At 53.5% G+C, this 72,089-nt stretch overlaps 1 protein-coding gene across 4 annotated transcripts; it reads left to right on the forward strand.

Moving 5' to 3' along the window:
- Window positions 1–16,750: 16,750 nt before the first annotated feature.
- On the forward strand, window positions 16,751–55,825 carry LOC139273358 (zinc finger protein 271-like). 4 transcript variants are annotated; one of them, XM_070890187.1, is made up of 3 exons: window positions 16,751–16,794; window positions 17,593–17,758; window positions 51,985–55,825. In XM_070890187.1, exon 3 carries the CDS (start codon window positions 52,348–52,350, stop codon window positions 53,860–53,862), a length of 1,515 nt encoding a protein of 504 aa, XP_070746288.1. In that variant the 5' UTR covers window positions 16,751–16,794; window positions 17,593–17,758; window positions 51,985–52,347; the 3' UTR covers window positions 53,863–55,825. The 4 variants fall into 4 exon arrangements, 3 of the variants coding, with proteins under 3 accessions (XP_070746288.1, XP_070746285.1, XP_070746287.1); XR_011595081.1 differs by lacking the exon at window positions 51,985–55,825 and adding an exon at window positions 30,374–30,685 and having other exon boundaries at window positions 16,773–16,831; XM_070890184.1 differs by having other exon boundaries at window positions 16,773–16,831.
- The last annotated feature ends 16,264 nt before the right edge of the window (window positions 55,826–72,089 follow it).

A 72,089-nucleotide genomic window follows, 5' to 3' on the forward strand; every position in this document is an offset into this window, starting at 1 on the left:
TGCGCTGCAGGCGCGAGGAGTCTTTCCCCGGGGAGGGTGAGGCAGTCGAGGCTGCCCAGCCGCTGCCTCCTGGGGAGGGCGTGGAAGATCTGCCTGTCGTGGGGGGCGTGGGGCCAGAGGAAGAATGCGTAGCCGCCGGGTCGAGCGTCCCGGGGACCGAGGCGGGCGGGGCCGAAAAGGCCGAACCTGAGCCCGCCCAGCCAATACCCAACTTCCCCCGGGATTAGCTCGACTCGGTAGAAACTGAAAAAATGGAAAAGTTTAATGAATCCATACACGCTGGGCTGGGGGGAGGCGGCGGGGAGGGGGAAGAACAACAACCCTCGCCCCCTACTTTGGAGCTGGGGGACTTGGTGGACCTGGAGAATTTTCTGAACCGGGTCTCTCCGTGTTCCCCGGCTCCTGGGGCGGAGGAGGAACCCCTTCCGCTGTCGCTTCCCGACCCAGCACCAATTTTAAAAGAGCCCAGTGGGGACTCCTCTGCCGACGATCCTGGGGGTGGGATCGGGGCAGAGCCAGGGCCAGATGGAGCGGCCGGGCCGTTTGCCGTACCTCGTGCGGTCGACGGGCCGGCTGCTAGCGGCGACCTCCCGGAGGGGGACGGGGACTCGGTGGAGGACGCGGGTGAAGATCTCGAGTCCATCGCCAGTGAGGTGGTGGATCTGCTCGCGGCCGCCACTGAGACCCTCCTCATTCCCGCAGAGGAACTCCGGGACTTTTTGGTCCAGTGCCGGGGTCGCCGCGACCAAGCCCGTCTGGCCCTGGAAAGATGGTCCGAGCCGGGGCTGCTCGTCATATCCGTCTGCGCCGCCGCTAAAACCATGGCCGCGGGCGGGCCCTTATTAAAGGCTCAAGGCCTTGAGCTGCGCCGGCTCAAAAAGTTCCTCGCTGGGCTGCTGAAGGAGCGGAGTTCAACAAAAGACTCCGCTCCCTCCCCCACAATAGGTTAAGGTAGAGGTTGCACTATGCTTTTGCCATGAAGATAACCATAGCCAGCCTCAACATCAACGGCGGCAGAGGGGCACGCCGTAGATTTGACAATTTTTCGCTCCTGCGGGAGGGGAAATATGCGGTGTGCTTCTTGCAAGAAACCCACACCGATCCGGGAGACGAAGCCACGTGGCTTCTGGAATGGCAAGGAGAGGTCCGCATGAGCCACCTCACCGCCATTTCTAGTGGGGTGGCCATCTTGCTGGGCCCGCATTTTCAGCCGGAGAATTTGGGGGTCGAGGAGCCTGTGCCAGGCCGCTTGCTGCACGTAATGTTTCGCCTGGGGGACGTGCCGCTCCATCTCGTGAACGTGTACGCCCCTCAGCCCGGCCCGCAGCAAACGCGCTTCTTTGAAGAGGTGTCCGCTCTTCTTGGCTCCGTCGACGTCAGCGACTGCATTGTCCTCGGGGGGGATTTTAACTGCACCCTCGAGGCGAGGGACCGCTCCGGTGCCCCGCAGTGCATGACGGCGATGGAGAAGTTGAGGGACCTGGTCGGGTCCTTCGACTTGGTGGACGTCTGGCGAAATCTCCACCCCGACTCCAGCGCCTTTACTTGGGTGAGGCCTGGAGTTGGATGGTCTAGAGTCGACCGCCTTTACGTGTCTCGGGCGTTCGTTTCCTGCGTGCCGGCGGCCTCCATGCGGCCGGTGCCGTGTTCGGACCACCACCTGGTGTGGGCGGAGCTCGCTTCGCTCCGCGCGAGGACGGGGTCCGCGTACTGGCACTTTAACAACCAGCTGCTGGAGGACGTACGGTTCCAGGACTCGTTCCGTCGATTCTGGTCCGACTGGAGAAGGAAGCAGGGGGGCTTCCCCTCCTTGAGGCTATGGTGGGACGTGGGCAAGGCTCACGTCCGCGTCTTCTGTCAAGAGTACGCGAGGGGGTCGACCAAGAGGCGGGCGGCCAGAGTCGGGCGCCTAGAAAAAGAGGTGCTCGACCTGGAAGCCCGTCTCGGTCAAGTCGTCCAGGACCCGGCCCTGCGGACGGTGTACGAAGCGAAGAGGGCCGCGCTGAAGGACCTGCAGCTCGCCGGGTCCTGAGGCGCGTTCGTGAGGTCGCGGATCCGGTTCCTGCGGGATATGGACCGCGGCTCCCCCTTCTTCTACTCGCTGGAAAAAAGGCAGAGTGTCCGTAAGCAGCTCTTGACGCTACTGGACGATGACGGCTCTCTCGTCTCGGATCCGGAGGGCGTCAACAACAGGGCCCATGAATATTACGGGGCTCTGTTCTCTCCGGATCCGTCCAGCGAGGAAGCGCGTAGAGTTTTGTGGGAGGACCTGCCGAAGGTCAGCCCGGAGGGCGCCGAAAATCTGGAAGCTCTGCTAAGCCTGGCGGAGCTGACCGGTGCCCTCGCCCGGCTCTCGAGGGGAAAATCCCCGGGGCTGGACGGGCTGACCGTGGAGTTCCACAGGGCATTCTGGGACGTCCAGGGGGGCGACTACGCGCGGGTCCTGGGGGAAAGTCTGGCGACCGGGGAGATGCCCCTCTCTTGGCGCAGGGCAGTCATCGTCCTGCTGCCTAAGAAGGGTGATCTCCGCCTCCTTAAGAACTGGCGCCCGGTCTCCCTCCTCAGCACGGACTACAAAATCTTCGCCAGGGCGATGTCTGCTCGCCTTGGTGCCGTGCTGGACCACATGATCCACCCCGACCATTCCTACACGGTCCCGGGCCGGACAATCCACGATAACATCCATCTGGTCCGGGACCTCATCCATTGTTCCCAGGAGGCTGGTCTGTCGGTCGCCTTCCTATCCCTCGACCAAGAGAAGGCGTTCGACAGGGTGGATCACGACTATCTGCTCGGAACTCTGCGCGCTTTCGGGTTCGGGACGCATTTCGTCGCCCGGATCCGACTTTTGTACGCCGCCGTGGAGTGTCTGATTGAGGTTAACGGGTCCTTGACGGCGCCCCTTCGCTTTAGGAGAAGGGTGCGCCAGGGATGCCCCATGTCCGGCCAGTTATACGCCTTTTGCGTGGAGCCTTTCCTGCGCCTCTTGCGGACGAGGTTGACGGGACTGGCTCTGCAAGGGCCGGGCGTGGAGGTCGTCCTCTCGGCTTACGCCGATGACGTGCTCCTCGCGGTAGAGGATCCCGCTGACCTGCGGAGGATGCGTGAGTGCCAGGAGATTTACTCGGCCACGTCCTCCGCCAGGATCAACTGGGAGAAATGTTCCGGACTCCTGGTGGGTCAGTGGCGGGTGGACTCCCTGCCAGAGGAGCTCAGGCCTTTTGCCTGGAGCACGACCCATCTCCTCTATCTGGGAGTCTACCTTAGCCCCGACGAGGGAGCCTGGCCGGCGAACTGGCAGGAGCTGGAGGCCAAGGTCGCCGCTCGCCTAGGGCGCTGGACAGGACTGCTCCGAGTGCTGTCCTACAGGGGTCGAGCGCTCGTCATAAACCAGCTGGTGGCCGCAATGTTGTGGTACCGGCTGGTCACTTTGACCCCTCCCCCTGCGTTTGTCGCCAAGATACAGAAGAAGCTGGTGGACTTCTTCTGGAACAACAGGAAGCACTGGCTCTCTGCCGCGGTCTTGAGTCTCCCGCTTGAGGAGGGCGGTCAGTCATTGGTGTGCGTCAGCGCCCAGCTCGCGACTTTCCATCTTCAGACCCTGCAGAGATACCTTTACGTCGAGCCCCCTCCTAGGTGGTGTGCTCTGGCGAGGTATTTCTTCCGCCAGCAGCGCGACCTCAATTATGACACGCAGCTCCTGTTTGTGAACTTGGGGGGTGCCAGGACCGCCCTCCGGGAGCTGCCTGTCTTTTACAGGGAACTCATCAGGGTCTGGAACAAAGTCTCCACCAAGCGCAGCTCTCCGCCGGCTGGAGTGGCGGCCGTCCTGCAGGAGCCGCTGCTCGGGAATCCGTACCTCCACGGCCGAGGTTTCATGTGGCGGTCGGAAGAGAGGGCTGTGGCTGGTGAGGTGACCAGGGTCAGGGACCTGCTCGATGGCGGAGGAGCGGGCTGGATGGCGCCAGACACGCTGGCGCGGCGCCTAAACTCTGCCAACGTCCGCCACGCGGCCGATGCCATCGAGTCGCTAAAAACAGCTCTGGGCCCTGACTCCGTTAGGTGCATCGAGGAGGCTCAAGCACGTGGGGAGATCCCGTCGGAACTGACCCCCGTCCGGACGGAATTCCTCATCGGCGCCAAACCCCGGAACCTCCCTCGGGGGCCGGCGCCTCACAACTTGAGCCGCCTCGGGGAAATCCCCTCCGTGCCTTTCAGTTCCGCGCGGAGGAGTTTCCTGTACGGGCTGCTCCTGCACACCCTCAACTTTGCCAGCCTCGCCGGCCGTCCGGACACGCCATGGCGTACCATCTTGCCGTCCGGAGGAGGCGGGGGTCCCCGATGGAGGGCACTCTACGCAGGGGTCCTCCCACTATTCATCGGGGACTTGGCCTGGAGGGTGGTGCACGGAGCAGTGCCGTGCAACAAATTTTTAAGCCGGTTCACGGACTCATTGGCCGCCTGCAATTTCTGCGGTCTGGAGGAGTCCGAGTTCCATGTTTTTATTGAGTGCACGAGGTTGCAGCCCCTGTTCCATTATTTGAAGGAGCTGCTCCTGAAATTCTGGCTGCACTTCAGTCCCACCCTCCTGATCTTTGGGCACCCTGTGCGGAGGGGAGCGGGTAGGTCCGAAGGCCTCCTCGTAGGACTGCTCCTGGGCACGGCCAAGGGTGCCATCAGCCGGTCCAGGCAGCGGGCGGTCGAGGGGGTCGTTCAACCTGACTGCCTGCCTCTCTTCCGCTCTTACATCCGGTCCAGGGTGTCCTTGGAGATGGAGCACGCGGTGTCCACTGGTACGCTCGCGGCCTTCCGCGAGAGGTGGGCACCGGAGGGACTGGAGTGCATCATCACGCCCGGCAACCAAATTTTAATTTGATTTTACGTTTTAAAGTTTAATTTGTTTTAATTGCCGGTGCTTTTCGTGTCCCCTTCCCTTTTATAGGGGGCACCGGAGAAATTGTGATTTTAGTGCCCCAAAAAAAAAAAAAAAAAAACACAAAAAAAAACCAATAAAAGGAAAAAAAGGGCCTTGTAAATGTCTGGTGTGTCACCCAGGTCGGGTGGCACAGTTTAATGTTTATGTTTTGCAGGTAGACTCTAAAAGAGTTTTCATGCACAAGGAACCAATCGTGGAGCAGTGGAGGCGTGTCCTGCTCAGTTGGAGCTGTGAGCAGTGAGAGAAGGAGCTATCAACTTGAGCTCCTGCCTGGAGAGCCCTGAGACCAGCCCAGGAAGAGAAGGAAGGAAGGGGCTTCACCACCAACTTTCACCCAGAGGGAGAGGAGGAGAACAGAAAACTTTGAACAACTTTACCATTTCTGCAAAGAGTTGGAGAGAGGGGGAAAGACCAACAAACATCCAGTGTGGAAGGAGGGAGACTCTACATCTTCTACAGGTGGGTGTATTGGTGCAGTCCCCAAATAGACTTTGTTGAATCGGTGGGGGGAGGAAAGAAGACCACTGAGGGCCGGAACATCGCGGGGGGTGTGTGTGTGTGGAAGTGTGTGTGGGGGCCTTGCTACAACTAGGCCCCACACACAACTGAACCTCCCCCCCCAATTGCCTAGCCTGGGATAGCTGGAGCTACCAGGCTGAAGATTTTTTTTCTTAATCACCCTATTAAAGATCGTTAGGAGTGTGTGCCTGGTGGCTCTAGCTACCCCAGGTGAAGACATCTTCTCCCCTCACCTGAAGACCACCCCAAAGACTTTGTGTTTTGCCATCTGGGATTGCACCCACCCACAGCTGCGAGGGGAGACCTGCCCTCGCAGTTCCCCACCCCTTCCCACCCCCCTCTCTCTTTCTCTGTTACTCTGTTTCTCCCCTCTCTCTCTGAGAGTCCTTTCTTCCTAATTTTTTTTTTAAAAAAAACAATTGAGACAACTGAGCAGAGGGAGCAAGGCCTCTCCCCAATTGCCAACTAGAGGAGAGGTGTGCCTCGTTAAGGGCTCCTCTGCTCGGTCAAATCAAACGAGGCCAATCAAGACCATTAAGGCCTGTGACTTTGGGGTGGGTGTAGCCCTTAAAGGGACCCCGTGATGGCGACCACATCCACGCCGGTGGCGGGGCCAGCGAGGACATATGCGCAGGCGGTGTCCACATTCACGGCACCTCCTGCGCCACCCGCTGCCCTGCCACCTTTTACACTTATTACTAAAAAACACGGGGTCAAGAGCTACACTCACCCCACAATGACCATCGAGGAGTGCGTGCGGGCGATGGCTGGGGTAGTCGGCCCCTCGGCCATTGTCGCAGCCTCCAAGATGTCTGGGAAGGCCGTGTTCTTCCTGGGGTCGGAGCGGGCGGTGTCCCTGGCCCTTGAAAAGGGGCTCACGGTGGGCGGGACGTTCCTGCCGGTGGACCCTCTCGAGGCCACCTCGCAGAGGGTCATCGTGTCAAACGTCCCGCCCTTTATTTCCGCTGAGCTCCTCCTCCCTCACCTACACCAACTGGGGGAGGTAAGGTCGGGGATCAACCCCATACCGCTCGGCCTCAGGGAGAACAGCCTGCGCCACGTGTTCTCCTTCCGCCGCCAGCTCTTTGTCCGGCTGGCGCGGGAGGACATGACGGAAGGGCACTTTAATGTGGTGCACGAGGGGACTGCCTACCGCGTCTTCTGGACGTCGGACGGCGTGCGGTGCCATGCCTGTAGGGAGGTGGGGCACGTTCGTAAGAACTGCCCCGCCTCCAAGGCCGCCAAACCACCGAAGGCGGCCAAGGCTGGCGTCGCCGCCACCCCTCCCCCTAGTTACGTCCGCGTGCCGGGGGCCATGGGTGCGCGGGCATCGTCGGGGGCCGTTGTTTTCACGGCCTCCGGCGGGGGGGAGGGAGAGCGTCCGATCGAAAAGAAAGCGCGGAAGAAGACGAGACATCTAGAGGCGGGTCCCCTCAGTGCGCCGGAAAGTTTGACCACCGCGCTCAGCCCAACCCAGTCACCGGCGAGCGCGGGGTGCCCTGAGCCCGTGCCCGAGCCCGTGACCAATACCGCAGAGGGGCTCGGGCGAGGGCAAGATAAGGAAAAGGGGGGGGCGGAGCGGGAGGCCTCGGCAGACATGGAGGTCCCCCTGCCTCCGCGCACCCCCAGGAACAAAAGGAGGCACCGTCCCAATGAGGCGGAGGGGAAACAACGTCCCTCCGTGGAGGAGGCGGTGCCCGCCGCGTGTCCCGCGTCCCCCACCAGCGCCCCCAAATTGTGCTGTAGGCGCGAGGAATCTGTCCCCGGGGAGGGTGAGGCAGTCGAGGCTGCCCAGCCGCTGCCTCCTGGGGAGGGCGTGGCAGATCTGCCTGTCGTGGGGGGCGTGGGGCCAGCGGAAGAATGCGTAGCCGCCGGGTCGAGCATCCCGGGGACTGAGGCGGGCGGGGCTGAAAAGGCTGAACCTGAGCCCGCCCAGCCAATACCCAACTTCCCCCGGGATTTGCTCATCTCTGAAAATGCCAATTTTATGGAATCCGTTCATGCTGGGCTGGGGGGTGGCGGCGGGGAGGGAGAAGAACAACAACCCTCGCCCCCTACTGTGGAGCTGGGGGAATTGGATGACCTGGAACATTACTTTGACCAGGTCTCGCCCTGTTCCCCGGTTCCTGGGGCGGAGGGGGAACCCCTTCCGCTGTCGCTTCCCGACCCAGCACCAATTTTAAAAGAGCCCAGTGGGGACTCCTCTGCCGACGATCCTGGGGGTGGGATCGGGGCAGAGCCAGGGCCAAATGTAGCGGCCGGGCCGTTTGCCGTACCTCGTGCGGTCGACGGGCCGGCTGCTAGCGGCGACCTCCCGGAGGGGGACGGGGACTCGGTGGAGGACGCGGGTGAAGATCTCGAGTCCATCGCCAGTGAGGCGGTGGATCTGCTCGCGGCCGCCACTGAGACCCTCCTCATTCCCGCAGAGGAACTCCGGGACTTTTTGGTCCAGTGCCGGGGTCGCCGCGACCAAGCCCGTCTGGCCCTGGAAAGATGGTCCGAGCCGGGGCTGCTCGTCGCATCCGTCCGCGCCGCCGCTAAAACCATGGCCGCGGGCGGGCCCTTATCAAAGGCTCAAGGCCTTGAGCTGCGCCGGCTCACAAAGTTCCTCGCTGGGCTGCTGATGGAGTGGAGGTCAACAAACGACTCCACTCCCTCCCCCACAATAGGCTAAGGAAGAGGTTGCACTATGCTTTTGCCATGAAGATAACCATAGCCAGCCTCAACATCAACGGCGGCAGAGGGGCACGCCGTAGATTTGACAATTTTTCGCTCCTGCGGGAGGGGAAATATGCGGTGTGCTTCCTGCAAGAAACCCACACCGTTCCGGGAGACGAAGCCACGTGGCTCCTGGAATGGCAAGGAGAGGTCCGCATGAGCCACCTCACCGCCATTTCGAGTGGGGTGGCCATCTTGCTGGGCCCGCATTTTCAGCCGGAGATCTTGGGGGTCGAGGAGCCCGTGCCAGGCCGCTTGCTGCACGTAACGGTTCGCCTGGGGGACGTGCCGCTCCATCTCGTGAACATGTACGCCCCTCAGCCCGGCCCGCAGCAAACGCGCTTCTTTGAAGAGGTGTCCGCTCTTCTTGGCTCCGTCGACGTCGGCGACTGCATTGTCCTCGGGGGGGATTTTAACTGCACCCTCGAGGCGAGGGACCGCTCCGGTGCCCCGCAGTGCATGACGGCGATGGAGAAGTTGAGGGACCTGGTCGGGTCCTTCGACTTGGTGGAAGTCTGGCGAAATCTCCACCCCGACTCCAGCGCCTTTACTTGGGTGAGGCCTGGAGTTGGATGGTCTAGAGTCGACCGCCTTTACGTGTCTCGGGCGTACGTTTCCTGTGTCCCGGCGGCCTCCATGCGGCCGGTGCCGTGTTCGGACCACCACCTGGTGAGGGCGGAGCTCGCTTCGCTCCGCGCGAGGACGGGGTCCGCGTACTGGCACTTTAACAACCGGCTGCTGGAGGACGTGCGGTTCCAGGACTCGTTCCGTCGATTCTGGTCCGACTGGAGAAGGAAGCAGGGGGGCTTCCCCTCCTTGAGGCTATGGTGGGACGTGGGCAAGGCTCACGTCTGCGTCTTCTGTCATGAGTACGCGAGGGGGTCGACCAAGAGGCGGGCGGCCAGAGTCGGGCGCCTAGAAAAAGAGGTGCTCGACCTGGAAGCCCGTCTCGGTCAAGTCGTCCAGGACCCGGCCCTGCGGACGGTGTACGAAGCGAAGAGGGCCGCGCTGAAGGACCTGCAGCTCGTCGGGTCCCGAGGCGCGTTCGTGAGGTCGCGGATCCGGTTCCTGTGGGATCTGGACCGCGGCTCCCCCTTCTTCTACTCTCTGGAAAAAAGGCAGAGTGTCCGTAAGCAGCTCTTGACGCTGCTGGCCGACGACGGCTCTCTCGTCTCGGATCCGGAGGGCGTCAACAACAGGGCCCGTGAATATTACGGGGCTCTGTTCTCTCCGGATCCGTCCAGCGAGGAAGCGCGTAGAGTTTTGTGGGAGGACCTGCCGAAGGTCAGCCCGGAGGGCGCCGAAAATCTGGAAGCTCCGCTAAGCCTGGCGGAGCTGACCGGTGCCCTCGCCCGGCTCTCGAGGGGAAAATCCCCGGGGCTGGACGGGCTGACCGTGGAGTTCCACAGGGTGTTCTGGGACATCCTGGGGGGCGACTACGCGCGGGTCCTGGGGGAAAGTCTGGCGACCGGGGAGATGCCCCTCTCTTGGCGCAGGGCAGTCATCGTCCTGCTGCCTAAGAAGGGCGATCTCCGCCTCCTTAAGAACTGGCGCCCGGTCTCCCTCCTCAGCACGGACTACAAAATCTTCGCCAGGGCGATGTCTGCTCGCCTTGGTGCCGTGCTGGACCACATGATCCACCCCGACCAGTCCTACACGGTCCCGGGCCGGACAATCCACGATAACATCCATCTGGTCCGGGACCTCATCCATTGTTCCCAGGAGGCTGGTCTGTCGGTCGCCTTCCTATCCCTCGACCAAGAGAAGGCGTTCGACAGGGTGGATCACGACTATCTGCTCGGAACTCTGCGCGCTTTCGGGTTCGGGACGCATTTCGTCGCCCGGATCCGACTTTTGTACGCCGCCGCAGAGTGTCTGATTAAGGTTAACGGGTCCTTGACGGCGCCCCTTCGCTTTAGGAGGGGGGTGCACCAGGGATGCCCCATGTCCGGCCAGTTATACGCCATTTGCGTGGAGCCTTTCCTGCACCTCTTGCGGACGAGGTTGACGGGACTGGCTCTGCAAGGGCCGGGCATGGAGGTCTTCCTCTCGGCTTACGCCGATGACGTGCTCCTCATGATAGAGGATCCCGCTGACCTGCGGAGGATGCGTGAGTGCCAGGAGATTTACTCTGCCGCGTCCTCCGCCAGGATCAACTGGGAGAAATGTTCCGGACTCCTGGTGGGTCAGTGGCGGGTGGACTCCCTGCCGGAGGAGCTCAGGCCTTTTGCCTGGAGCACGACCCATCTCCTCTATCTGGGAGTCTACCTTAGCCCCGACGAGGGAGCCTGGCCGGCGAACTGGCAGGAGCTGGAGGCCAAGGTCGCCGCTCGCCTAGGGCGCTGGACAGGACTGCTCCGAGTGCTGTCCTACAGGGGTCGAGCGCTAGTCATAAACCAGCTGGTGGCCGCAATGTTGTGGTACCGGCTGGTCACTTTGACCCCTCCCCCTGCGTTTGTCGCCAAGATACAGAAGAAGCTGGTGGACTTCTTCTGGAAGCACTGGGTCTCTGCCGCGGTCTTGAGTCTCCCGCTTGAGGAGGGCGGTCAGTCGTTGGTGTGCGTCAGCGCCCAGCTCGCGACTTTCCGTCTTCAGACCCTGCAGAGATACCTTTACGTCGAGCCCCCTCCTAGGTGGTGCGCTCTGGCGAGGTATTTCTTCCGCCAGCAGCGCGACCTCAATTATGACATGCAGCTCCTGTTTGTGAACTTGGGGGTGCCAGGACCGCCCTCTGGGAGCTGCCTGTCTTTTACAGGGAACTCACCAGGGTCTGGAACAAAGTCTCCACCAAGCGCAGCTCTCCGCCGGCTGGAGTGGCGGCCGTCCTGCAGGAACCGCTGCTCGGGAATCCGTACCTCCACGGCCGACGTTTTATGTTGTGGTCGGAAGAGAGGGCTGTGGCTGGTGAGGTGACCAGGGTCAGGGACCTGCTCGATGGCGGAGGAGCGGGCTGGATGGTGCCAGACACGCTGGCGCGGCGCCTAAATTCTGCCAACGTCCGCCACGCGGCCGATGCCATCGAGTCGCTAAAAACAGCTCTGGGCCCTGACTCCGTTAGGTGCATCGAGGAGGCTCAAGCACGTGGGGAGATCCCGTCCGAACTGACCCCCATCCGGACGGAATTCCTCATTGGCGCCAAACCTCGGAACCTCCCTCGGGGGCCGGCGCCTCACAACTTGAGCCGCCTCGGGGAAATCCCCTCCGTGCCTTTCAGTTCCGCGCGGAGGGGTTTCCTGTACGGGCTGCTCCTGCACACCCTCAACTTTGCCATCCTCGCCGGCCGTCCGGACACGCAATGGCGTACCATCTTGCCGTCCGGTGGAGGCGGGGGTCCCCGATGGAGGGCACTCTACGCAGGGGTCCTCCCACTATTGATCGGGGACTTGGCCTGGAGGGTGGTGCACGGAGCAGTGCCGTGCAACAAATTTTTAAGCCGGTTCACGGACTCCCAGGCCGCCTGCAATTTCTGCGGTCTGGAGGAGTCCGTGTTCCATGTTTTTATTGAGTGCACAAGGTTGCAGCCCCTGTTCCATTATTTGAAGGGGCTGCTCCTGAAATTCTGGCTGCACTTCAGTCCCACTCTCCTGATCTTTGGGCACCCTGTGCGGAGGGGAGCGGGTAGGTCCGAGGGCCTCCTCGTAGGACTGCTCCTGGGCACGGCCAAGGGTGCCATCAGCCGGTCCAGGCAGCGGGCGGTCGAGGGGGTCGTTCAACCTGACTGCCTGCCTCTCTTCCGCTCTTACATCCGGTCCACGGTGTCCTTGGAGATGGAGCACGCGGTGTCCACCGGTACGCTCGCGGCCTTCCGCGAGAGGTGGGCACCGGAGGGACTGGAGTGCATCATCATGCCCGGCAACCAAATTTTAATTTGATTTTACGTTTTAAAGTTTAATTTGTTTTAATTGCCGGTGCTTTTAGTGTCCCCCTCCCCTTTTATAGGGGGCACTGGAAAAACTTGATTTTAGCGCCCCAAAAAAACCAAAAAAAAAATAAATTAAAAAAAAAAAGGGGCCTTGAAAATGTCTGCTGTGTCACCCAGGTCGGGTGGCATGGTTTTAATGTTTATGTTTTTGCAGGTAAACTCAAAAGTGTTTCATGCATAAGGACCCCCAGGTCCCTCTGCACCACAGCATGTTGTAATTTCTCCCCATTCAAATAATATTCCCTTTTACTGTTTTTTTTCCCAAGGTGGATGACCTCACACTTTCCGACATTGTATTCCATCTGCCAAACCTTAGCCCATTCGCTTAACCTATCCAAATCTCCTTGTAGCCTCTCCGAGTCCTCTACACAACCCGCTTTCCCACTAATCTTAGTGTCATCTGCAAATTTTGTTGCACTACACTCTGTCCCCTCCTCTAGGTCATCTATGTATATTGTAAACAGTTGTGGTCCCAGCACTGATCCCTGTGGCACACCACTAACCACTGATTTCCATCCGGAAAAGGACCCATTTATCCCGAATCTCTGCTTTCTGTTCGCCAGCCAATTCTCTATCCATGCTAATACATTTCCTCTGACTCCGCGTACCTTTATCTTCTGCAGTAACCTTTTGTGTGGCACCTTATCGAATGCCTTTTGGAAATCTAAATACACCACATCCATCGGTACACCTCTATCCACCATGCTCGTTATATCCTCAAAGAATTCCAGTAAGTTAGTTAAACATGATTTCCCTTTCATGAATCCATGCTGCGTCTGCTTGATTGCACTATTCCTATCCAGATGTCCCGCTATTTCTTCCTTAATGATCGTTTCATGCTCTTTCCGCACTACAGATGTTAAACTAACCGGCCTCTAGTTACCTGCCTTTTGCCTGCCCCCTTTTTTAAACAGAGGCGTTACATTAGCTGCTCTCCAATCCGCTGGTACCTCCCCAGAGTCCAGAGATTTTTGGTAGATTATAACAAATGCATCTGCTATAACTTCCGCCATCTCTTTTAATACCCTGGGATGCATTTCATCAGGACCAGAGGATTTGTCTACCTTCAATCCCATTAATCTGTCCAGCATTACCTCCCTAGTGATAGTGATCATCTGAAGGTCCTCCCTTCCCACATTCCTATGACCAATTTTTGGCATGGTTTTTGTGTCTTCCACTGTGAAGACGGAAGCAAAATAATTGTTTAAGGTCTCAGCCATTTCCACATTTCCCATTATTAAATCCCCCTTTTCATCTTCTCAGGGACCAGCATTTACTTTCGTCACTCTTTTCCGTTTTATATATCTGTAAAAACTTTTACTATCTGTTTTTATGTTTTGCGCAAGTTTACCTTCGTAATCTATCTTCCCTTTCTTTATTGCTTTTTTAGTCATTCTTTGCTGTTGCTTAAAAACTTCCCAATCCTCTAGTTTCCCACTAACCTTGGCCACCTTATACGTATTGGTCTTTGATTTGATACTTTCCTTTATTTCCTTGGTTATCCACGGCTGGTTATCTCTTCTCTTGCCGCCCTTCTTTTTCACTGGAATATATTTTTGTTGCGCATTATGAAAGAGCTCCTTAAAAGTCCTCCACTGTTCCTCAATTTTGTGCCACCGTTTAGTCCTTGTTTCCAGTCTACTTTAGCCAACTCTGCCCTCATCCCACTGTAGTCCCTTTTGTTTAAGCATAGTACTCTCGTTTCTGACACAACTTCCTCATCCTCAATCTGTATTACAAATTCAACTTGGAAGAAAGGACCGAGTATAACGTAGCCAAGTTTGCTGACGATGCAAAGATGGGATAAAAAGCAATGTGTGAGGAGGACACAAAATACCTACAAAACGACATAGACAGGCTTAGTGAGTGGGCAAAAATTTGGCTGATGGAGTATAATGTTGGAAAGTGTGAGGTCATGCACTTTGGCAAAAAAAATCAAAGAGCAAGTTATTATTTAAATGGAGAAAGATTGCAAAGTGCTGCAGTACAGCGGAACCTGGGGGTATTTGTGCATGAAACACAAAAGGATAGTATGCAGGTGCAGCAAGTGATCAGGAAGGCCAATGGTATCTTGGTCTTTATTGCAAAGGGGATGGAGTATAAATGCAGGGAAGTATTGCTACAGTTTTACAGGGTATTGGTGAGGCCACATCTGGAATACTGCCTTGGTTTCCATATTTACAAAAGGATATACTTGCTTTGAAGGCAGTTCAGAGAAGGTTCACTAGGTTGATTCCGGAGATGAGATTGTTGACTTACGAGGAAAGGTTGAGTAGAATGGGCCTATACCCATTGGAATTCAGAAGAATGAGAGGTGATTTTATCGAAACGTATGTGATTATGAGGGGGCCTGACAAGTTGGATGCAGAGAGGATGTTTCCACTGATAGCGGAGACTAGAACTTGGGGGCATAATCTTAGAATAAGGGGCCGCCCATTTAAAACTGAGATGAGGAGAAATTTCTTCTCTCAGGATTGTAAAAATGTGGAATTCGCTGCCTCAGAGAACTGTGGAAGCTGGGACATTGAATAAATTTAAGACAGCGGTAGACAATTTCTGAACCGATAAGGGATTAAGGGGTTATGGGGAGCGGGCAGGAAATTGGACCTAAGTCTGTAATCAGATCAGCCATGGTTGTATTAAATGGTGGAGCAGGCTCCAGGAGCTGTATGGCCTACTCCTGCTCCTATTTCTTATGTTCTTATGTAAAAGGCCGATGATAATCAGCTCTTGATGAATCGACTGACTCTGGCTGATATGGTTTGATCTTTAGGTTTGAGCTTCCTGTGTGCTAATCTTCTCCTTCTAATACCCTGTAAAAGGAGTTTACAAAAGTCATCACTGTAAGTACAGGATAGAACTTCAGAACATTCTCTCCTTCTTGTTCCTGTCCTGTTACACCTGGGTAATCTGGGCCTGTCACTGATGATAAATCCCACAGCTCCCGTCCCGCTGGACACACACGTGACAACCAATGGACCCATGGTTTTCCTGGTGCCCTCCCCGCCCCTGGTGCCATGCTCAATACACGGCCACCCTGTGGGGTTTGTGCCCTGCCCTGGTGCCATGCTCAATACACGGCCATCCTGTGGGGTTTGTGCCCTGCCCTGGTGCCATGCTCAATACACAGCCATCCTGTGGTGTTGGTGACTACCCCATCCCCCACCATCACTGGTGCCAGGCTCGGAACACACCATCCTGTGGGGTTTGTGCCCGCCCCTACTGCCAGGCTCGGTACAAACCCATCCTGTGGGGTCAGTGCCCTCCCCTGGTGCCAGGCTCAGTACACGGCCATCATGTGGGGTTTGTGCCCTCCACTGGTGCCAGACTCGGTACATGGCCATCCTGTGGGATCGGTGCCCTCCCCTGATGCCAGACTCGGTATACACCATCCTGTGGGGGTGGTGCCCTCCTCTGGTGCCAGGCTTAGTATATGGCCATCCTGTGGGGTCGGTGCCCTCCCCTGGTGCCAGGCTCAGTATACGGCCATCCTGTGGGGTCGGTGCCCTCCCCTGGTGCCAGGCTCAGTTTACGACCATCCTGTAGGGTCGGTGCCCTCCCCTGGTGCCAGGCTCGGTATACACCATCCTATGGGGTCGGTGCCCTCCCGTGGTGCCAGGCTCGGTACATGGCCATCTTGTGGGGTGGGTGCCCTCCCCTGGTGCCAGACTCGGTACACGGCCATCTTGTGGTGTGGGTGCCCTCCCCTGGTGCCAGACTCAGTACACGGCTATCCTGTGTTTGGGTGCCCTCCCCTGGTGTCAGACTCGGTACACGGCCATCCTGTGGGGTGGGTGCCCTCCCCTGGTGCCAGACTCAGTATACGGCCATCCTGTGGGGTGGATATCCTCCCATGGTGCCAGGCTCGGTACACGGCCATCCTGTGGGGTGGGTGCCCTCCTCTGGTGCCAGACTCAGTACACGGCCATCCTGTGGGGTGGGTGCCCTCCCCTGGTGCCAGACCCGGTACACGGCCATCCTGTGGGGTGGGTACCCTCCTCTGGTGCCAGACTCGGTACACACCCATCCTGGGGGGTCTGTGCCCTCCCCTGGTGCCAGGTTCGGTACACGGCCATCCTGTGGGGTCTGTGCCCTCCCCTGGTGCCAGTTTTGGCACACGGCCATCCTGTGGGGTCGGTGCCCTCCCCTGGTGCCAGGCTCGGTACACACCCATCCTGTGGGGTGGGTGCCCTCCCTGGTGCCAGGCTCGGTACACGGCCATCCTGTGGTGTGGGTGCCCTCCCCTGATGCCAGGCTCGGTACACGGCCATCCTGTGGGCTCGGTGCCCTCCCCTGGTGCCAGGCTCGGTACATGGCCATCCTGTGGGCTCGGTGCCCTCCCCGCCAGGCTACATGACGTCACACAGATTGCGTTGCCAGGTTACTGATGTCACACAGCTCGCGTTGCTGTCATTCGGATTTCACCCCCCCTTCTTGCTGGGTTGATGACGTCACGCAGCACGCGCTGCCGGATTGGTGACGTCACTGGCGCTGAGTGAGCGGCGGCGCCTCAGACTGTGGGAGTGGGCGGGGGAAATGGCAGATACAGGGCCGCGATTGGTGGGCGGTCTGTCAATCAGGTCAATCAGCCAATTGCAGGGGCGGACAACGCCTCCCTGAGCGCGTCGTAAGGCGCCACTGCGCATGTCCAGGGACTCCGGAGGCCGGCTGTTGGTGAAGGTAAACAAGATGGCGGAAAGTGAGCGGAGCTGAGTATCCCGGGGGGAGAGGGGGAAGTATGTGACATGGAATGGGGAGGGGAGAGACACGAGACACGAGACACAAGGTGGAAGAGAGCGAGAGAGAGATGGGGGAAGAGAGAGACAACGGGGGGTACGGGAGAGAGAGAGGAGAGAGAGAACGGTGGGGGGCAGATGTGAAGAGAGACATTGGGGGGTGGGGGGGAGAGACACGGACACGCTCGCACAGACTGACACAGGCACACCCCCAGAATGATTGGGGAGGGAGGAGACTGACGTTTGCCGAGTGGGGGGGGGGTGGTTCGACAGGCGAGGGGGACAGAGTTGTGCGGGGGGGAAGCGTTCCTGGGAAAGCTGAGGGACTTCTATAACCGTCCCTCTCCCCTCCTCTCACCCTCTCTTCTCCCCTCCTCTCCCTCAACCTCACCCCCCTTCTTTTCCCCCTCCCCACCCCCTCGTCCCGACCCCCTGTTCCCGGGGGCCCAGTGAGATCAGACAGTGTGTAACCCGGGGGTGGGCCCAGTGAGATCAGACAGTGTGTAACCCGGGGGTGGGACCAGTGAGATCAGACAGTGTGTAACCTGGGGGTGGGCCCAGTGAGATCAGACAGTGTGTAACCCGGGGAGAATTCTGGTGATTTTCTGTAAGTCCAGACGGGTAGGACAGGGATCTGAGGAAAAGGATAAAATCAAACAGAAATACTGAACATATACGTTTCTGAAACATTGGAAAAACAATTTGCACTACATTCCACTTCACAACATTAATCTTCTAACTTTCTGCCCTGTCATAATTAGATTACCCGGTGAATGGCGGAGTGACTGATTAAGTTCCACGGCTGGAAGGAAACAGGGATTGTGGATTGAGAAGCAACAGCAGGTGAACCAGCGCAGGATTGTGAGAGCACCAACCAGTGAGCTCCTTCCGATTGAAAGCGCTTCAATAGATCGACTGGGGAGGAAGGTAAGAGAAAATGCCATTTACTCAGATACACACCAGTCCTGTAGACAGTACACACAGGTTTCACAGTAAGACAGGAAATGAGACTGGGAGAGTCTGACCACCGAGCACAATTATCCAGCATGAGGCCGTGTAATGGGATGTGAAGTGAGATGAGTTTCTGTCTCTAAACACAGTCACAGTGAATCTTGTGTGTGTTTTAGAGTAAAGGGCTTTGATCTCAGAGGTGACTCCAGTTTGAGGCAGAGCCCAGCAGATGGACCGGTCTCTGTACATTCGGTGCGGCTGCACTCACACCGACACCATCAGATCTCAATGTTCAAATATTTCCCATCTGGTGAGAAAGCCAATGGAAAGATTGAAGCAGAAGCACAGAGACAATTCACTGATCACGATGCACAGACCCATCTGAAAGACCAGCACGGCCTATCACCCATAGAATCAATTATTCATTCATGAACATTTAGAATTATAGGAACATATATTGATAGCTACTAATATTGAAGCATTTCTGATTAATTGATCACTAGAGATATGTAGTATTCTAATATACTGAAACACAAATATGGAGATTTGCAGTTTATTGATTGGCCTCGTACTTGTTCCCGAGATGAGCTTCTGAACCCATATTCCCTCAATCACTGAGTACACTTACTTCCACCTCCATAATATCACCGGTCTCTACCCCTTCCTCCGCTCATCTGCTCAAACCCTCATCCATGCCTCTGTTACCGCTACATTGGATTATTCCAATGCTCTTCTGATCGGCCTCACACTCTCCGCAAACTTAAGCTCTTCAAAAACACTCCTGCCCGTAATCCTTACTCAAGAACACAAGAAATAGCAGCAGGCGTAGGCCATACGACCCCTCCCGTCTGCTCCACAATTCAGTAAGATCTCGATTCAATAGAAAATTTCAAATATTCACAACTTTAGTGAAGAAATATCTCCTCATCTCAGTCTTTAATGGGCGATCTCTTATCCTAATACTAGGATCCCTACTTCGAGATTATCCAGCCCTTGTCAATTCTACTGAGAATTTTATGTTTCAATGATTTCACCTTCCATTCTTCTAAACTCCAGAGAATATAGGCCTATTCTAATCAATCTGTCCTCAGCCCTCTCATCCCAACTTGTACCAATTTCCGTTCACCCATCACCCCTGAGCTCGCTGAACTACATTGGCTCCTGCTCCATCAATGCCTCAATTTCAAAATTCTTATCCTTGTTTTGAAATCAGTCCAGGATCTTGCCTCTCCCTATTGCTGTAATCTCCTCCAGCCCTACAACCCTCAGAGATCTTTGCATTCCTTCAATTCTGGCCTCTTGAGCAGCCCCAATTTTCATCCCTCCAATATTGGTGGCCGTACCTTCAGCTGTAGAGGCTATAAGCTCTGGAATTTCCTCCCTAAACTTCTTGATCTTTATAATACTTCTTAATACCTATCCTTTTGAACAAGCTTTTAGTCACCTGTGCTAATATTTCCTTAAGTGACTGGGTGTCAAATTTTGTTTGATAACGGTCCTGTGAAGTGCCTTGGGACATTTTACTATGTTTAAGGCGCATTATAAATGTAATTTGTTGCTGATAACTGAAGATATTTCGAATTGTAATGACTCTCACTGGGGTACAGTTTCCTCTGGCACTGACTCTCACTGGGGTACAGCTTCCTCTGGCAGTGACTCTCTGGGGTACAGTTTCGTCTGGCACTGACTCTGGGGTACAGTTTCCTCTGGGGTACAGTTTCCTCTGGCAATGACTCTCTCTGGGATACAGCTTCCTCTGGCAATGACTCTCTCTGGGATACAGCTTCCTCTGGCAATGACTCTCTGGGATACAGTTTCCTCTGGCACTGACTCACCTGGGTACAGTTCCTCTGGCACTATCTCACTGGGGTACAGTTTGCTCTGGCACTGATTCTCACTGGGGTAGAGTTTCCTCTGGCACTAGCTCTCACTGGGTTACAGATACCTCTGGCACTGACTCTCACTGGGGTGCAGTTTCCTTTGGCACTGACTCTCACTGGGGTACAGTTTCCTTTGGCACTGACTCACTGGGGTACAGTTTCCTCTGGCACTGACTCTCTTTTGGGGTACAGTTTCCTCTGGCACTGACTCTCACTGGCATACAGGTTCCTCTGGCACTAATTCTCTCAGGGGTACAGGTTCCTCTGGCACTGATTCTCACTGGGGTACAGTTTCCTCTGGCACTGGCTCTCACTGGGGTACAGTTCCTCTGGCACTGACTCTCACTGGGGTACAGTTTCCTCTGGCCCTGCCTCTCACTGGTGTACAGTTTCCTCTGGCACTGACACTCAGTGGGGTACAGTTCCTCTGACACAGATTTACTGTGTATCTAATTCTTGCTGCCCCTGCCCTGGGAGTGCTTGATGGGACAATTTAGAGGGAGCTTTAACCTGAAACTGATCAGGAACTGCAGGTGGAAAGTTTTCAGTGCAGTGGCAGATCGTACTGCTGCTGAATTTTAATCGATAAGCTGCCAGCAGCGCAGTCGGGACGGACACCGAAGTTTGCCCTGCAGCAGTGTAGAGGGAACTTTACTCTGTATCTAACTCATACTCCACCTTGTCTGTGGGAATTTCGTGGGATTTTGAAAGCAATTGCTAAGGTAGATAGAGGGAAATTGATTCTGCTGTGGTGGGTGTCTAGGACGAGGAGACATAACCTTAAAATCAGAGCCAGACCATTCAGGAGAGATGTTAGGAAACACTTCTTCACTCAATGGATGGTTGAAGTGTAGAACTTCCCACAATAAGCAATCGATGCTCGCCCATTGAATAATTCTGGGCCGGTTGTGATTTCTGCCCAATGACCCGTTGCTTATTCCCTTGGATTGGATTATTCCCTATGGTTTCATTTCAGTTTCACGACTGGACCCACCACTCAAAGCACTTTGTCTGATCTGCCCCTGGGAATGAACAGACTCCTCCCTCATCTTCCACACTGCACCAGCTCTCCTCCTCTTTCCCCCTTGGTTGTGTTCCACACTCTGGGCCTTGGGCCTTCCCCAGGGATTCTCAGTATGAACAGGGGGATGTGCGTTGAGACAGGATGTCCCAGCTCTCCACATTTAAAGGGACAAGGAGAGGACCCACTGGGCTGAACGGCCGTGCTTTATGACATCACTGCAGTGCCGAGCGAGCAACCAACCTCCCTGAGCCCTGCTCATTATGGGCTGGCAGTGTCTGATGGGACAGTGTAGAGAGAGAAAGACTTGGATTTATTCGGCGCATTTCACGACCACTGGACCTCTCAAAGCGCTTTACAGCCAATGAAGTACTTTGGATTGTAGTCACTGTTGTAATAAGGGAGATTTACTCTATCGAATCCCGTGCTGTAACTGTCCTGCGAGTGTTTGATGGGACAGTGTAGAGGGAGCTTTACTGTGTACAGAACCTGTGCTAACCTAGCAAGTTGTGAAGAGGATGCAAATAATCTACAAATATAGATAGGCTAAGTAAGTGGGCAAAACTTTGGCAGATGGAGTATAATGTGGGAAAATGTGAGCTTATCCACTTTGGTAGGAGAAATAAAAAAGCAAATTACTATTTAAATGGGGAGAGATTACAAAATGCCATGTACAGCGGGATCTGGGGGTCCTTGTACAGGACACACAAAAATTTAGCGTGCAGTTACTACAATTAGTTAGGAAGGCAAATGGAATGTTGGCCTTTATTGCAAGGGGGATGGAGTATAAAAGTAGGGAAATCCTGCTGCTACTGTATATAGCATTGGTAAGTCCACACCTGGAGTACTGCGCACAGTTTTGGTCTCCTTATTTAAGGAAGGATATACTTGCACTGGAGGCAGTTCAGAGTAGGTTCATGAGGTTGATGGCGGAGATGAAAGTTTGAGCAGGTTGGGCCTATACTCCTTGGAGTTTAGAAGACTTGGAGGTGATCTTATTGAAAGGTATAAGATTCTGAGGGGGCTTGACGGGTAGATGCAGGGAGGATGTTTCCCTCCGTGGGGGAATTTAGAACTAGGGGGCATAGTTTCAGAATAAGGGGTCGCTCATTTAAAACCAAAATCAGTCGGTAAAACCAAATTAAAAACAAAAACCACAACTTCTGAGGGTTGTGAATCTTTGGAATTTGCTACCTCAGAGCTGTGGCAGCTGGGGTCATTGAATGTATTTACGGTGGAGATCGACAGATTTTCCAACGATAAGGGCGTCAAGGATTATGGGGCGCAGGCGGGGAAGTGGAGTTGAGGTCTGGATCCGATCAGCTGTGATCTTATTGAATGGCGGAGCAGGTTCGAGGGACCAAATGGTCTACTCCTGCTCCTATTTCTTATGTTCCATACCTGCCCTTCGAGTGTTTGATGGGACAGTGTAGAGGGAGCTTTATGCTGCATCCAACCCATGCTGTACCTGACCTTGGAGTTTCTGATGGGACAGTGTAGGTGGAGGTTTACTCTCTATCTAATCTGTGCTGCACCTGTCCTGGGAGTGTTTCGTTAGACAGTGTACATAAGAACATAAGAAATAGGAACATACGGCCCCTTGAGCCTGCTCCGCCATTCAATAAGGTCATGGCTGATCTGATCATGGACTCCGTTCCACTTCCAGGCTCGCTCCCCATAACCCCTTATCCCCTTATCATTTAAAAAATTGTCTATTTCTGTCTTAAATTTACTCAATGTCCCAGCTTCCACAGCTCTCTGAGGCAGCGAATTCCACTGATTTACAACCCTCTGAGAAAATAAATTTTTCCTCATCTCTGTTTTAAATGGGCGGCCCCTTATTCTAAGATCATGCCCTCTAGTTCTAGTCTCCCCATCGGTGGAAACATTCTCTCTGCATCCACCTTGTCGAGTCCCCTCATAATCTTATACGTTTCGATAAGATCACCTCTCATTCTTCTAAACTCCAATGAGTAGAGGCCCAACCTACTCAACCTTTCCTCATATGTCAGCCCCCTCATCCCCGGAATCCACCTCGTGAACCTTCTCTGAACTGTCTCCAAAGCAAGTATATCCTTTCGTAAATATGGAAACTAAAACTGCACACAGTATTCCAGGTGTGGCCTCACCAAAACCTTGTATATCTGTAGCAAGACTTCCCTGCTTTAAAACTCCATCCCCTTTGCAATAAAGGCCAAGATACCATTGGCCTTCCTGATCACTTGCTGTACCTGCATACTATCCTTTTGTGTTTCATGCACAAGTACCCCCAGGTCCCGCTGTACTGCGGCACTTAGCAATCTTTCTCCATTTAAATAATAACTTGCTCTTTGATTTTTTTTCTGCCAAAGTGCATGACCTCACACTTTTTAACATGATACTCCATCTGCCAAATTTTTGCCCACTCACTTAGCCTGTCTATGTCCTTCTGCAGATTTTTTGTGTCCTCCTCACTCATTGCTTTTCCTCCCATCTTTGTGTCGTCAGCAAACTTGGCTACATTACACTCGATCCCTTCTTCCAAGTCGTTAATATAGATTGTAAATAGTTGGGGACCCAGCACTGATCCCTGCGGCACCCACTAGTTACTGATTGCCAATCCGAGAATGAACCATTTATCCCGATTCTCTGTTCGTTAGCCAATCCTCTAGCCATACTAATATATTACCCCCAATACCGTGAACTTTTATCTTGTGCAGTAACCTTTTATGTGGCACCTTGTCAAATGTCTTCTTAAAGTCCAAATACCCCACATCTATTGGTTCCCCTTTATCCACCCTGTTCGTTACATCCTCAAAGAATTCCAGCAAATTTGTCAAAATGACTTCCCCTTCATAAATCCATGCTGATTCTACCTGACTGAATTTTGCTTTTGCAAATGTCCTGCTACTGCTTCTTTAATAATGGACTCCAACATTTTCCCAACCACAGATGTTAGGCTAACTGGTCTATAGTTTCCTGCTTTTTGTCTGCCTCCTTTTTTAAATTGGGGCGTTACATTTGCAGTTTTCCAATCTGCTGGGACCTCTCCAGAATCCAGGGCATTTTGGTAAATTACAACCAATGCATCCACTATCCCTGTCGCTACTTCTCTTAAGACCCTAGGATGCAAGCCATCAGGTCCAGGGGATTTATCTGCCTTTCGTTCCATTATCTTACTGAGTACCACCTCCTTAGTGATTGTGATTGTGTTAAGTTCCTCCCCCCCTAAAGCCCCTTGACTATCCACTGTTTGAATATTGTTAGTGTCCTCTACCGTAAAGACTGATACACAATATTTGTTTAGAGTTTCTGCCGTCTCCATGTTGCTCGTTACTAATTCCCCGGTCTCGTCCTCTGAGACCAACATTTACTTTAGCCACTCTTGTTTTCTTTTTATGTACCTATAGAAACTCTTGCTATTTGTTTTTATATTTCGTGCTAGTTTACTTTCATAGTCTATCTTCCCTTTCTTAATCATTTTTTTAGTCATTGTTTGCTGGCTTTTAAAAGCTTCCCAGTCTTCTGTCCTCCCAGTAGTTTTGGCCACTTTGTATGCCCTTGTTTTTAATTGGATACCATCCTTTATTTCTTTAGTTAGCCACGGATGCCTATCTTTTCTCTCTCACCCTTTCCTCCTCACTGGAATATAATTTTCTTGAGAGTTGTGAAATATCTCCTCAAATGTACACCACTGTTCATCAACCGTCCTGCACTTCAATCTATTTTCTCAGTCCACTTTACCCAACTCTGCCCTCATACCTTTGTAGTCTCCTTTATTTAAGCTTAGTACGCTGGTTAGAGATCCAACTTTCTCACCCTGCATCTGAATTTGAAATTCAATCATGCTTTGATCACTCCTTCCAAGGGGATCCTTTACTAGGAGATTGTTTATTAATCCTGTCTCGTTACACAGGACCAGATCTAAGATAGCCTGCCCCCTGGTTGTTTCCGTTGCATACTTTTCAAGGAACCCGGCCCTTATGCACTCTATGAACTCTTCTTCAAGGCTACCCTGACCAATTTGATTTGTCCAATCAATACGGAGGTTAAAATCGCCCATAATTATTGCTGTTCCCTTTTTACAAGCTCCCACTATTTCCTGGTTTACGCTCCGACCAACAGAGTTGCTACTGTTAGGGGGGTCTATAGACTACACCCACCAGTGACTTTTCCCCTTATTCCTTATCTCCACCCAAACTGTTTCAACATCTTTATCATTTGAGCCAATATCGTTTCTCACTATTGCAGTGATTCCATCCTTTATCAACAGAGCTACCTCACCTCCTTTTCCTTTCTGTCTGTCTTTCTGGATTGTCAAGTACCGCTGAATATTTAATTCCCAGTCCTGGTGGTCTTGCAACCACGTCTCTGTAATGGCTATCAGATCATACCCATTTGTATCTATTTTTGCCGTCAACTCATCTATTTTGTTACAAATGCTACGTGCATTGAGACAAAATGCCTTTAAGTTTGTTTTTTTACCCTTTTTTTCTGCTTGTTTCCTCTCTCCTGCAAATTCACTTTCTTTCTTTTTGGTTTCTAATTCCAGCTTTACTCCCCTCCCTACTGAATCTATTGTCAGGTTCCAATCCCCCTGCCAAGCTAGTTTAAACCCTCCCCAACAACACGAGCAAACCCCCCCTGCCCCGCGAGGATATTGGTCCCAGCTCTGTTGAGGTGCAACCCGTCCGGTTTGTACAGGTCCCACCTCTCCCAGAAGCGGTCTCAATGTGTCAGGAATCTAAAGCCCTCCCTCCTGCACCATCTCTCCAGCCACACATTCATCTGCTCTATCCTCCTATTTCTGTACTCACTAGCTCGTGGTACCAGGAGTAATCCGGAGATTACTACCTTTTGAGGTCCTGCGTTTTAATCCCGTTCCTAGCTCCCTAAACTCTGCCTGCGGGAGAGGGGTGGGAGCAGAAACAGAGAGTATGGAATTGAACACAGCCAGAGTTAGTGCCTTAAGGGAAAGGGCAGATGGGAGGGAGGGGAGCCAGTGAGTGTAGAACTGAACCCAGCCAGAGTCAGCACCTTCAGGTGAGGGGAACCAGTGAGTGTAGAACTGAAAACCCAGCCAGAGTCAGCACCTTCAGGGGAGGGGAACCAGTGAGTGGAGAACTGAACCCAGCCAGAGTCAGCACCTTCAGGGGAGGAGAGGGAGGGGAACCAGTCAGTGTAGAACTGAACCCAGCCAGAGTCAGCACCTTCAGGTGAGGGGAAACAGTGAGTGTAGAACTGAACCCAGCCAGAGTCAGCACCTTCAGGGAAGGGGAACCAGTGAGTGGAGAACTGAACCCAGCCAGAGTCAGCACCTTCAGGGAAGGAGAGGGAGGGGAACCAGTGAGTGTAGAACTGAACCCAGCCAGAGTCAGCACCTTCAGGGGAGGAGAACCAGTGAGTGTAGAACTGAACCCAGCCAGAGTCAGCACTTTCAGGGGAGGAGAGGGAGGGGAACCAGTCAGTGTAGAACTGAACCCAGTCAGTGTCAGCTCCTTTTAGGAGAGGGAGGAAAGCCAGTGAGTGCAGAACTGAAACCAGACAGAGTCAGCACCTTCAGGAGAGGGGAAGCAGTTCAGAGAAAGTTCACGAGGTGGATTCCAGAGATGAGGGGGTTCTTATGAGGAAATGTTGAGGAGGTTGGCAGCAATATATTAGCATGGATAGAGGATTGGCTAACTAACTGAAAGCAGAGAGACGGTATAAATGGTTAATTCTCGGTTTGGCAATCAGTAACTAGTGGGTTGCCGCAGGGATCAATGCTGGGACCCCAACTATTTACAATCTATATTAACGACTTGGAAGAAGGGACCGAGTGTAACGTAGCTAAGTTTGCTGACGATACCAAGATGAGAGGAAAAGCAATTTGTGAGGAGGACACACAAAATCTGCAAAAGGGCACAGACAGGCTTAGTGAGTGGGCAAAAATTTGGCAGATGGAGTAAAATGTTGGAAAGTGTGAGTTCTCGCACTTCGGCAGAAAAAAAATCTAAAGAGCAAATTATTATTTACTGAGGGTACTTGTGCATGAAACACAAAAGGTTAGTATGCAGGTCCAGCAAGTGATCAGGAAGGCCAATAGAATCTTGGCCTTTATTACAAAGAGGATGGAGTACAAAAACAGGGAAGTCTTGCTACAGTTGTACAGGGTATTGGTGAGGCTATACTTGGAATATTGCGTGCAGTTTTGGTTTCCATATTTACGAAAGGATATACTTGCTTTGGAAGCAGTTCAGAAAAGGTTCACTAGGTTGATTCCGTAGATGAGGGGGTTGACTTATGAGGAAAGGTTGAGGTAGATTGGGCCTCTACTCATTGGAATTCAGAAGAATGCGAGGTGATCTTATCGAAACGTAGAAGATTATGAGGGGCTTGGCAAGGTTGACGCAGAGAGGCTGTTTCCACTGATAGGAGAGACTAGAACTGGAGGGCATAATCTTAGAATAAGGGGTCCGCCCATTTAAAATTGTGATGAGGAGAAATTTCTTAGAGGGTTGTAAATCTGTGGAATTTGATGCCTCAGAGAGCTGTGGAAGCTGGGTCATTGAATAAATTTAAGACAGAGATAGACAGTTTCTTAAACAATAAGGGGTTATGGGGAGCGGGCAGGGAAGTGGACCCGAGTCCATAATCGGATCAGCCATGATCATATTAAATGGAGGAGCAGGCTCGAGGAGCCGTATGGCTTACTCCTGCACCTATTTCTTATGTTCTTATGTTAACCAGTGAGTGCAGAACTGAAACCAGAGAGAGTCAGCATCTTTAGGGGAGGAGAGGGGAGCCAGTGAGTGTGGAATTGAACAGAGACAGAGTCAGGACCTACAGGGGAGGAAAGGGAGGGAAGCCAGTGAGTGTGGAATTGAACACAGCCAGAGTCAGCACCATAAGGGGAGGGGCAGATGGGAGGGAGGGGAACTAGTGAGTGTAGAATTGAACACAGTCACCGTCAGCTCCTTTAGGAGACTGAAGGGAACCAGAGAGTCTGTAGCTGAGCCCATCCAGAGTCTGCACCTTCAGGGGAGGGGAGGGAGGGGAACCAGTGAGTGTAGAACTGAACCCAGCCAGAGTCTACACCTTCAGGGCAGGGGAACCAGTGAGTGGAACTGAATACAGCCAGGGTGAGCATCTTCGGGGAGGAGTGGGAGGGTTACCAGTGAGTGCAGAACTGAAACCAGCCAGAGTCAGCATCTTCAGGGGAGGAGAGGGGAGGCAGTTCAGAGAAGGTTCACTCGGTTGATTCCGGAGATGAGTGGGTGGACTTATGAGGAAATGTTGAGGAGGTTGGGGACAATATATTAGCATGGATAGAGAATTGGCTAACTAACAGAAAACAGAGAGTCGGGATAAATGGTTAATTCTCGGGTTGGCAACTAGTAACTAGTGGGGTGCCGCAGGGATCAGTGCTGGGACCCCAACTATTTACAATCTATATTAACGACTTGGAAGAAGGGACAGACTGTAACGTAGCCAAGTTTGCTGACGATACAAAGATGGGTGGATAAGCAATGTGTGAGGACACACGAAATCTGCAAAAGGACAGAAAGGCTAACTGAGTGACCAAAAATTTGGCAGATGGAGTATAATGTTGGAAAGTGCGAGGTCACGCACTTTGGCAGAAAAAAATCAAAGAGAAAGTTATTATTTAAATGGAGAAAGATTGCAAAGTGCCGCGTTACAGTGGGACCTGGGGGTACTTGTGCATGAAACACAAAAGGATAGTATGCAGGTTCAGCAAGTGATCAGGCAGGCCAATTGTATCTTGGCCTTGATTGCAAAGGGGATGGAGTATAAAAACTGGGAAGTCTTGCTACAGCTATATAAGGTATTGGCGAGGCCACACCTGGAATACTGCGTGCAGTTTTGCTTTCCATCTTTATGAAAGGATATACTTGTTTTGGAGGCAGTTCAGAGAAGATTCACTAGGTTGATTCCGGGGATTATGACGTGACTTAAGAGGTAAGGTTGAGTAGGTTGGGCCTCTACTCTTTGGAATGCAGAAGAATGAGAGGAGTTATCTTATCGAAACCTAGAAGATTATGAGAGGGCTTGATAAGGTGGATGCAGAGAGGATGTTTCCACTGATGGGGAGACTAGAACTAGAGGGCATGATCTTAGAATAAGGGGCCGAACATTTAAAACAGAGATGAGGAGGAATTTCTTCTCTCGGGGTTGTGAATCTGTGGAATTTGCTGCCTCAGAGAGCTGTGGAAGCTGGGACATTGAATAAATTTAAGACAGAAGGAGATAGTTCCTGAAACGATAAGGGGTTATGGGAAGTGGGCGAGAAAGTAGAGCTGAGTCCATGATGGGATCAGCCATGATCTTATTGAATGGCAGAGCAGGCTCGAGGGGCCATACGGCCTACTCCTGTTCCTATTTCTTATGTTCTTCTGTTCCCTGCCCGCCCCTATAATCCATTATCCCTTTATCGTTTAGAAATTGAGCCATTGTGAGGAGGGCCCAGTGACCCTGCTGGAAAATGCACGTGTGAGGCCTCAGGTGAGGACAGTGGAATAGCCTGTTGACACTCACTGTCGAGGTTCACACATGAACATTGGGCACATGAGTCACATATTGGAGAGAAACTGATGAGTGTACAACTGAACCCAGCCAGAATCGGCATGTTCAGGGGAGGGAGAGGGAGGGGAACCAGTGAGTGTAGAAGTGAACCCAGCCAGAGTCAGTACCTTCAGGGGAGGGGAACCAGTGAGTGTAGAACTGAACGCAGCCAGAATCACCCACTCGGGGGAGGGGAACCAGTGGGTGTACAAGTGAACCCAGCCAGAGTCCACTCCTTGAGGTGAAGGAAGTGTACCAGTGAGTATATTTCTTAGCCCAGCCAGAATTGGTGGTGAAAACTAGGAGTGGAGGAGAAACAGTCTAGAAATGTGTGATGGGTTTGGATTTCAGCACAGCAGGAGGGACAATGTGTGGGACAGGGATTTACAGCTTTGGAAGAACAAGAGAGGAAAGAATGTTCCATGGAAACTAGGGGGCCAAGTTTCGACTGGCCCACAGAACGGTGCACCTCCAAGAGTTCCGCCGGCGGCGGGCCCCGCCCGAACTATTCCCCTTGAAAATGTCATCAGGCAGGCAGGCACGGCTGAGTGTGCGGCTGTGTGCTGCTGGATGGCTCCTGGTGCTCCCGAACAGATAGGTGCTGCAGTAGGTGAGGTAGGAACTTTAAATTTTTTATTTATTGATTTTTTAATTTATTTTTTATTTTTTATTGATTGATTTATTGATCATGTATTATTGATGATGGTTCTTTATTTTTAAGTGAAGTGTTTAATGCTTTGTAAAATCCTCCAACTTCCCTCTAACTTTCCTTCCCCCTCCCCCCCCCCCATTTCTTGCTACCTGCGCCTGATTTCTAAAGTGTCCGCAAGGTTTTTCTGATTGTACAAAAGTGGACACTTACTCAGGCCTAAGTTAGTTTGGAGTAACTTTTCGCTGTCTAAACTTTCTTAAATGTCCAAAACAGGCACACGTGGCTGGTAACGCCCCTTTTGGGGGAAAAAAACTGAACTAAAAAGAAACTAAACTAACTGACTGAAACTGGAGCAAACTAAATGTGGGTACTCCAAAAAAAACTAGTTGCCCCAAGAAAATAGGAGCAACTCCTGTCAAAACTAGGCCCCTCGATGTGCCTATTCTGAATTTCTGTCTTGGACTGACAGTGATGAGTTTTATTATCTCCTTTTGCAGCATATTAGAAGGGGAGATTTTCAGACAGGAAACACAAACCAAACATCGCATCAAGATCTCACAGAGCAGGACTTGAATATCATCGGCCTTTCAAAGTGGAAGGAGAAATTTTTGTCCGATCTGTCTGTGGGAAAAGATTTCAAATATCAGTGTGACTGGAAAGGCACCGAGACACACACCCAGGTGAGTGTTCCAGTGCACTGCCTGTGGAAAAAGCTTTAACCAGTTACACAACCTAAAAAAACATCGCACCATTCACAGCGTGGAGAAACTCTAAATGTGTTGTGTGCGTGGGCGAGGCTTCAACTGATCATCCAACCATGGAGAGTCACAAGGATACCCCCACTATGGAGAAACTGTGGGAATGTGGTGACTGTGGAAAGGTATTCAGATCACCATCTGAGCTGGAAATTCATCGACGCAGTCACACTGGGGAGAGGCCGTTCACATGCCCCGTGTGTGGGAAGGGATTCACTCATTCTTCCCACCTGCTGACACACCAGCGAGTTCACACTGGGGAGAGGCCGTTCACCTGCTCCGACTGGGAAGGGATTCGCTCGGTCATCCCACCTGCTGAGACACCAGCGAGTTCACAAGTGACTGCAGGGGTTGGAATGTGCTGTTATTGCTGCTGTTAATCACATCCCGACTGAACCATGTTCATTCTGACAGTTGGGGTTTGTTTCTGCTGATGTTAATAACTCTATAACTGGGCTGGACTTTAATATTCTGGATATATTGCTGATTGTGTTCTCGGGGCTGCAGTGTCCATGTGTGTTATCTTTCCCCTTAATTCAGTGACTCACAACAGAAATTCAGTTTGCAATAAAATTATGATCTTTTACTTTAATTCTAAATTGATCTTTGTACAAAATTTACAATAGTGTGTGAAAGTTTCCACTGAATAATATCTCCAATTAGAAAGAGCTTGCTGACAATTCTTACTGACTTGCACATTACACACAGTGGCCCCTTCATTATCCACCAGAAAGAAGGGGAATGGGAATTGGTGGGGAATCAGTGTCCCCAAATGTTGCGCCTCCCGTCTGGTGTAGCAATCCCCTCAGCACGGAACTGGAGACAAGTCTAGACCAAAACTGTGCTCCAGGTGTGATCTTACCAACGCCCTGTACAGTTGTAGCAGGACTTCCCTACTTTTATACTCCATCCCCCTTGCAATAAAGGCCAGCATTCCATTTGCCTTCCTGATTATTTGCTGTATCTGCATGCTAACCTTTTGAGTTTCATGTACAAGAACCCCCAGATCCCTCTGTACTACAACATTTTGTAATCCATCCCCATTTAAATAATAATTTGCTTTTTTATTATAACCTGATATTTTACTGCATTATAGTCCATCTGCCAGATTTTTGCCCGCTCATTGAGCCTATCTGTATCCCTTTGTAGATTCTTTGCGTCCTCCTCACACTTGTTTTCCCACCTATCCTTGTATCATCAGCAAATTTGGCTACGTTACACTTGGTCCCTTCATCAAGTCATTAATATCAATTGTAAATAGTTGAGGCCCCAGCACTGATCCCTGCGGCACCCCAAAAATTACAGTTTTCCAACCTGAAAATGACCCATTTGTCCTGACTCTCTGTTTTCTGTTAGTTAGCCAATCCTCTATCCATGCTAATATATTACCCCCAACCCTGTGAGCTCTTAGCTTGTGCAGTAACCTTTTGTGTGGCAATTTATCAATGCTTTCTGGAAATCCAAAGATACGATATCAACTGTTCCCCTTTATCCACCCTGCTCATTACATCCTCAAACAACTGCAAATTTGTCAAACATGATTTCCCGTTCATAAAACCATGCTGACTCTGCTTGACTGCAATATGATTTGCTAAATGTCCTGCTACTACTTCCTTAATGATGGACTCCAGTATTTTCCCAATGACACATGGTAGGCTAACTGGTCTACAGTTTCCTGCTTTCTGTCTCCCTCCTTACTTGAACAAGGGTGTTACATTTGCAGTTTTCCAGTCCGCTGGGATCTCTCCAGAATTCAGGGAATTTTGGTAGATTACAACCGATGCATCCACTATCTCTGCTGCCACTTCTTTTAAGACCCAAGGATGCATGTCCTCGGGTCTAGGGGACTTGTTCACCTTTAGTCCCATTTGTTTGATTAGTACTTTATCTCTGGTGATAGTGACTTTTAAGTGTCCCCCCCACCCACAATATCTCTTTGACTATTGGGATGTTTTTAGTGTCCTCTACCGATACAAATTATTTGTTCAAAATCTCTGCCATTTCCATGTTTCCCATTTTTAATTCTCCAGTCTCATGCTCTAAGGGACCAACGTTTACCTTAGCTACTCATTTCCTTTTTATATACCTGTAGAAGCTCTTACTATCTGTTTTTATATTTCTTGCTAGCTTGCTCTCATATGATATCTTCTCTGTCTTTATCATTTTTATAGTCCTTTGCTGGTTTCTAAAAAATTCCCAATCCTCTGCCTTCCACTGTCCTTCGCAACATTGTATGCCTTTTTTTTCAACTTGATACCATCCTTTACATCCTTAGTTAGCCAGGGATGGTTCATCCTTCTCTTAGCATCTTTATTTCTCACTTGAATAAATCTTTGCTGAGGGTTATGAAATATCTCCTTAAATGTTTGCCATTGTGTTTCTACAGTCTTACCCTTTAACATATTTTCCCAGTCCACTTGGTGTCAGTGACAAGGGTTGGTTTATATCACATGGGAGGAGCTTGGTGTCAGTGACTGTGGGGCTGGTTCAACCTTCTTTGACCTGACCAAGGCCCTTGACACTGTCAACCGTGAGGGATTATGGAGTGTACTCTTCAAATTCGGCTGTCCTCAAAAATTTGTCACCATCCACCGCTTGCTTCATGATCACATACAAGCCGTGATCCTGACCAATAGATCCACCACAAACCCAATTCATGTACGAACCGGAGTGAAGCAAGGCTGTGTCATTGCACCGACGCTCTTCTCGATCTTCCTTGCTGCAATGCTACATTTCACCGTCAGTAAGCTTCCCGCTGGAGTGGAGATAATCTACAGAACAAACGGGAAACTGTTCAAGGTCATGCCATCCTCTGTCATCGAATTACAATATGCAGATGATGCTTGCGTCTGCGCTCACTCAGAGGACGAACTCCAAACCATCGTCAGCAAGTTCACCATAGCGTCTGAGAGCATAGGCCTTACACTAAACGTCCGTAAAACAAAGGTGCTCTATCAACCTGACCCCTGCCACACAGCACTGCCCTCTGGATTATCAAAATCCATGATGTGGCCTTGGACAACATGGATCATTTTCCATGCCTCGGGAGCCTACTGTCAACAAGGGCAGATAATGGTGACATGGTCCAACACCGCCTTCAGTGTGCTAGCGCAGCAATTGGTCGCCTAAGGAATAGAGTGTTTGAAGAGCAGAATCATAAAAGCGGCATAAAGCACATGGTCTACAGAGCAGTCGTGATACCTGCTCTCACACATGCTTCTCAGACATGGGCTATACATAGAAACATAGAAAATAGGTGCAGGAGTAGGCCATTCGGCCCTTCTAGCCTGCACCGCCATTCAATGAGTTCATGGCTGAACATGCAACTTCAGTACCCCATTCCTGCTTTCTCACCATACCCCTTGATTCCCCTAGTAGCAAGGACTTCATCTAACTCCTTTTTGAATATATTTAGTGAATTGGCCTCAACAACTTTCTGTGGTAGAGAATTCCACAGGTTGAAGAAATTCCTCCTCATCTCGGTCCTAAATGGCTTACCCCTTATCCTTAGACTGTGTCCCCTGGTTCTGGACTTCCCCAACATTGGGAACATTCTTCCTGCATCTAACCTGTCTAACCCCGTCAGAATTTTAAACGTTTCTATGAGGTCCCCTCTCATTCTTCTGAACTCCAGTGAATACAAGCCCAGTTGATCCAGTCTTTCTTGATAGGTCAGTACCGCCATCCTGGGACTCAGTCTGGTGAACCTTCGCTGCACTCCCTCAATAGCAAGAATGTCCTTCCTCAGGTTAGGAGACCAAAACTGTACACAATACTCCAGGTGTGGCCTCACCAAGGCCCTGTACAACTGTAGCAACACCTCCCTGCCCCTGTACTCAAATCCCCTCGCTATGAAGGCCAACATGCCATTTGCTTTCTTAACCGCCTGCTGTACCTGCATGCCAACCTTCAATGACTGATGTACCATGACACCCAGGTCTCGTTGCAGACACATGAAAGCACTGGAGAAGTACCATGAACGCTGCCTGCAGAAGATCCTGCAAATCCATTGGCAGGATAAGTGCACCAACATCTGTTCTTGCGAATACCAACATCCTCAGCATTGAAGCATTGACCACGCTCTATCAGCTATGATGGATGGGCCACGTCCACATGCTCGATACGAGACTCCCAAAGCAAGCGGTCTTGGAGCTTCGTCACGGCAAGCGATCCCCAGGGGGGCTGAGGAAACGCTTCAAGGATACATTCAAAGCCTCCTTGAAGAAGTTCAACATCCCCACCAACACCTGGGAATCCCTGGCGCAAGATCACTCAAAATGGAAGCGAATAATCCGTGAGTGCGTTGAACACTTCGCATCTCTTCACCTGCAGCAAACGGAGACCAAGCGCATACGACGGAAGGAGCGCACGACAACCCAAGCACTTCAACAAACTGGCACTTCAATCAACGTACTTTCAACCACTGTCTGTCCAACCTGCGACAGAGACTAGCTTCCACATTGGACTTAATAGACATCGGAGACCTCATTTTTAATGTGGAAGCAAGTCATCCTCGACTCCGAGGAACTGCCTGTGATGATGATGGTTGGTTTATAGCAGACGGGAGATTGGTGTTTGTGACAGCGGTTGGTTTATAGCGGACAGGAGGAGATTAGTGCCATGGAATCGTAATAGTTTACAACACAGAAGGAGGACATTTGGCCCATCGTGTCTGTGTGGCTGAAAAACAGCTATCCAGCCTAATCCCACTTTCCAGCTCTTGGTCTGTTGCCCTGTGGGTTACGGCACATCTAGTGCATATCCAAGTAGTTTTGTAAATGCGATGAGGGTTTCTGCCTCTACTACTCTTTCAGGCAGTAAGTTCCAGACTCCCATCTCCCTCTGGAGGTGATGCTAAACTGTGTAAAACACAAGTTAGGACATAGCTGGAGTACTCGCACAGTTCTGGTCATCACATTACAGTAAAGATGTGATTGCGTTGGAGAGGGCACAGAGGAGAATCACGGGGATGTTACCTCGACTGAAGAATTTTAGCTCTGAGGAAAGTTTGGATGGGCTGGGGTTGTTTTCTTTGAAATAGAGGAGGCTGAGGGGAGACTTAATTGAGGTGTATGAAATTATGAGGGTCCCAGATGGAGTGGATAGGAAGGACATAAGAACATAAGACAAACAAATAGGAGCAGGAGTAGGCCATCTGGCCCCTCGAGCCCGCTTCGCTATTCAATATCATGGCTGATCTGATCTTGGCTTCAACTCCACTTCCCTGCCCGCTCCCCATAAACCATTGACTCCCTTATCATTCAAAAATTTTTGTTTCTCCACCTTAAATATGTTCAATGAGCCAGCCTCCACAGCTATCTGGGGCAGAGAATTCCAAAGATTCACGACCCTCTGGGAGAAGAAATTCTTCCTCATTTCCGTTTTAAATGGGCAGCCCCTTATTCTGAAACTATGCCCCGAGTTGTAGATTCTTGTCGCCTGTCAGTCAGAAAAGTGCAGAACAAATAGTTCCCTGGTTTAATAAACCCCGGGGGGACGCGGGCTTCGCACAGCCTGAGTGCGGGCCCAGGCCCGAGAGACAACACTCCGCACCATCCGCTTCACACACACCCGGGCTCGGCCCCAGGCACCAAATCACAACACGTGTTTGCCCCCGGGTTCCAGGCCCGTTCAGTGAGCGCCCGGGGGAACGGCCTCAGCGGCCGCCATCTTGGTCAGCGCGGGGGAGCGAGCTCAGCGGCCGCCATCTTGGTCAGGACGAGTGGGTGGGGAGAGTGGGTGCAGCGGCCGTCATATTGGTCAGGGCGGATCTCGCGGCGCATACGTGGCCCTTTGTGCAGGGACAAAGGGTGGGCGGGGCTTCATGGTGTCTGTCAGTTTGATTGGTCACATGTTTGTGCCCAGGTCAGTGGCCCCTGAAAGGGAGCCTTGTTGTGCTGATAGTCGTCTGGTGACCCTGGGCCTGGGCTCCTCCTATTGGGCCAGCCCGGCTCACCCTATTGGGCCAGCCCAGGCTCACCCTATTGGGCCAGCCCAGGCTCACCCTATTGTGCCAGCACAGGCTCACCCTATTGGGCCAGCAAAAAGGGCCCAGTGACCAGCAGAGAAAATCAGCAGCTGATTGATTTTATTCTCACTCTGCACACAGAGGATGCAGAACTGAACCCAACCATGTCAGCTGGAAATGATGAACATCATTGGCCTTTGAATGTGGAAGGAGCAATGTTTGTCTATTCTGTCTGTGGGAAAATATTTCAAACATCAGTGTGACTGGCAAAGCACCGAGACACACACACATCCAAGTGAGAGTGTTCCACTGCACTGCCTGTGGAAAGAACTTCAATCAGTTACACAGCCTGATAAACATTGCACCACTCACAGCGGGGAAAAACTACACGTGTTCTGTGTGTGGACGAAACTTCAACTGATCGTCCAACCTGGAGAAATACAAGGACACCCGCATCATGGGGAAGCTGTGGGAATGTATGGACTGTGAGAAGGGATTCAGTTCCCAGTCTGATCTAGAAATTCATCATCGCAGTCACACCAGAGCGAGGCCGTTCACCTGCTCCATGTGTCGGCAGGGTTTCACTCAGTCATCCGATCTGCTGAAACTCCAGCGAGTTCACACTGGGAAGTGTGGAAAGGGATTCACTCAGTCATCTGAATTGCGAGTTCACAAGTGACTGCAGGGGCTGAGTTCTACTATTATTACTGCTGGTAATCGCATCCTGACTGCATGATGTTCGTTCTGTCAGTTGGGTTTTGTTTCTGCTGATCTTAATAACCCCTAAAACTGGGCTGGAGTTTGTATTATTTCAAATATCAAAATATTAATGTGTCAATATGTGTTACCTCCATGATAAGAGGAGACTAATTGATGTCCTGTTACATTTTGGACCTTTTCTCCTTTCTAACTCGAGATTATTTCAGTTCTGATACCTTTTGGTTACTCTCGGGGACAAGGCCCAGTTCCCCATCGCGTCCAGAGTGCCTCTCTTTGCCTTGGTGTCCAGGGTAGGGATAACTAACATGCCCAGGATCACGAAACACAAAATCCAGTCTGTTAATCTCTTTCAGCTACAGGACTTAGCATGTGCCCAAAGCATCTATCTCACCTTCGATGTTTAAATCAAGCATAACATAAGAACATAAGAATTAGGAACAGGAGTAGGCCATCTAGCCCCTCGAGCCTGCTCCGCCATTCAACAAGATCATGGCTGATCTGGCCGTGGACTTAGCTCCACTTACCCCCCCGCTCCCCGTAACCCTTAATTCCCTTATTGGTTAAAAATCTATCTATCTGTGATTTGAATACATTCAATGAGCTAGCCTCAACTGCTTCCTTGGGCAGAGAATTCCACAGATTCACAACCCTCTGGGAGAAGAAATTCCCTCTCAACTCGGTTTTAAATTGGCTCCCCCGTATTTTGAGGCTGTGCCCCCTAGTTCTCGTCTCCCCGACCAGTGGAAACAACCTCTCTGCCTCTATCTTGTCTATCCCTTTCATCATCTTAAATGTTTCTATAAGATCACCCCTCATCCTTCTGAACTCCAAAGAGTAAAGACCCAGTCTACTCAATCTATCATCATAAGGTTACCCCCTCATCTCCGGAATCAGCCTAGTGAATCGTCTCTGTACCCCCTCCAAAGCTAATATATCCTTCCTTAAGTAAGGTGACCAAAACTGCACGTAGTACTCCATGTGCGGCCTCACCAATACCCTATACATTTGCTGCAGGGCCTCCCTGTTTTGTACTCCATCCCTCTCACAATGAAGGCCAACATTCCATTCGCCTTCCTGATTACCTGCTGCACCTGCAAACTAACTTTTTTGGATTCATGCACAAGGACCCCCAGGTCCCTCTGCACCGCAGCATGTTGTAATTTCTCCCCATTCAAATAATATTCCCTTTTACTGTTTTTTTTTCCCAAGGTGGATGACCTCACACTTTCCGACATTGTATTCCATCTGCCAAACCTTAGCCCATTCGCTTAACCTATCTCAATCTCTTTGCAGCCTCTCTGTGTCCTCTACACAACCCGCTTTCCCACTAATCTTTGTGTCATCTGCAAATTTTGTTACACTACACTCTGTCCCCTCTTCCAAGTCATCTATGTATATTGTAAACAGTTGTGGTCCCAGCACTGATCCCTGTGGCACACCACTAACCACCGATTTCCAACCCGAAAAGGACCCATTTATCCCGACTCTCTGCTTTCTGTTAGCCAGCCAATTCTCTATCCATGCTAATACGTTTCCTCTGACTCCGCATACCTTTATCTTCTGCAGTAACCTTTTGTGTGGCACCTTATCGAATGCCTTTTGGAAATCTAAATACACCATATCCATCGGTACACCTCTATCCACCATGCTCATTATATCCTCAAAGAATTCCAGTAAATTAGTTAAACATGATTTCCCCTTCATGAATCCATGTTGCGTTTGCTTGATTGCACTATTCCTATCAAGATGTCCTGCTATTTCTTCCTTAATGATAGCTTCAAGCATTTTCCCCACTACAGATGTTAAGCTAACCGGCCTATAGTTACCTGCCTTTTGTCTGCCTCCTTTTTTAAACAGTGGCATTACATTAGCTGCTTTCCAATCCGCTGGTACCTCCCCAGAGTCCAGAGAATTTTGGTAGATTATAACGAATGCATCTGCTATAACTTCCGCCATCTCTTTTAATACCCTGGGATGCATTTCATCAGGACCAGGGGACTTGTCTACCTTGAGTCCCATTAGCCTGTCCAGCACTGCTCCCAAGTGATAGTGATTGTCTCAAGGTCCTCCCTTCACACATTCCCGTGACCAGCAATTTTTGGCATGGTTTTTGTGTCTTCCACTGTGAAGATCGAAGCAAAATAATTGTTTAAGGTCTCAGCCATTTCCACATTTCCCATTATTAAATCCCCCTTCTCATCTTCTAAGGGATCAACATTTACTTTAGTCACTCTTTTCCGTTTTATATATCTGTAAAAGCTTTTACTATCTGTTTTTATGTTTTGCGCAAGTTTACTTTCGTACTCTATCTTTCCTTTCTTTATTGCTTTCTTAGTCATTCTTTGCTGTCGTTTAAAATTTTCCCAATCTCCTATTTTCCCACTAACCTTGGCCACCTTATACACATTGTTTTTTAATTTGTTACTCTCCTTTATTTCCTTGGTTATCCACGGCTGGTTATCCCTTCTCTTCCCGCCCTTCTTTTTCACTGGAATATATTTTTGTTGAGCACTATGAAAGAGCTCCTTTAAAGTCCTCCACTGTTTAGTCTGTGTTCCCAGTCTACTTTAGCCAACTCTGCCCTCATCCCACTGTAGTTCCCTTTGTTTAAGCATAGACACTACTTCCTCACCTTCAATCTGTATTACAAATTCAACCATACTGTGATCACTCATTCCGAGAGTATCTTTTACTAGGAGATCGTTTACTATTCCTTTCTCATTACACAGGACCGGATGTAAGATAGCTTGCTTCCTTGAAGGTTCTGTAACATACTGTTCTAAGAAACAATCCCGTATGCATTCTATGAATTCCTCCTCAAGGCTACCCCGTGCAATTTGATTTGACCAATCGATATGTAGGTTAAAATCCCCCATGATTACTGCCGTTCCTTTTTCACATGCCTCCATTATTCCCTTGATTATTGTCCGCCCCACCGTGAAGTTATTATTTGGGGGCCTATAAACTACGCCCTTACTATCTCTAATCTTTACGTCTGCAAAGCTGGTTTTAATTTAAATTTGAATACACTCAGTAAATGTATTTTAAAAAAATGTACAAGTAAACCGATCATGTCAAATAAGTGGCAAAGGATTACAGTCCAGAAGATGAACAAGTAAAAACATCACAGCCCAATAACCCAGCTCTATACTCACAGGAGGAAATCTGTTTTCTAAGTTCTCGAATGTCAGTCGGTGAGATGAGAGACTGAATCTCTTTCCACACTCAGTTGGTAAATGGTCTCTCCCTGATGTGTTTTCACCCAACGCGCATCTGCATCTATTCCCATTGTCCCCACATTTACAGTGTTGAGTCAGCTAAGCACACGAGTCCAACAGGCTAATCGATTGGTTGAAGGTGCATCCACACTCAGAACATGTGTCCTGTTTCTCCCCACTGTGATTGGTGTTTTTCCAAAGGCTGATAAGGTGATCCTGATGAATCCGGTGAATCTCTCAAATCTTGACGTGATGTTTGGTTTGAGTTTCCCAGCTGTAGATCTTCCCCTTCTAATACCCTGAAAATGGAGGTTACAAATCTTGTTACTTTAATACAGGATAGAAATTTCCACTGTGGTAGGCATCAGAGCCGAATCCAATCCTGCCCTCAAATAACATCCACACACTTCCCAGTTGAGGTCACTGGATCAGTATCAAGAGCAGGGTTCTGGCTAATTTTTGCTCATATTTAGCCCAGTGTTACTGAGGAAAATGATACCCCATGAACTGCTGCCTTCGCTGAGATCAATTAACAGCCCAGAATAAGGATAAAACTTGGGAACTTCTAAATCAATATTGCAGAGAGTTCTAACATTTTTTTGGGGGGGTGGGTTGGGGGAGGGTTAGAAATAATATTTTAAAACACATTTTACTCCACCTTTAAACAAAACCTTCGTCGCACTGCACAATTATGAAGGCTTTCCAAATCAAAATCAAATGGATCATCAAGAAGAGGGAGACATTTTAGAAAGGCGCAAGTCACTAAAATAGACAGCTTTACAATTAATGCACAAAGCAACATAGAAAATAGCTGCTGGATTAGGCCATTTGGCCCTTCGAGCCTGCACCACCATTCAATAAAATCATGGCTCATCAGTCACTTCAATACCCCATTCCTGCTTTCTCTCCATTCCCCTTGATCCCTTTAGCCATAAGGGCCATATCTAACTCCCTCTTGAGTATATCCAATGAACTAGCATCAACAACTCTCTGCAGTAGAGAATTCCACAACTCTCTGAGTGAAGGAGTTTCTCCTCATCTCAGTCCTAAATGGCTTAGACTACGTCCCCTGGTTCTGGACTTCCCCAACATCGGGAACATTCTTCCTGCATCTAACCTGGCCAGTCCTGTCAGAATTTTATATGTTTCTATGAGATTCCCTCTCATACTTCTAAACTCCAGTGAATACAGGCCCAGTCGATCCAGTCTCTCCTCATATGCCATCCCGCGAATCAGTCTGATGAACTTTCGCTGCACTCCCTCAATAGCAAGAATGTCCTTCTTCAGATTAGGAGACCAAAACTGAACACAGTATTCCCGGTGAGGCCTCACTAAGGCCCTGTACAACTGCGGTATGACATCCCTGCACCGATACTCAAATCCCCGAGCTATGAAGGCCAACATATCATTTGCCTTCTTCACCGCCTGCTGTACCTGCATGCCAACTTTCAATGACTGATGTACCATGACACCCAGGTCTCATTGCACCTCCCCTTTTCCTAATCTGCCACCATTCAGATAATATTCTGCCTTCGTGTTTTTGCCACCAAAGTGGATAACCTCACATTTATCCACATTATACTGCATCTGCCACGCGTTTGCACACTTGCCTAACCTGTCCAAGTCACCCTGCAGCCTTTTAGCGTCCTCCTCACAGCTCACACCGCCACCCAGCTTAGTGTCATCTGCAAACTTGGAGATATTACACTCAATTCCCTCATCCAAATCATTAATGTATATTGTAAATAGCTGGGGTCCCAGCACTGAACCCTGCGGCACCCCAGTAGTCACTGCCTGCCATTCTGAAAAGGACCCGTTTATCCCGACTCTCTGCTTCCTGTCTGCGAACCAATTCTCTATCCATGTCAGTACATTACCCCAAATACCATGTGATTTAATTTTGCACAACAATCTCTTGTGTGGGACCTTGTCAAAGGCCTTTTGAAAGTCCAACTACACCACATCCTCTGGTTCTCCCTTGTCCACTCTGCTTGTTACATCCTCAAAAAATTCCAAAATATTTGTCGAGCTTGATTTCCCTTTCAGAAATCCATGCTGACTTGGTCCGATCCTGTCACTGCTTTCCAAATGCGCTGCTATTTCATCCTTAATGTTTGATTCCAACATTTTCCCCACTACTGATGTTGGGCTAACCGGTCTATAATTACCCGTTTTCTCTCTCCCTCCTTTTTTTAAAAGTGGTGTTACATTAGCTACCCTCCAGTCCATAGAAACTGATCCAGAGTCCAAAGACTGTTGGAAAATGATCACCAATGCATCCACTATTTCTAGGGCCACTTCCTTAAGTACTCTGGGATGCAGACTATCAGGCCCCGGGGATTTATCGGCCTTCAATCCCATCAATTTTCCTATTACAATTTTCCACCTAATAAGGATATCCTTCAGTTCCTCCTTCTCACTAGACCTACTGTCCCCTGGTACAATCGGAAGGTTATTTGTGTCTTCCTTCGTGAAGACAGAATCGAAGTATTTGTTCAATTGATCTGCCATTTCTTTGTTCCCCATTTCAATTCACCTGAATCCGACTTCAAGGGACCTACCTTTGGCTTCACTAATCTTTTACTCTTCACATATTTATAGATGCTTTTGCAGTCAGTTTTTATGTTCCCTGCAAGCTTCCTCTCGTACTCTATTTTCCCCCTCTTAATTAAACCCTTCGTCCTCCTCTGTTGAATTCTAAATTTCTCCCAGTCCTCAGGTTTGTTGCTTTTTCTAGCCAATTTATATGCCTCTTCCTTGGTTTTAACACTATCCTTACTTTCCCTTGTTAGCCATGGTTGAGCCACCTTCCCCGTTTTATTTTTTACTCCAGACAGGGATGTACAATTACTGAAGTTCAGCCATGTGATCTTTAAATCTTTGTTATTGCTTATCCACTGTCAACCCTTTAAGTATCCTTTGCCAATCTGTTCTCGCCAATTCACGCCTCATAACCGCGAAGTTACCTTTCCTTAAGTTCAGGACCCTAGTTTCTGAATTAACTGTGTCACTCTCCATCTTAATAAAGAATTCTACCATATTATGGTCACTCTTTCCCAAGGGGTCTCGCACCTCGCACAACAAGATTGCTAATTAGTCCCTTCTCATTACACATCACCCAGTCTAGAATGGCCAGTTCCCTGGTTGGTTCCTTGACATATTGGTCCAGAAAACCATCCCTAATACACTCCAGGAAATTCTCTTCCACCGCATTGCTACCAGTTTGGTGAGCCCAATCAATATGTAGATTAAAGTCGCCCATGATAACTGCTGTACCTTTATTGCACACATCCCTTATTTCTTGTTTGATGCTGTCCCCAGCCTCACTACTACTGTTTGGTGGTCTGTACACAACTCCCACTAGCGTTTTCTGCCCTTTGGAATTCCGCAGCTCCACCCATACTGATTCCACATCCTCCAGGCTAATGTCCCTCCTTACTATTGCATTAATTTCCTCTTTAACCAGCAATGCCACCCCGCATCCTTTTCCTTTCTGTCTATCCTTCCAAATGCTGAGTACCTTTGGATGTTGAGTTCCCAGCCTTGGTCAACCTGGAGCCATGTCTCCGTGATGCCAATCTGATGTTCATCAGTTCAACACATATGGCCTCATTTGATGATCCTTCTGACATATCATCCCTCTTCACTGCTCTAACAACACCTCAGCTTATCTGCCTTATTCCCAAGACTTCTTGCATTGTGGTATATACCATTAAGCAATGCCAAACTCCTTTATTGTCGATTTTCTAGCCTTTGTTTCCACTGCCTTCCAAACTCTGATGCATTTTCTGCTCCCATTTCCAAGATTTGCTTCTCTCCCTTCTGAATCTCACTCAGGTTCCCATCCCCCTGCAAGCAAGGTTAAACCCTCCCCAACAGCATTAGCAAACCCCCCAGGGAGGATAATGGTACAGGCCCTGTTGAGGTGTGACCTTTTCCGGCTTGTACAGTCCCCATCCGCTCAGGAATCTGGCTGTTCACACTCGCCCCTCAGAATGTCCTGCAGCCTCTCAATGACATCCTTGACCCTGGCACCAGGAAGACAACCTACCATCCTGGAGTTATGTCAGCGGCCGCAGAAAGGACTGTCTGGTCCTGTAACTGTTGAAACCACTTTCAATATTGCACCACCCCCTCCGCCCTCCTCCTTATAATTGAGCCACCCATGATGCCTTGGACCTGGCTCTGGTCGTACTCCCTAAGGAACCACCAGTTTAGACAATGAGATGCACTCGACGTCTCCTGCCCTACCTGCCTGGCCCTCCATGTCTGTCTGGCAGTCACCCATTCCCTCTCTGCCTGCACACTCTTATGCTGTGAGTTGACGATCCCCTGAAAGGTGCTCCGAAACCCGGAGCTCGAGCTCCTCCAGATGACGACACTTGTTGCACACATGGTTGACCAGGACACAAGAAGCGTGGTTGTTCCACAATAGGGTTTCATCTGTTTAAACAGAAACAACTACACGTGTTATTTCCTGAAATAATACCGGCTGTCCGGCCTGAATGGATCCCTGTCACTACCAAATGCTGCAATGTTTCCTCCACCTCACAGGGTTCCATCTGTTTAAAGCCACAACAGAAAGGTCCAGTATACTCCTGCAGTTTGAGAGAAACCAGCTTTAACAGTGGAGCAGAGTTTCAGCCAATAAAGCAGATCCTTACTCAGCCCCGCCCACTGGGGGGGGGGGGGGGTGGGTGCAAGACCCGCCCCTCACACACACTGATTGGTTGGATGACCAACTGCCTGCCGGTCCTCCAGCCCTGCCCCCGCTCTTCCTATTGGCTGGAAGCTGTCATCATTCAGCTGGGCAGTGTGAGCTGAGCATGCGCCGTGGGTGAGGCAGGGGATGAGAGATGAGCAGTGCGAGGGAGCGGGTTCATAAAGGACGCACTTATTTGTGCTGCAAAAATGGCCACCATGCTCCACCCTTTGTCTCTGATTGGTCTCCTTGGAGGCTAAGCCACACCCTGAAGTTTCACTGGAATGTGTAACTGGAACAGCCCATCCCTAGGTCGCACTGACTTTTCAAATTGTAACTTGATCCACTTTGACTTCCTGAAGCAAAACAGGACAGTGCTCCCCAGAAGTCAGCAAGGACCAGCCAAAGTGCCTTACCCCAGTCCCAGTCCATCCCTCCCCCAGCCAAACTGCCTTACCCCAGTCCCAGTGCATGCCTCCCCCAGCCAAAATGCCTTACTCCAGTCCAAGAGCATGCCTCCCCAGTCCTGCTTCTCGGCAACACCTGCATGGAATGATTCGGTTGGGGTGGCGGGTCTTGACATAAAGAACATAAGAAATAGGAGCAGGATTCGGCCATACGGCCCCTCGAGCCTGCTCCGTCATTTAATACGATCATGGCTGATTCGATCAGCGACTCAGGTCCACTTCCCTGCCCCCTCCCCATAACCCCTTATCGGTTAAGAAACTGTCTATGTCTGTCTTAAATTTATTCAATGACCCAGCTTCCACAGCTCTCTGGGGTGGGGGGTGCTTGTCGCCTGTCAGTCAGAAAAGTGCAGAACAAATAGTTCCCTGGGTTAATAAACCCGGGGGGACGCGGGCTTCACACAGCCCGAGTGCGGGCCCAGGCCCGAGAGACAACACTCCGCACCATCTGCTTCATACACACCCGGGCTCGGCCCCAGGCCCCGAATCACAGCACGCAGGCCCTGTGTTTGCCCCCCGGTTCCAGGCCCGCTCATTGAGCGCCCGGGGAAGCGGGCTCAGCGACCGCCATCTTGGTCAGGGCGGAGGGGGGAGTGTACTCAGCGGCTGCCATCTTGGTCAGGGCGGAGGGGGGAGTGTACCCAGCAGCCGCCATCTTAGTCAGGGCGGGGGAGCGGGCTCAGCCATTCGGACGAACCAGTCCGTGCTGGTGTTTCTGCTGTGCTCATGAATTAGAGAGCCTCAGTATGGGGAGTGCGCAGGTGAAAGCAGCTCTCGTTAGGGTGAAGGGTGGGTAATGAATGAAGATATGATGCTGGAATCACATGGCGACTGGTGGGCCTGGTGACAGATTATTGTCAGAAGCCCTTTTCAGGCAGGTTGATGATTAGATGTAACCAGCACAACAACTGTATCTGTCTGTTGTCCCAAAATCCCCAAATCTAATGTCACTAATTTATTTTTCTATGAGAAATGTAGCGGTGTGAAAGAAGGGAGGAAATGAGGCTTGCGCAGGAAAGAAGATTCCTTGAATGAACACATTGTGAGGCTGTTTTGTGACTCGCCTGTGAGAGGTTAAAAACATGAAATGGAAAAGGGCACGTCCAGTGACATTTTTATTTTCAAAAGTGCTTTCTAAGTTAATCACTATATCCTAAGCCAAATATACTATTACTATCCCAATCCGAACAAATAACCACAAACCACACCCACTAACCCCTAAACCTACATCTAAACGCAGCCCCTAACAAAGGCCAAGAACATAAGAAATAGGAGCAGAAATAGGCCCCTTGAGTCCGCTCTGCCATTCAATAAGATCATGGCTGATCTGATCTTGGCCTCAATTCCACTTCCTTGCTCTCTCCCCATAACCCTTGACTTCGCTACCTTTCAAAAATCAGTCTATCTCTAACTTAAATATATTCAATGACCCAGCCTCCACTGCTCTCTGGGATAGAGAATTTCAAAGATTCATGACCCTCTGAGAGAAGAAATTCCTCCTCATTTCCATTTTAAATGGGTGACCCCTTAATTCACAGACTATGCCACTTTGTTCTAGATTCCCCCACAAGAGGATACAGAGATCAGTGGAAGAACTAAAGACCTGATAAAGGAAGTATTTAAACAATTATTTTGATGTAAGAAATACTGCAAGGTATGTTAGTAACAAGTAATTATAATCAACTAACCCATCAAAATTAGCAAAGGAAATTACAAAGATCAGAACATTTCAAAGGCGATCACATGCAATATGTGTGGAGTTCTACTAACTGCATTCAAAAATCGTTAAACAATACAGAAAATAACAGATTTCCAGTCTTAAGCAAAATAGTTCTTTCAAGGGTTGGTTGAAAGGAATGTCAAATGAGTGTAAAGTGAGACACACCAGTTCAGTCCATGACACCCACAAGCCGTAGACTCAAACGAAACAAGTTTGGGATTTGATGTGGTAAAAGATGAACTGCGTGAGAAGTGTAATAATCTAGAGTAAGAAAAGGCCCAAAATGGAAGGGAAGGAAACATTAATTAGTCTCCTCTTATTATGGAGAAATCAAATATTCGACACATGGTGTTTGAAACAAGCTGATTTATTCACTATTTATACAGAACCTTAATCTCCAGCTCAGGTACAGGGGTTATGAAGAGCAGCAGAAACAAGGTCTAACTACCAGAATGAACATGGTTCAGTGCCCATTGCAATCAGAGTCTCCATCATAGGCAGTCCCTCAAAGCGAGGATGACTTGTTTCCACGCCAAAAAGGAATAAGTTCACAGGTGTTTCAATGAAGGACCTAATATTCCAGATCCCGAATTACATCCTGAAGGGTGGAAGATGCCTGTGCGTGGATTTTTTTTAATGTGTGGTGGCCGTTGCACACCAGCCAGCACAAGGGCTTGACAGAGCTAGGTCTTGGTCCAGTGGCAAGAATTACCCAAGACGACTGGAGACCAGCTCTGCTGCACGGACCGAGCGCGCACATATATCGCAGTGTGGGCTGGCCCGTGCTGCCCCTGGGCCCTCGACTCTTTTGGGTCCCAAACTCACGCCTCTCCTGGGCCCCGGTCACTTCCTTCGACAAACTCTTGCTCCTTCGCCTCTCCTGCTGTGCCTGCCCGCACTGCAATGAGCGACCTGATTTCGCAGCCGTCGCTCTCGTATGCCGCCGCACACTGCTCCCTCTGATGGCCCAGGCCTGCTGATGGTCTTGCAGGCCGGGACCGCGTCGCCACATGCTGCTCCCTCTAATGCAACCTTTCAATCCCAGTAAATCCTCTTCAATTCACCAACGCGGCCTTTCAATGGCGGTGTATTTACCCAGCATTCCCGGCGGGGGAGAATGTGCCGAGCGCAGACAACAGCAGCCCAGTGCGCAGGCGCGGGACCTGGCTGTGTTCGGACCATGCGCGGCGCGTGTGATGGCGGAGCGGACACGGTGAACATCTGCTGCGTGAAAGAGCCCGTTTTCAGCAGGGCGGAGTGGAGTAATGGACTTGCGGGTAACCGGGGAGGCTTCATAAACAACTAGTGCCCGCAAGGAAGCCCGGAATAATAACCGGAATACCGGCTGCTGCAACCTCGGGGCTTTCTCCCGGTCACAGGCCTAGGGTAATGGTGGCCATCTTTATACAGGAAGTCAAGGTCAGCGCTCCGCCATCTTGATTCAATGAGCAGCAAAGCGCATGCGTGGCCATCTTGGTGCAGGAGCAAAGTGAGCTGCACCAGTGTCTGCATCCAACCGGGCCGCCTAGGTAAAGCAACAACTTAATTATTTTATTCTCACTCATCACCTCGGATTTCTCAACATCTCTCCTGAAGGCGCTGCTCAGTGCTAAGCTTACGGTTTACGTCCCAGACAATTGTAACAGGAAAACCCCAGAGCTGTTCACTCCCAGGGTTAGAATCCCCATGTACAGTCCCAGGTTTGCAATCCCTGTTAACAGTCTCAGGGTTATTATCTCCTTATTACATAAGAAATATGAGCAGGAGTAGGACATTTGGCCCCTGGAGCCTGCTCCGCCATTCAATAAGATCATGGCTGATCTGATCAGGGACTCGGCTCTACTTCCCTGCCCGCTCCCCAAAACACCTTATCGGTTAAGAAACTGTCTATCTCTGTTTTCAATTTATTCAATGTCCCAGCCTCCACCGCTCTCTGAGGCAGAGAATTCAATATATTTACAACCCTCTGAGCGAAGAAATTTCTCCTCATCTCAGTTTTAAATGGGCGACCCCTTATTCTGAGACTATGCCCCCTGGTTTTAGTTTCCCTATGAGTGGAAATATCCTCTCTGCATCCACTTTGTCGATCATATATTTCAATAAAATTACATCTCATTCTTCTGAATTCCAACATGTATCGGCTCAACCTATCCTCATAAAACAACCCCCTCATCTCCGGAATCAAACTCAGAACTGCCTCCAATGCAAGTATATCCTTCCTTAAATACGGAGACCAAAATAGTATGCAGTGCTCCAGGTGTGGTGTCACCAATATCCTGTATAGTTGTAGCAGGACTTCTCTGCTTTTATACTCTATCACCCTTGCAATAAAGGCCAACATTCCATTTCCCTTCCTGGTTACTTGCTATACCTGCATATTAACTTTGTGTTTCATGCACAAACACCCTCAGATCTCACTGTCCTGTAGCACTTTGCAATTTTATCCCTTTGTAGATTTTTTTGTCCTCAATTTACTTTTCCACCCATCTTTGTATCATCAGCAAACTTGTTACATTAAACTCGGTCCTTTCATCCAAGTCATTAATATAGATTGTAAATAGTTGAGGACCCAGCACCGATATCTGCGGCACCCCACTAGTCACCATTTGCCAACCGGAATAAAACACATTTATCGCGACTCTCTGTTTTCTGTTAGTTAACCAATCCTTTATCTATGCTAATATACTGCCCTCAACCCCATGAGTTTTTATCTTGTGCAGTAACCTCTTATGTGGCACCTTATAAAATGCCTTCTGGAAATCCAAATACACCACATCCACTGATTCCCCCTTATCCACTTTGCTCATTAAATCCTCAAAGAACTCCAGAAAATTTGTCAAACGTGATTTCCCTTTCATAAAGCCATGCTGACTCTGCTTGATTGAATCATGCTTTGCTAAATGTCCCGCTACTGCTACCTTAATATTGGACTCCAGCATTTTCCCAACGACAGATGTTAGGCTAACTGGTCTATAGTTTCCTGCTTTTTGTTTGCCTCCTTTTTTAAATAGTGGCGTTACATTTGCGGTTTTCCAATCTGCTGGGACCGCCCCAGAATCCAGTGAATTTTGGTAGATTACAACCAATGCATCCACTATCTCTACAGCTACTTCTCTTCAGACCCTCAGGTCCAAGGGACTTGCCTGCCTTCCGTCCCATTATTTTACCGAGTACTACTTCATTAGTGATAGTGATTGTATTAAGTTCCTCCCTCCCCACAGCCATTTGATTATCCACTTCAGTATTACTCTCAGTGACCGAGTGTTTTTCTGTAATTAAACTAATCTTGGACTGTTTCTGTCCAATATTAACTCCTGCACAGTTCCAGAAAACATTTTAAGGCAGAGATAGACAGATTTTTGAGCAATAATGGAGTAAAGTGTTATGGGGAGCGGGCAGGGAAGTGATGAGATCAGCCATGATCTTATTGAATGGGAGAGCAGGCCCGAGGGGTCAAATGGCCTACTCCTGCTCCGATTTCTTATCTTATGTTAACTGCCCCTAGCCAGAGTCAGCACCCTCTGGGATTGAGCGAGAGCGAGGAAAGTCAGTGAGTGTAGAACTGAACCCAGCCAGAATCAGTACATTCAGGGGAGGGGAACCAGTGAGTGTAGAACTGAACCCAGCCATAATCCGTACCTTCAGTGAAGGGGAACCAGTGAGTGTGGAACTGAACCCAGCCAGAGTCAGTACCTTCAGGGGAGGGGAACCAGGGAATTTAGAACTGAACCCAGCCAGAGTCCGCACCTTCAGGGAAGGGAAACCAGTGAGTGTAGAACTGAACCCAGCCAGAGTCAGTACCTTCAGGGGAGGGGAACCAGGGAATTTAGAACTGAACCCAGCCAGAGTCCGCACCTTCAGGGAAGGGAAACCAGTGAGTGTAGAACTGAACCCAGCCAGAGTCAGTACCTACAGGGGAGGGGAACCAGGGAATTTAGAACTGAACCCAGCCATAGTCCGCACCTTCAGGGGAGGCGAACCAGTGAGTGTAGAACTGAACCCAGCCAGAGTCAGTACCTTCATGGGAGGGGAACCAGGGAATTTAGAACTGAACCCAGCCAGAGTCCGCACCTTCAGGGAAGGGAAACCAGTGAGTGTAGAACTGAACCCAGCCAGAGTCAGTACCTTCAGGGGAGGGGAACCAGGGAATTTAGAACTGAACCCAGCCAGAGTCCGCACCTTCAGGGAGGGGAACCAGTGAGTGTAGAATTGAACCTAGCCAGAATCCATACCTTCAGGGGACGGGAACCAGTGAGTGTAGAACTGAACCCAGCCAGAGTCAGCACCTTCAGGGGTGGGGAACCAGTGAGTAGGCCCAGTGAGTGTAGAACTGAACCCAGCCAGAGTTAGTGATGATAATTAGGAGCATAGGACAAGCTACCTTCAGACGTGCGATGTGTTTGAATTTCAGGACAGTGACGGGGAAGAGTGTATGGGGTGGGGATTTACTGCTTTGGAGGAACAAGAGAGGAAAGAATGTTCCATACAATCTAAAATTGTCGGTTGTGAATTAATGTCCTTTACTTGCAGTAATGATTTTTGTAAACTCTTTTTCCAGAGTATTCGAGGGGCAGGATTTACAGACGAGAAAATCAAATCAAACATTCGTCAAGATCTGACGGATTCACTCGATTCATCAGGACCTGAATATCATCGGCCTTTGAATGTGGAAGGAGAAATGTTTGTCTGTTCTGTCTGTGGGAACAGATTTCAAACATCAGTGTGACTGGAAAAGCACCGAGACACACACACCCAAGTGAGAGTGTTCCAGTGCACTGACTGCGGAAAGAGCTTTAGCCAGATTCACAGCCTGCAAAAATATCACACAATTGACAGCGGGGAGAAACCGTACACATGTTGTGTGTGTGGACGAGGCTTCAACTGACCATCCCACCTGGAGAGACACAAGAACACCCGCATCATGGAGAAACCGTGGGAATGTGGGGACTATGGGAAGAGATTCAATTACTCGTCTGAGCTGGAAGTTAATTGGCGCACTCACACTAGGGAGAGAACATTCACCTGCTCTAAATGTGGGAAGGGATTCACGACATCATCCCACCTGCTGAAACACCAGCGAGTTCACACTGGGGAGAGGCCGTTCACCTGCTCCGACTGTGGGAAGGGATTCACTCAGTCATCCAGCCTGCTGACACACCAGGGAGTTCACACTGGGGAGAAGCCATTCACCTGCTCTGACTGTGGGAAGGGATTCACTCAGTCATCCCAACTGCTGAGGCACCAGCGAGTTCACACTGGGGAGAGGCCATTCACCTGCTCCGAGTGTGGGAGGGGATTCACTCTGTCATCTAGCCTGCTGACACACCAGCGAGTTCACACTGGGGAGAAGCCATTCACCTGCTCCGAGTGTGGGAAGGGATTCACTCAGTCATCCACCCTGCTGACACACCAGCGAGTTCACACTGGGGAGAGGCCGTTCACCTGCTCCGAGTGTGGGAAGGAATTCACTACCTCATCCCATCTTGCAACTCACCAGCGAGGTCACACTGGGCAGGGGCTGTTCACCTGCTCCGACTGTGGGAAGGGATTCACTCTGTCATCCCACCTACTGACACACCACCGAGTTCACACTGGGGAGAGGCCGTTCACCTGCTCTGAATGTGGGAAGGGATTCACTACCTCATCCAACCTGCTGACACACCAGCGAGTTCACACTGGGGAGAGGCCGTTCACCTGCTCTGACTGTGGGAAGGGATTCACTCAGTCATCCAACCTGCTGAAACACCAGCGAGTTCACACTGGGGAGAGGCCGTTCACCTGCTCTGAGTGTGGGAAGGGATTCACTCAGTTATGCCACCTGCTGACACACCAGCGAGAACACACTGGGGAGAGGCCGTTCACTTGCTTTGATTGTGGGAAGGGATTCACTACCTCATCTCACCTGCTGACACACCAGCGAGTTCACACTGGGGAGAGGCCGTTCACCTGCTCTGAGTGTGGGAAGGGATTCACTCAGTTATGCCACCTGCTGACACACCAGCGAGTTCACAGTGGGGAGAGGCCGTTCACTTGCTCTGATTGTGGGAAGGGATTCACTCAGTCATCCAACCTGCTGACACACCAGCGAGTTCACAGTGGGGAGAGGCCGTTCACTTGCTCTGATTGTGGGAAGGGATTCACTCAGTCATCTCACCTGCTGACACACCAGCGAGTTCACAGTGGGGAGAGGCCATTCACCTGCACTGAGTGTGGGAAGGGATTCACTCAGTCATTTAGCCTGCTGACACACCAGCGAGTTCACAGTGGGGAGAGGCCGTTCACCTGCTCTCAGTGTGAGAAGGGATTCACTCAGTCATCCACCCTGCTGACACACCAGCGAGTTCACAGTGGGGAGAAGCCATTCACCTGCTCTGAGTGTGGGAAGGGGTTCACTTCTTCATCCCACCTGCTGAGGCACCAGCGAGTTCACAAGTGACTGCAGGGTTTGGATTCTACTGTTGTCCCAGACTGAATCGAGTCCATTCTGACAGTTGGGCTTTCTTTCTGCTGATATTGATTCCCCCTAGAACTGGGCTGGAGTATAATATTCTGGATATTTGACAAATTAATCAACGGGAAAATGGTCAGATAAAAAATAATACTGATTGTGATTGCGTCTCTAATTCACTCTTTAAAAAACATATGAAATAGCAATAGGAGTAGGCCATTGGCCACTCGAACCTGCTAAACCATTTAATAAGATCACTTTGCTGCCCACTCCCCATAAACCTTCACTCCATTATCGTTCAAAAGTCTGTCTATCCCCACCTTAAATATATTCAGTGACCCAGCCTCCACAGCTCTCTGGGCGGAGAATTCCACCGATTTACGACCCTCTGAGAGTAGACATTTCTCCTCATCTCAGTTCTAAATCCCATATTCTTAAACTATGCCCCCTCGTTCTAGATTCCCTACAAGTGGATACATCCTCTCTGGCATCCACCTTGTCGAGTCCCCTCGGTATCATATGTTTCAATCAAATCACCTCTCATTCTTCTAAACTCCAATGAGTATAGGACCAACCTGCTCAACCTATCCCCATAAGTCAACCCCTTCACCTCAGGAATCAAACTAGTGAAGCTTCTCTGAACTATCTCCAATGCAAGCATATCCCTCCTGAAATGAGATCAAAACTGTACGCAGTACTCCAGGTGTGGTCTGACCAATACCCTGTGCAGTTGTAGCAGAACTTCCCTGCTTTTATACTCCATCCCCCTTGCAATAAAGTCCAACATTTCTATTGGCTTCATAATTGCTTGCTTTATCTGCATGATAACTTTTTGTGTTTCACATACAAGGACAACCAGGTCCCTCTGTACTGCAGCATTTTGTAATAGCTCTCCATTTAAATAATAAATTGTATTTTTATTTTTCCTGCCAAAGTGGATAACCTCACACTTTCCCACATTATACTCAATCTGGCAAATATTAACCCACTCACTTTGCCTGTCTACATCTATTTGCAGATTGTTTTTGTCCTCCTCTAATTTGCTTCCCATCCATCTTTGTATCATCAGCAAACTTGGCGACATTACACTCAGACCCTTCATCCAAGTCATTAATATAGATTTTAAATAGTTGAGGCCGATCCCTGCGACACCCCACTAGTCACCGTTTGCCAACCGGAAAATGACCCATTTATCTGTTTTCTGTTAGTTAGCCCACGCTCTATCCATGCTAATATATTAACCCCAAACCCGTGAACTTTAATCTTGAGCAGTAACCTTTTATATGGCGCCTTATTGAAAGCCTTCTGGAAATCCACATACACCACCTCCACTGGTTCCCCCTTAGCTACCCTGCTCATTACATCCTCAAAGAACTCCAGCAAATTTGTCAAACATGATTTCCCTTTCCTAAAACCATGCTGACTCTACTTGTCTGTATTATGCTTTTCCAAATGTCCTGCTAGTTTCCTTAGCAATGGACTCCAGCTTTTTCCCAAAAACAGATGTTAGGCTAACTAGTCTATAGTTTCCTGTTTTCTGTCTCCCTCATTTTTTAAATAGCGGTGTTAAATTTCTGGTTTTCCAAACCGCTGGGACCTCTCCACAATCCAGTGAGTTTTGGGAGATTTCAAACAATGCATCCACTATCTCTGCAGCCACTTCTTTTATGACCCAAGGATACAGGCCGTCAGTTCCAGGGGACTTCTCCACCTTTGGTCCAGGGGATTTGTCCACCTTTAGTCCCATTATTTTACCGCTTACTTTTTCTTTAGTGTCAGTGATAGTTTTAAGTTCCCCCTTCCCTAGAGCTCCATGGTTATCTATTATTGGGATGGCTTTAGTATCTTCTACCTTTAAGACTGATACAAAATATCAGAAGGGTTTTCAAATACTGAAAGCTGCAACAAATGGAGCTAAAGTTTGTTAAACAATTGACAATAAAATGTATTGAAGCTGCAGGTTGGTTTTGGATTTCTCCGGGATGGAGCCAGACATGATGTGTCCTGAAATACCGCCGGTGTCCAGTAGATGACGCTATCCCTCCAATTAATTCAGACTGATTGGAGCGTGACTGCCCCTGGAGCAGGAGGAATGAGGGCAGGTCCAGGTCAACACAGTGAATCCCACAGGGACATCACACACTGTCCCCTCCCTGCGGGAGCTCAGGGTCAGACACTGAATACACTGCCCCCGCCCTGGGGCAGCTCAGGGTCAGACACTGAACACACTGCCCCCTCCCTGGGGCAGCTCAGGGTCAGACACTGAACACACTGCACCCCACACGGACATCACACAATGCCTCCTCCCTGGGGCAGCTCAGGGTCAGACACGAAACATACTGCACCCCACAGGGACATCACACACTGCCCCCTCCCTGGGGCAGCTCAGGGTCAGACACTGAACACACTGCACCCCACAGGGACATACATACTGCCACCTCCCTGGGGCAGCTCAGGGTCAGACACTGAACACACTGCACCCCACAGGGACATCACACACTGCCCCCTCCCTGGGGCAGCTCAGGGTCAGACACAGAACATACTGCACACTATGGGGGATGCACGAACTGCCCTGTCTCTGGGGGAGTCACTGCTGGAGGGTCCACAGATAGAAAGGGAACTTCTCCAAACATTTTGGTCATGAATCCCGAGTCAGATTGATGCCGAATCACCACATTCTGCGCTGCAGCCTGGAAGCCACAGAGACCACGTGGGATCTCACAGACCTGGGAGAAGCCCCCCAGATCCCCCCAGCTTTGGCCCACAGACCTGGAACACTGGGCATCCACAGAGGGGGAGCAATCATTCTGCTCCGCCAGACCCCACATGTTAGCTCCACTCTCTGTGAGTTGTGGGGAGTTACATTTATCCACAGCAGCTCTCCCCTGAAGATGGTGATTCTGGCTGGGTGCAGAAATACAAAGGACACATTCAGGAAAAGTGCCCCACTAACCGAGCACTGTACAGAACTGGAGCAGGCAACATCTCCCTCAATTGTCTTGCACCCAGACTGACCCACACCGCCCTCACCCTCCTCTGTCCCAGACTGAACCAGACCCCCCTCACACTCCGCTGTCCCAGACTGACCCAGACCCCGCTCACCCTCCCCTGACCCAGACCCCCTCACCCTTCCCTGTCCCAGACTGACCCAGACCCCCTCACCATCCGCTGTCTCAGACTGACCCAAACCCCCCTCACCAGCCCCTGTCCCAGACTGACACGGACACCCCCTCACCCTCACCTGTCCCAGACTGACCCAGACCCCCTCACCTCCCCTGTCCCAGACTGACCCAGACCCCCTCACCCTCCCCTGTACCAGACTGATGCAGACTCCCTCACCCTCCCCTGTCTCAGACTGACCCAAACCCCCCTCACCAGCCCGAGTCCCAGACTGACGCAGGCACCCCCTCACCCTCCCCTGTCCCAGGCTGACCCAGACCCCCTCACCTCCCCTGTCCCAGACTGACCCAGACCCCCCTCACCTTCCCCTGACCCAGACCCCTCTCACGCTCCCCTGTCCCAGACTGACCCAGACACCCTCACCCTCCTCTCTCCCAGACTGACTCAGACCCCCCTCACCCTCCCCTGTCCCAGACTGACCCAGACCCCCTCACCCTCCCCTGTCCCAGACTGACCCAGACACCGCCACAACCTTCCCTGACCCAGACCCCTCTCACCCTCACCTGACCCAGACCCCCCTCACCTTCCCCTCTCCCAGACTGACCCAGACCCTCCTCACCCTCCCCTGTCCCAAACTGACCCAGACACCTTCACCCTTCCCTGTCCCAGACTGACCCAGACCCCCTCACCCTCCCCTGTCTCAGACTGACCCAGACACCCCGCTCCCTCCGCTGTCCCAGACTGACCCAAACCCCCTCTCATACTCCCCTGTCGCAGACTGACCCAGACCCCCTCACCCTCCCCTGTCCCAGACTGACCCAGACCCCCCTCAACCTCTCCTGTCCCAGACTGACCCGGACCCCCCCTCACCCTCCCCTGTCCGAGACTGAACAAGACCCCCCTCACACTCCCCTGTCCCAGACTGACCCAGACCCCCCTCACTCTCCTCTGTTACACACTGACCCAGACACCCTCACCCTCCCCTGTCCCAGACTGACCCAGACCCCCTCACCCTCCCCTGTCCCAGACTGACCCAGACACCCCCACAACCTTCCCTGACCCAGACCACCCTCACCTCCGCTGACCCAGACCCACCCTCACCTTCCCCTCTCCCACACTGACCCAGACCCCCCCTCACCCTCCCCTGTCCCAGACTGACACAGACCCCCTCACCCTACCCTGTCCCAGACTGACCCAGACCCCCTCACCCTCCCCTGTCTCAGACTGACCCAGACCCCCCTCTCCTTCCCCTGTCCCAGACTGACCCAAACCCCCTCTCATCCTCCCCTGTCGCAGACTGACCCAGACCCCCCTCACTCTCCTCTGTCACACACTGACCCAGACCCACCCTCACCTTCCCCTCTCCCACACTGACCCAGAACCTCTCACCCTCCCCTGTCCCAGACCCCCTCACCCTCCCCTGTCCCAGACTGACCCAGACCCCCTCACCCTCACCTGTCCCAGACTGACCCAGACCCCCTCACCCTCCCCTGTCTCAGACTGACCCAGACCACCCTCACCCTCCTCTCTCCCAGACTGACCAAGATCCGCCTCACCCTCCCGTGACCCAGACCACCCTCACCCTCCCCTGTCCCAGACTGACCCAGACCCCCCTCACCCTCCCCTGTCCCAGACTGATCCTGACAACCCCCCACCTTCACCCTCCCCTGTCCCAGACTGACCCAGGCACCCTCACGCTCCGCTGTCCCAGACTGACCCAGACCCCCTCACCCTCCTCTGTCCCAGACAGACCCAGACCCCCTCACCCTCCCCTGACCCAGACCCCCTCACCCTCCCCTGACCCAGACCCCCTCACCCTCCCCTGACCCAGACCCCCTCACCCTCCCCTATCTCAGACTGACCCAGACCCCCCCTCACCCTCCCCTGTCCCAGACTGACCCAAACCCCCCCTCATCCTCCCCTGTCGCAGACTGACCCAGACCCCCTCACCCTCCCCTGTCCCAGACGGACCCAGACCCCCTCACCCTCCCCTGTCCCAGACTGACCCAGACCCCCTCACCCTCCCCTGTCCCAGACAGACCCAGCCCGCCTCACCCTCCCCTGTCCCAGACTGACCCAGACCCCCTCACCCTCCCCTGTCCCAGACTGACCCAGACCCCCCTCAACCTCTCCTGTCCCAGACTGACCCGGACCCCCCTCACCCTCCCCTGTCTCAGACTGAACCAGACCCCCCTAACCCTCCCCTGTCCCAGACTGACCCAGACCCCCCACACCCTCCTCTGTCCCAAACTGACCCAGACACCCTCACCCTCCCCTGTCCCAGACTGACCCAGACCTCCCTCACCCTCCCTTTTCCCAGACTGACCCCAACCCCCCTCACCCTCCCCTGTTCCAGACTGACCCAGACCCCCCTCACCCTCCCCTGTCCCAGACTGACCCAGACCCCCTCACCTGACCCAGACCCCCTCACCCTCCCCTGTCTCAGACTGACCCAGACCTCCCTCACCCTGCCCTTTCCCAGACTGACCCAAACCCCCACCTCATCCTCCCCTGTCGCAGACTGACCCAGATCCCCTCACCCTCCCCTGTCCCAGACTGACCCAGACCCCCCTCAACCTCTCCTGTCCCAGACTGACCCGGAGCCCCCTCACCCTCCCCTGTCCCAGACTGAACCAGACCCCACTCACCCTCCCCTGTCCTCGCATGATCCAGACCCCCATCACCCTCCCCTGTCCCAGACTGATCCAGAACCCCCTCACCCTCCCCTGTCCAGACTGACCCAGACCCCCCTCATCCTCCTCTGTCCCACACTGACCCAGACACCCTCACCCTCCCCTGACCCAGACGGCCCCTCACACTCCCCTGTTCCAGACTGACTCAGACCACCCTCACCCTCTCCTGTCCCAGACTGAGCCAGACTCTCCCTCATTCTCCCCTGTCCCAGACTGACCCACACTCCCCCTCACCCTCCCCTGAACCACACCCCCCTTCACCTTCCCCTTTCCCAGACTGACCCAGACCCCCGTCACCCTCCCCTGTCCCAAACTGACCCAGACACCTTCGCCCTCCTCTCTCCCAGACTGACCCAAATCCCCCTCACCCTCCCCTGTCCCAAACTGACCCAGACCACCCTCACCCTCCCCTTTCGCAAACTCACCCAGACCCCCCCTCACCTTCCCCTCTCCCAGACTGACCCAGACCCCCCTCACCCTCTCCTGCCCAAACTGACCCAGACACCCTCACCCTCCTCTCTCCCAGACTGACCCAGATCCCCCTCACCCTCCCCTGTCCCAGACTGACCCAGACCACCCTCACCCTCCCCTGTCCCAGACTGACCCAGACTCTCCCTCACCCTCCCCTGTCCCAGACTGACCCAGACCCGCCTCACCCTCCCCTGTCCAGACTGATCCTGACAACCCCCCCCCTCACCCTCCCCTGTCCCAGACTGACCCAGGCACCCACACACCCTCCCCTGACCCAGACCACCCTCACGCTCCCCTGACACAGACCCCCTCACCCTTCACTGTCCCAGACTGACCCAGACCCCGCTCACCGTCCCCTGTCCCAGACTGACCCAGACACCCCCTCACCATTCCCTGTCCCAGACTGACCCAGACCCCCCTGTCACAGACCGACCCAGACACTCATTCACCCTCCCCTGTCCCAGACTGACCCAGACATCCCCTCACCCTCCCCTGTCCCAGACTGACACTGACCCCCTCACCCTCCCCTGTCTCAGACTGACCCAGACACCCCCTCACCCTTCCCTGTCCCAGATTGACCCAGACCCCCTCACCCTCCCCTGTCCCAGACTGACCCAAACCCGCTCACCAGCCCCTGTCCCACACTGACCCAGACACCCCCTCACCCTCCCCTGTCCCAGACTGACTGAGACCCCCTCACCTCCCCTGTCCCAGACTGACCCAGACCCCCTTCACCTTGCCCTGACCCAGACCCCTCTCACCCTCCCCTGTCCCAGATTGACCCAGACACCCTCATCTCCTCTCTCCCAGACTGACTCAGACCCCCCCTCACCCTCCCCTGTCCCAGACTGACACAGACCCCGCTCACCCTCCCCTGTCCCAGACTCGACCCAGACCCCCTCACCCTCACCTGTCCCAGACTGACCCAGACCCCCCTCACCTTCCACTCTCCCAGACTGACCCAGAACCCCCTCACCCTCCACTGTCCCAAACTGACCCAGACAACCTCACTCTCCTCTCTCCCAGACTGACCCAGATCCCCCTCACCCTCCCCTGTCCCAGACTGACCCAGACCACCCTCACCCTCCACCGACCCAGGCACCCACTCACCCTCCCTTGTCCCAGACTGACCCAAACCCCCCTCACACTCCCCTGACCCAGACCCCCTCACCCTCCCCTGTCCCAGACTGACCCAGATCCCCTTACCGTCCCCTGTCCCAGACTGACCCAGACCCCCTCACCCTTCCCCGTGCTAGGCTGACCCAGACCCCCTCACCCTCCCCTGTCTCAGACTGACCCAGACACCCCTCTCCCTCCTCTGTCCCAGGCTGACCCAACCCCCTCCCTCATCCTCCCCTGTCGCAGACTGACCCAGACCCCCTCACACTCCCCTGTCCCAGACTGACCCAGGCCCCCTCACCCTCCCCTGTCCCAGACTGACCCAGGAACCCCTCAACCTCCGCTGTCCCAGACTGACACAGACCCCGCTCACCCTTCCCTGTCCCAGACTGACCCAGATCCCCTCACCCTCCCCTGTCTCAGACTGAACCAAGCACCCTCACCAGCCCCTGTCCCAGACTGACCCAGACCCCCCTCACCTTCCCCTGACCCAGACCCCTCTCACCCTCCCCTGTCCCAGACTGACCCAGACCCCCTCACCCTCCCCTGTCCCAGACTGACCCAGACCCCCCTCAACCTCTCCTGTCCCAGACTGACCCGGACCCCCCTCACCCTCCCCTGTCTCAGACTGAACCAGACCCCCCTAACCCTCCCCTGTCCCAGACTGACCCAGACCCCCTCACCCTCCCCTGTCTCAGACTGACCCAGACCTCCCTCACCCTGCCCTTTCCCAGACTGACCCAAACCCCCACCTCATCCTCCCCTGTCGCAGACTGACCCAGATCCCCTCACCCTCCCCTGTCCCAGACTGACCCAGACCCCCCTCAACCTCTCCTGTCCCAGACTGACCCGGACCCCCCTCACCCTCCCCTGTCCCAGACTGAACCAGACCCCCCTCACCCTCCCCTGTCCTCGCATGATCCAGACCCCCATCACCCTCCCCTGTCCCAGACTGATCCAGAACCCCCTCACCCTCCCCTATCCAGAATGACCCAGATCCCCTCACCCTCCCCTGTCCCAGACTGACTCAGAGCCCCTCCCCCTACCCTGTCCCAGACTGACCCAGACCCTCCACAACCTCTCCTGTCCCAGACTGACCCTGAGCCCCCTCACCCTCCCCTGTCCCAGACTGAACCAGACCCCACTCACCCTCCCCTGTCCTCGCATGATCCAGACCCCCCTCACCCTCCCCTGTCCCAGACTGATCCAGAACCCCCTCACCCTCCCCTGTCCAGACTGACCCAGACCCCCCTCATCCTCCTCTGTCCCACACTGACCCAGACACCCTCACCCTCCCCTGTCCCAGACTGACCCAGACGCCCCCTCACACTCCCCTGTTCCAGACTGACTCAGACCACCCTCACCCTCTCCTGTCCCAGACTGAGCCAGACTCTCCCTCATCCTCCCCTGTCCCAGACTGACCCACACTCCCCCTCACCCTCCCCTGAACCACACCCCCCTTCACCTTCCCCTTTCCCAGACTGACCCAGACCCCCGTCACCCTCCCCTGTCCCAAACTGACCCAGACACCTTCGCCCTCCTCTCTCCCAGACTGACCCAAATCCCCCTCACCCTCCCCTGTCCCAAACTGACCCAGACCACCCTCACCCTCCCCTTTCGCAAACTCACCCAGACCCCCCCTCACCTTCCCCTCTCCCAGACTGACCCAGACCCCCCTCACCCTCTCCTGCCCAAACTGACCCAGACACCCTCACCCTCCTCTCTCCCAGACTGACCCAGATCCCCCTCACCCTCCCCTGTCCCAGACTGACCCAGACCACCCTCACCCTCCCCTGTCCCAGACTGACCCAGACTCTCCCTCACCCTCCCCTGTCCCAGACTGACCCAGACCCGCCTCACCCTCCCCTGTCCAGACTGATCCTGACAACCCCCCCCCCCTCACCCTCCCCTGTCCCAGACTGACCCAGGCACCCACACACCCTCCCCTGACCCAGACCACCCTCACGCTCCCCTGACACAGACCCCCTCACCCTTCACTGTCCCAGACTGACCCAGACCCCGCTCACCGTCCCCTGTCCCAGACTGACCCAGACACCCCCTCACCATTCCCTGTCCCAGACTGACCCAGACCCCCCTGTCACAGACTGACCCAGACACTCATTCACCCTCCCCTGTCCCAGACTGACCCAGACATCCCCTCACCCTCCCCTGTCCCAGACTGACACTGACCCCCTCACCCTCCCCTGTCTCAGACTGACCCAGACACCGCCTCACCCTTGCCTGTCCCAGATTGACCCAGACCCCCTCACCCTCCCCTGTCCCAGACTGACCCAAACCCGCTCACCAGCCCCTGTCCCACACTGACCCAGACACCCCCTCACCCTCCCCTGTCCCAGACTGACTGAGACCCCCTCACCTCCCCTGTCCCAGACTGACCCAGACCCCCTTCACCTTCCCCTGACCCAGACCCCTCTCACCCTCCCCTGTCCCAGATTGACCCAGACACCCTCATCTCCTCTCTCCCAGACTGACTCAGACCCCCCCTCACCCTCCCCTGTCCCAGACTGACACAGACCCCGCTCACCCTCCCCTGTCCCAGACTCGACCCAGACCCCCTCACCCTCACCTGTCCCAGACTGACCCAGACCCCCCTCACCTTCCACTCTCCCAGACTGACCCAGAACCCCCTCACCCTCCACTGTCCCAAACTGACCCAGACAACCTCACTCTCCTCTCTCCCAGACTGACCCAGATCCCCCTCACCCTCCCCTGTCCCAGACTGACCCAGACCACCCTCACCCTCCACCGACCCAGGCACCCACTCACCCTCCCTTGTCCCAGACTGACCCAAACCCCCCTCACACTCCCCTGACCCAGACCCCCTCACCCTCCCCTGTCCCAGACTGACCCAGACCCCCTTACCGTCCCCTGTCCCAGACTGACCCAGACCCCCTCACCCTTCCCCGTGCTAGGCTGACCCAGACCCCCTCACCCTCCCCTGTCTCAGACTGACCCAACCCCCTCCCTCATCCTCCCCTGTCGCAGACTGACCCAGACCCCCTCACACTCCCCTGTCCCAGACTGACCCAGGCCCCCTCACCCTCCCCTGTCCCAGACTGACCCAGGAACCCCTCAACCTCCGCTGTCCCAGACTGACACAGACCCCGCTCACCCTTCCCTGTCCCAGACTGACCCAGATCCCCTCAGCCTCGCCTGTCTCAGACTGAACCAAGCACCCTCACCAGCCCCTGTCCCAGACTGACCCAGACAACCCCTCACCCTCCCATGTCCCAGACTGACACAGACTCCCTCACCTCCCCTGTCCCAGACTGACCCAGACCCCACTCACCTTCCCCTGACCCAGACCCCTCTCAGCCTCCCCTGTCCCAGACTGACCCAGACACCCTCACCCTCCTCTCTCCCAGACTGACTCAGACCGCCCCTCAACCTTCCCTGAACCAGACCCCCCTTACCCTCCCCTGACCCAGACTCCACTCACCTTCCCCTCTCCCAGACTGACCCAGACCCCCGTCACCCTCCCCTGTCCCAAACTGACCCAGACACCTTCGCCCTCCTCTCTCCCAGACTGACCCAAATCCCCCTCACCCTCCCCTGTCCCAGACTGACCCAGAACACCCTCACCCTCCCCTGTCGCAAACTCACCCAGACCCCCACTCACTTTCCCCTCTCCCAAACTGACCCAGACACCCTCACCCTCCTCTCTCCCAGACTGACCCAGATCCCCCTCACCCTCCCCTGTCCCAGACTGACCCAGACCACCCTCACCCTCCCCTGTCCCAGACTGACACAGAATCCCCTCACCCTTCCCTGTCCCAGACTGATCGTGACAACCGCCCCCACCCTCACCCTCCCCTGTCCCAGACTGACCCAGGCACCCACTCACCCTCCCCTATCCCAGACTGACCCAGACCCCCCTCACGCTCCCCTGACCCAGACCCCCTCACCCTCCCCTGTCCCAGACTGACCCAGACCCCCTCACCCTCCCCTGTCCCAGACTGACTCACACCCCCTCACCCTCCCCTGTCTCAGACTGACCCAGACCCCCTCACCCTCCCCTGTCGCAGACTGACCCAGACGCCCCTCAACCTCTCCAGCCCCAGACTGACCCTGTCCCCCCTCACCCTCCCCTGTCCCAGACTGAACCAGACCTCCCTCACCCTCCCCTGTCCTCGCATGATACAGACCCCCATCATCCTCCCCTGTCCCAGACTGACCCAGACCCCCCTCACCCTCCCCTGTCCCACACTGACCCAGAGCCCCTCACCCTCCCCTGTCCCAGACTGACCCAGACCCACCTCACCCTCCTCTTTCCCACACTGACCCAAAAACCATCACCCTCCCCTGTCCCAGACTGACCCAGACCTCCCTCACCCTCCCTTGTCCCAGACTGACCCAGACCCCCCTCACCCTCCCCTGTTCCAGACTGACCCAGACCCCTCTCACCCTCCCCTGTCCCAGACTGACCCAGACCCTCCCTCACCATCCCCTGTCCCAGACTGACCCAGACCACCCTCACCCTCCCCTGTCCCAGACTGACCCAGACCCCCCTCACCCTCCCCTGTCCAGACTGATCCTGACAACCCCCCCCCCCCCGGTCATCCTGCCCTGTCCCGGACTGATCCAGGCACCCACTCAGCCTCCCCTGTCCCAGACTGACCCAGACCCCCCTCACGCTCCCCTGACCCATCACCCCCTCACCCTCCCCTGCCCCAGACTGACCCAGACCTCCTCACGCTCCCCTGTCCCAGACTGACCCAGACCCCCTCACACTCCCCTGTCCCAGACTGACCCAGACCCCCTCACCCTCCCCTGTCCCAGACTGACCCAGACACCCCCTCAACCTTCCCTGACCCAGACCCCCCTCACCCTCCCCTGACCCAAACCCCCCTCACCTTCCCCTCTCCCAGACTGACCCAGACCCCCCTCACCCTCCACCGACCCAGGCACCCACTCACCCTCCCTTGTCCCAGACTGACCCAAACCCCCCTCACACTCCCCTGACCCAGACCCCCTCACCCTCCCCTGTCCCAGACTGACCCAGACCCCCTCACCCTCCCCTGTCCCAGACTGACCCAGACCCCCTCACCCTCCCCCGTCCCAGGCTGACCCAGACCCCCTCACCCTCCCCTGTCTCAGACTGACCCAGACACCCCTCACCCTCCTCTGTCCCAGACTGACCCAACCCCCTCCCTCATCCTCCCCTGTCGCAGACTGACCCAGACCCCCTCACACTCCCCTGTCCCAGACTGACCCAGGCCCCCTCACCCTCCCCTGTCCCAGACTGACCCAGGCACCCCTCAACCTCCGCTGTCCCAGACTGACACAGACCCCGCTCACCCTTCCCTGTCCCAGACTGACCCAGATCCCCTCACCCTCCCCTGTCTCAGACTGAACCAAGCACCCTCACCAGCCCCTGTCCCAGACTGACCCAGGCACCCCCTCACCCTCCCATGTCCCAGACCGACACCGACTCCCTCACCTCCCCTGTCCCAGACTGACCTAGACCCCCCTCACCTTCCCCTGACCCAGACCCCTCTCACCCTCCCCTGTCCCAGACTGACCCAGACACCCTCACCCTCCTCTCTCCCAGACTGACTCAGACCGCCCCTCAACCTTCCCTGAACCAGACCCCCCTCACCCTCCCCTGACCCAGACCCCACTCACCTTCCCCTCTCCCAGACTGACCCAGACCCCCGTCACCCTCCCCTGTCCCAAACTGACCCAGACACCTTCGCCCTCCTCTCTCCCAGACTGACCCAAATCCCCCTCACCCTCCCCTGTCCCAGACTGACCCAGACCACCCTCACCCTCCCCTGTCCCAGACTGACACAGAATCCCCTCACCCTTCCCTGTCCCAGACTGATCCTGACAACCGCCCCCACCCTCACCCTCCCCTGTCCCAGACTGACCCAGGCACCCACTCACCCTCCCCTGTCCCAGACTGACCCAGACACCCCCTCAACCTTCCTGACCCAGACCCCCCTCACCCTCCCCTGACCCAAACCCCCCTCACCTTCCCCTCTCCCAGACTGACCCAGACCCCCCTCACCCTCCACCGACCCAGGCACCCACTCACCCTCCCTTGTCCCAGACTGACCCAAACCCCCCTCACACTCCCCTGACCCAGACCCCCTCACCCTCCCCTGTCCCAGACTGACCCAGACCCCCTCACCCTCCCCTGTCCCAGACTGACCCAGACCCCCTCACCCTCCCCCGTCCCAGGCTGACCCAGACCCCCTCACCCTCCCCTGTCTCAGACTGACCCAGACACCCCTCACCCTCCTCTGTCCCAGACTGACCCAACCCCCTCCCTCATCCTCCCCTGTCGCAGACTGACCCAGACCCCCTCACACTCCCCTGTCCCAGACTGACCCAGGCCCCCTCACCCTCCCCTGTCCCAGACTGACCCAGGCACCCCTCAACCTCCGCTGTCCCAGACTGACACAGACCCCGCTCACCCTTCCCTGTCCCAGACTGACCCAGATCCCCTCACCCTCCCCTGTCTCAGACTGAACCAAGCACCCTCACCAGCCCCTGTCCCAGACTGACCCAGGCACCCCCTCACCCTCCCATGTCCCAGACCGACACCGACTCCCTCACCTCCCCTGTCCCAGACTGACCCAGACCCCCCTCACCTTCCCCTGACCCAGACCCCTCTCACCCTCCCCTGTCCCAGACTGACCCAGACACCCTCACCCTCCTCTCTCCCAGACTGACTCAGACCGCCCCTCAACCTTCCCTGAACCAGACCCCCCTCACCCTCCCCTGACCCAGACCCCACTCACCTTCCCCTCTCCCAGACTGACCCAGACCCCCGTCACCCTCCCCTGTCCCAAACTGACCCAGACACCTTCGCCCTCCTCTCTCCCAGACTGACCCAAATCCCCCTCACCCTCCCCTGTCCCAGACTGACCCAGACCACCCTCACCCTCCCCTGTCCCAGACTGACACAGAATCCCCTCACCCTTCCCTGTCCCAGACTGATCCTGACAACCGCCCCCACCCTCACCCTCCCCTGTCCCAGACTGACCCAGGCACCCACTCACCCTTCCCTGTCCCAGACTGATCCTGACAACCGCCCCCACCCTCACCCTCCCCTGTCCCAGACTGACCCAGGCACCCACTCACCCTCCCCTATCCCAGACTGACCCAGACCCCCCCTCACCTTCCCCTCTCCCAGACTGACCCAGAACCCCCTCACCCTCCACTGTCCCAAACTGACCCAGACACCCTCAACCTCCTCTCTCCCAGACTGACCCAGATCCCCCTCACCCTCCCCTGTCCCAGACTGACGCAGACCACACTCACCCTCCCCCGACCCAGTCACCCACTCACCCTCCCTTGTCCCAGACTGACCCAAACCCCCCTCACACTCCCCTGACCCAGACCCCCTCACCCTTCCCTGTCCCAGACTGACCCAGACTCCCTCACCCTCCCCTGTCCCAGACTGACCCAGACCCCCTCACCCTCACCCTCCCCCGTCCCAGGCTGACCCAGACCCCCTCACCCTCCCCTGTCTCAGACTGACCCAGACACCCCTCACCCACCTCTGTCCCAGACTGACCCAACCCCCTCCCTCATCCTACACTGTCGCAGACTGACCCAGACCCCCTCACACTCCCCTGTCCCAGACTGACCCAGGCCCCCTCACCCTCCCCTGTCCCAGACTGACCCAGGCCCCCCTCAACCTCTCCTGTCCCAGACTGACCCGGACCCCCCTCTCCCTCCCCTATCCCAGACTGACCCAGATCCCCTCACCCTCCCCTGTCTCAGACTGACCCAAGCCCCCTCACCAGCCCCTGTCCCAGACTGACCCAGACACCCCCTCACCCTCCCCTGTCCCAGACTGACACAGACTCCCTCACCTCCCCTGTCCCAGACTGACCCAGACCCCCCTCACCTTCCCCTGACCCAGACCCCTCTCACCCTCCCCTGACCCAGACCCCCGTCACCCTCCCCTGTCCCAGACTGACCCAGACACATTCGCCCTCCTCTCTCCCAGACTGAACCAAATCCCCCTCACCCTCCCCTGTCCCAGACTGACCCAGACCACCCTCACCCTCCCCTGTCGCAAACTCACCCAGACACCCCCTCACCTTCCCCTCTCCCAGACTGACCCAGACCCCCCTCACCCTCCCCTGCCCAAACTGACCCAGACACCCTCACCCTCCTCTCTCCCAGACTGACCCAGATCCCCCTCACCCTCCCCTGTCCCAGACTGACCCAGACACCCTCACCCTCCCCTGTCCCAGACTGACACAGAATCCCCTCACCCTTTCCTGTCCCAGACTGATCCTGACAACCGCTCCCACCCTCACCCTCTCCTGTCCCAGACTGACCCAGGCACCCACTCACCCTCCCCTATCCCAGACTGACCCAGACCCCCCTCACGCTCCCCTGACCCAGACCCCCTCACCCTCCCCTGTCCCACACTGAACCAGACCCCCTCACCCTCCCCTGTCCCAGACTGACTCACACTCCCTCATCCTCCCCAGTCCCAGACTGACCCAGACCCCCTCACCCTCCCCCTCCCAGACTGTCCCAGACCCCCTCACCCTCCCCTGTCTCAGCCTGACCCAGACCCCCTCACCCTCCCCTGTCCCAGACTGACCCAGACGCCCCTCAACCTCTCCAGTCCCAGACTGACCCGGTCCCCCCTCACCCTCCCTGTCCCAGACTGAACCAGACCTCCCTCACCCTCCCCTGTCCTCGCATGATACAGACCCCCATCACCCTCCCCTGTCCCAGACTGACCCAGACCCCCCTCAGCCTCCCCTGTCCCACACTGACCCAGAGCCCCTCACCCTCCCCTGTCCCAGACTGACCCAGACCCACCTCACCCTCTGTCCCACACTGACCCAAACACCCTCACGCTCTCCTGTCCCAGACTGACCCAGACCTCCCTCACCATCCCTTGTCCCAGACTGACCCAGACCCCCCTCACCCTCCCCTGTTCCAGACTGACCCAGAACCCCCTCACCCTCCCCTGTCCAGACTGATTCTGACAACCCCCCCCCGCCCCTGTCACCCTGCCCTGTCCCGGACTGATTCAGGCACCCACTCACCCTCCCCTGTCCCAGACTGACCCAGACCCCCCTCACGCTCCCCTGACCCAGACCCCCTCACCCTCCCCTGCCCCAGACTGACCCAGACCTCCTCACGCTCCCCTGTCCCAGACTGACCCAGACCCCCTCACCCTCCCCTGTCTCAGACTGACCCAGACACCCTCACCCTCCCCTGTCCCAGACTGACCCAGACACCCCCTCAACCTTCCCTGACCCAGACACCCCTCACCCTCCCCTGACCCAGACCCCCCTCACCTTCCCCTCTCCCAGACTGACCCAGAACCCCCTCACCCTCCCCTGTCCCAAACTGACCCAGACACCTTCACCATCCTCTCTCCCAGACCACCCTCACCTCCGCTGACCCAGACCCACCCTCACCTTCCCCTCTCCCACACTGACCCAGACCCCCCTCACCCTCCCCTGTCCCAGACTGACTCAGACCCCCTCACCCTCCCCTGTCCCAGACTGTCCCAGACCCCCTCACCCTCCCCTGTCTCAGACTGACCCAGACCCCCCTCTCCCTCCCCTGTCCCAGACTGACCCAAACCCCCTCTCATCCTCCCATTTCGCAGACTGACCCAGACCCCCTCACCCTCCCCTGTCCCAGACTGACCCAGACCCCCCTCACCCTCCTCTGTCACACACTGACCCAGACACCCTCACCCTCCCCTGTCCCAGACTGACCCAGACATCCCTCACCCTCCCTTGTCCCAGACTGACCCCGACCCCCCTCACCCTCCCCTGTTCCAGACTGACCCAGACCCCCCTCACCCTCTCCTGTCCCAGATTGACCCAGACCCTCCCTCACCCTCCCCTGTCCCAGGATGACCCAGAACCTCTCACGCTCCCCTGTCCCAGACTGTCCCAGACCCCCTCACCCTCCCCTGTCCCAGACTGACACAGAATCCCCTCACCCTTCCCTGTCCCAGACTTATCCTGACAACCGCCCCCACCCTCACCCTCCCCTGTTCCAGACTGACCAAGGCACCCACTCACCCTCCCCTATCCCAGACTGTCCCAGACCCCCCTCACGCTCCCCTGACCCAGAACCCACTCAACCTCCCCTGTCCCACACTGACCCAGACCCCCTCACCCTCCCCTGTCCCAGACTGACTCACACCCCCTCATCCTCCCCAGTCCCAGACTGACGCAGACCCCCTCACCCTCCCCCTCCCAGACTGTCCCAGACCCCCTCACCCTCCCCTGTCTCAGACAGACCCAGACCCCCTCACCCTCCCCTGTCCCAGTCTGACCCAGATGCCCCTCAACCTCTCCAGTCCCAGACTGACCCGGTCCCCCCTCACCCTCCCCTGTCCCAGACTGAACCAGACCTCCCTCACCCTCCCCTGTCCTCGCATGATACAGACCCCCATCACCCTCCCCTGTCCCAGACTGACCCAGACCCCCCTCACCCTCCCCTGTCCCAGACTGACCCAGACCCCCCTCACCCTCCCCTGTCCAGACTGATCCTGACAAACCCCCCCCCACCCCCCGTCACCCTGCCCTGTCCCGGACTGATCCAGGCACCCACTCACCCTCCCCTGTCCCAGACTGACCCAGACTCCCCTCACGCTCCCCTGTCCCAGACTGACCCAGACCCCCTCACCCTCCCCTGTCCCAGACTGACCCAGACCCCCTCACCCTCCCCTGTCCCAGACTGACCCAGACACCCCTTCAACCTTCCCTGACCCAGACCTCCCTCACCCTCCCCTGACCCAGACCCCCCTCACCCTCCCTTGTCCCAAACTGACCCAGACACCTTCAC

The sequence above is a fragment of the Pristiophorus japonicus genome, chromosome 9, assembly GCF_044704955.1.
Source record: "Pristiophorus japonicus isolate sPriJap1 chromosome 9, sPriJap1.hap1, whole genome shotgun sequence".
NCBI classification, from domain to species: domain Eukaryota; kingdom Metazoa; phylum Chordata; class Chondrichthyes; family Pristiophoridae; genus Pristiophorus; species Pristiophorus japonicus.

Excerpts from the sequence above, each read along its gene's own strand:
- LOC139273358 (XM_070890187.1), top strand. The coding sequence starts at position 52,348 with ATGGAGAAACCGTGGGAATGTGGGGACTATGGGAAGAGATTCAATTAC.